The sequence below is a fragment of the Odocoileus virginianus genome, chromosome 16, assembly GCF_023699985.2.
Source record: "Odocoileus virginianus isolate 20LAN1187 ecotype Illinois chromosome 16, Ovbor_1.2, whole genome shotgun sequence".
Taxonomy (NCBI): Eukaryota; Metazoa; Chordata; class Mammalia; order Artiodactyla; family Cervidae; genus Odocoileus; species Odocoileus virginianus.
The window spans coordinates 39,842,549-39,914,637 of NC_069689.1; the positions used below are offsets into that span (position 1 = coordinate 39,842,549).

At 41.9% G+C, this 72,089-nt stretch overlaps 1 long non-coding RNA gene across 1 annotated transcript; it reads right to left on the minus strand.

The window, feature by feature from the left end:
• Window positions 1-22,387: 22,387 nt before the first annotated feature.
• LOC139038617 (uncharacterized) lies at window positions 22,388-37,839 on the minus strand. Its single transcript, XR_011491642.1, has 2 exons — window positions 37,520-37,839; window positions 22,388-24,108 (listed from the first exon to the last, which is right to left on the minus strand). It is a non-coding gene; the product is annotated as an uncharacterized lncRNA (long non-coding RNA).
• Window positions 37,840-72,089: the final 34,250 nt, after the last annotated feature.

Here is a 72,089-nt window from a genome sequence, read left to right on the forward strand (position 1 = left end):
AAAATAATCAAAATAATTATTTTGGGGTGGCATATTCTGCTGCCCTTCATATATCTGGCATGCAGAAGGAACGTGTGAAGTGCGGCATTCTCCCATGTTTCTTGAAATTTAACTTGTTTGCAGTCGCTTCAGCCCCTCACATTTACTGGGTGCCGATCTTGTTCCTAAGCCTGTGCCAGGGGCCATGAGACACAGACACTCACAGTAGAGGGGGCCGTGACGGGACGACCTGGGAGGATAGGAGCTGGGGACAACGCTGCGCGGTATAGGCAGCCCGCCAGTGTTGGGGGATGAGGGCCATGTCTCAGAGACAGCAGGCTTAAGGGACGCTGCCAGGAAGGCAAGCATATGGACCAGCGATGGCGTGGGGTGAACAGGGGATCTAGCTGTGCAGACTTTATGGGTTCTATTTGATGGGGCATTGATTCGAAAGCCAGCACCTAGGGAGAAGCCGCTGAGTGCCAGGCACGGGGTCAGTGAGGAGCATGAGGCTGACTAAGCCAGTTCCTGGTCTCAGGAGACTTGTCCTCCGAATCAAGCCCTCCCCACACCACCGCGGGGATAGGAAGCAGCAAGTTGAAATATACACGTAATTTGTGTCTGACCTACGTCACAAACCACCTGCTAGTCCGCGGAGGCGAGGGCGGAGGTACGGGGCGCCGTGACCATTCGGCTGCTGGACCCGATGATGACCTCAGAGAGTTAGGGCAGGCATGTGACGGCCCAGTCCGACCGCCTCTGTCACCCTCAAGCGACAGCATTTCTGAGGTTCTGCTTCTTGAAAGCCAGTTGCCAGGAAACCTTCATGAGCGGCAGAAATCAGACTCCACCCCTGGCGGGTCAGCAATGTCTCTCCCCAGCTGTCTCCGGCAGAATCCAAAGGCCACCACGTCCCATTGTCATAAATGCCACCTTTCCAAGAATACTTACGCTGCCCTGTGAAACTGGGTCACCTCTGCGGGGCTGTGAGAAGGGCATCACGCTGAGCGGCCTCGTGGTAACTGTTTATGGGGGCTGTCATCTCAGCCGGCACCGGGCACGGGCCGCAGACCTGGTGTCTGGCCCGTAGCTGGTGCTGACTCGGCGCGTGCCGAGGGGCCGCGCCTCGGCCCTGTGTTCCTGCGCTCTGCGGACCGACCTGCCGCGGCATTTGCCCTGCTCTGGTGATGATGGCTTTGCCCGATAGGGTGTGGTGGCTCTAGGCTGGTCTGTCAAACCCCACACGTGCTGCGGAAGACAGAGTCCAGTCCAAGACAAGCTGCTTCCACCTGCCAGGGCTTGAGTGCAAAGGGAGGCCGCGCTTCTCTGAAGAGCAAATAACGGAGCCAATTGGGAAGGTGGGGAAAGACTCTGGGGACCCCCTCGCTGGTTCTGGCAACTACCCCAGTAGCAGCCAGGCCTACTCCTAGATCTCTATACAAGAGGAAGAAAAACATGCATCCCCACCCATAGTTGTGTGTGAATGTCTATATAGCATTATTCATAATAGCAAAAACTGGAAGCAATGCAAGTCTCCACCAATTGGTATATCTGTACAACAGAATGCTAATCAACAATAAAAAAGGATCAAATTACTGCTACATACAACATGGATAAATGTCAAAACATTGCGCTAAAGTGTAAGAAGCCAGATAGAAAACACTGTATACTGTATAATTCCATTTGTATAAAATTTCTAGAAAAAGGAAAACTGAAGAGATGGAAGATTATCAGAGGCTGCCTAGAGCTGGGAGTGGGAGCAGGGATAAGTTGCAAACGGACATGAGAGAACTTCATGGAGTGATGCAATTGTTTTAAAATTATATTGTGATTATGTTTCCATAACTGTGTACATTTACTAAAAATTGTTTTAACTATACATTTACAATGAGTGAGTTTCACAATATATAAATTATACTTCAGTAAAGAGACATGAGAACAACAAGTATTTCAGAATTATTAGATTATTTTTATTGGTAGGCAGAGTCACTGAATGTTAGAAGGTGTTTCTGTCTCCTTTTCTCTCTCTGTGTGTGTTTTGTTCCATTTGCCAGGGTATATACATTCACTTGGGAATCCTCCGGAGTCCTAGCCATCTCATTCTCAGTATATGGTTGCTTTTATGCTTTCTTGCTTGTAGCCTGACCAAACTGGTCCCAGGAGTTTATATATAAAGGACTAAGCTTAGTGCTTTGATATAGCATTTGTTGGAATCTATACTGAGAGTTATCAGGAACTTGTAAATATGTTAATGAAGACACACTACAATTCTTTTTTCAGTTAGGATTTGACAGTCAATTACCACAGTAGGAGAGTAGTACTCAAGTGAGGGAGATTGGTAGGGCAGGACTTGGGCATGCCTGGGCTCCTGAGAGACATACTCCGAGAAAGCACCATAATATTCTTCTTCACCACAATGCTGGGCTGAGAAGATACGTGCACGGGGACAGGCATTTGGAGACAAGTACTGGCTTCCCTGGTGGCTTAGATAGTAAAGAATCATCTGTAATGTGGGAGACCTGGGTTCCATCCCTGGGTCGGGAAGATCCCCTGGAAGAGGCCATGGCAACCCACTCCAGTATTCTTGCCTCGAGAATCCCCAGAGACAGAGGAGCCTGGTGGGCTACAGTCCATGGGGTTGCAAAGAGTCATACACAACTGAGCACATAGCACAGCATCAGAAGAATTTGAGGCTGCAAGCGGCATCAGCAGTACTTAATTAGGGTTAGGTTAGTAAGAAAGAATCTTCATTTTTCGTATACAGTGAGACTGTATTAATACCTCAATGGCTCAGGTCCTCAGCCTAGAACTATCTTTATCTGGATATATATATCCATATCTATACATATTACATACATATATGTATATCATATATATATATATATATATATATGAAACACTCTGTTTCTTTTCCATATATATCAATTCAGTTCAGTCTCTCAGTCGTGTCTGACTCTTTGCGACCCCCATGGACTGCAGCAAGCCAGGCCTCCCTGTCCATCACCAACTCCCAGAGTTCACCCAAACTCAAGTCCATTGAGTCAGTGACGCAATTCAGCCATCTGATCCTCTGTTGTCCCCTTCTCCTCCTGCCCCCAATCCTTCCCAGAAGCAGGGTCTTTTCCAATGAGTCAACTCTTTGCGTGAGGTGGCCAAAGTTTCGTGAGTTTCGGCTTCAGCATCAGTCCTTCCAATGAACACCCAGGACTGATCTCATTTAGGATGGACTGGTTGGATCTCCTGGCAATCCAAGGGACTCTCAAGAGTCTTCTCCAACACCACAGTTCAAAAGCATCAATTCTTCAGTGCTCAACTTTCTTCACCGTCCAACTCTCACAGCCATACATGACTCCTGGAAAAACCATAACCTTGACTAGATGGACTTTTGTTGGCAAAGTAATGTCTCTGCTTTTTAATATTCTGTCTGGGTTGGTCATAGCTTTTCTTCCAAGGAGTAAGCGTCTTTCAATTTCATGGCTGCAATCACCACCTGCAGTGATTTTGGAGCCCCAAAACATAAAGTCTGACCCTGTTTCCACTGTTTCCCCATCTATTTCCCATGAAGTGATGGGACCAGATGACATGATCTTAGTTTTCTGAATGTTGAACTTTAAGCCAACTTTTTCACTTTCCTCTTTCACTTTCATCAAGAGGCTATTTAGTTCTTCACTTTCTGCCATAATGATGGTGTCATCTGCATATCAGGTTCTTGATATTTCTCCCGGCAATCTTGATTCCAACTTGTGCTTCCTCCTGTCCAACATTTCTCATGATGTACTCTGCATATAAGTTAAATAAGCAGGGTGACAATATATAGCCTTGATGTACTCCATTTTCGATTTAGAACCAGTCTGTTGTTCCATGTCCAGTTCTAACTGTTGCTTCCTGACCTGCATACAGATTTCTCAAGAGGCAGGTCAGGTGATCTGGTATTCCCATCTCTTTCAGAATTTTCCAGTTTATTGTGATCCACACAGTCAAAGGCTTTAGCATAGTCAACAAAGCAGAAATAGATGTTTTTCTGGAACTCTCTTGCTTTTTTGATCATTCAGCAGATGTTGGCAATTTGATCTCTGGTTCCTCTGCCTTTTCTAAATCCAGCTTGAACATCTGGAATTTCATGGTTCACGTATTACTGAAGCCTGGTTTGAAGAATTTTGAGCATTGCTTTACCAGTGTGTGAGAGGAGTGTAATTGTGCAGTAATTTGAACATTCTTTGGCATTATCTTTCTTTGGGATTGGAATGAAAACTGACCTTTTCCAGTCCTGTGGCCACTGCTGAGTTTTCCAAATTTGCTGGCATATTGAGTGCAGCACTTTCACAGCATCATCTTTCAGGATTTGAAATAGCTCAACTGGAATTTCATCACCTCTACTAGCTCTGTCTGTAGTGATGCTTCCTAAGACCCACTTAACTTCACATTCCAGGATATCTGGCTCTAGGTGAATGATCACACCATCGTGATTATCTGGGTCATGAAGATCTTTTTTTGTACAATTCTGTGTATTCTTGCCACCTCTTCTTAGTATCTTCTGCTTCTGTTAGGTCCATACTATTTCTGTTCCTTTATTGAGCCCATATTTGCAGGAAATGTTCCCTTGGTATCTCTAATTTTCTTGAAGAGATCTCTAGTCTTTCCCATTCTGTTGTTTTCTGCTATTTCTTTGCACTGATCACTGAGGAAGCATTTCTTATCTCTCTTTGCTATTCTTTGGAAATCTGCATTCAAATGGGTATATCTTTCCTTTTCTTTTCCATGTATGTATATATATATACCTTTTTAAACCAGTCAGTTGTTGATGGATGCTTGGGTTGCTATTTGTTTTACATGTAGCTGTCCAGTGTCCCCCAGGACCACTCAATGAAGACACTGTCTTTTCTCCATTGTATATTCTGGCTTACTTTGTTATAGATTAGTTGGCAATAGGTGCATGAGTCTATTTCTGGGCTCTTTACTCTGTTCCCTTGTGTGTGTGTGTGTGTGTGTGTGTGTGTGTGTATGTGTGTGTGTGAATGCCATACTATATTGATTACGGTAGCTTTTAGTATAGTCTGAAGTCTGGGAGAGTTTTTTTTTTTCCCCTCAAGATTGCTATGGAAGGCAGCACAACCTCACCTGCTTGCTTGTATCCCTTACTGCTGCTGCTGCTAAGTCTCTTCAGTCATGTCTGACTCTGTGAGACCCCATAGACAGCAGCCCACCAGGCTCCCCCAACCTTAGGATTCTCCAAGCAAGAATACTGGAGTGGGTTGCCTTTTCCATCTCCAGTTTCCCTTACTAGTATCCTATATTAATAAATCTACTTCTTGCCTATCACTTTACCTCTCATTGAATTTCTTCTGTACAAAAAAAAGTTGCGTTGGCAATTCAAGGTCTTTTGTGGTTCCAAATAAATTTTAGAATTATTTGTTCTAGTTTTGTGAAAACTGTCATTTTAATAGGGATTGCAGTAAATCTGTAGATCACTTTGGGTAGCATGTTCATTTTAACAATATTAATTTTTCCAGTCTAAGAGCACCATTTATCTCCATTTTTATTAGACCTTTTGAAATTGCCCTGCATCTCTTTGAAACTCTGTCCATTTGTTTTCCAATTTATTCCATTTCTCTTCTTCATATTAGATGATTTCTACTGATTTATCTTCAGGTTCACCGATTCTTTACTCTGGCATCTCCATTCTGCTATTAAACCCATGTAGTTAATTTACTTCAGATACTTTTTAGTTCTAAAGTTTTCTTCTTAATGAAAAATTAATTAAAAAATTTTTTTTCATTCAATGCAAGCGTACTTTCCTTTGCTTCACTGAGCAAAGTTACGATAGCTGTTTTAAATTCTTGACTGATAGTATCTGATAATATGAGTCGTTTCTGCTTGACATCAGTCAGCTTATTTTTCCCCAAGGCCAAGTCATATTTTCCTGGTAATTTATGTACCAAATTGTTTTATATTCTGCCATGGACCTTAGGAAGACATGTGGAGACTCTGGCTTATGCAATATTGTTGTGAATTATGCAGACATTTAACTTGGTTTGACTCAACCTGAAAACTGTCATACCTGATGTGGGGAGCATGTGCACAGTGATTTCAGTTTTCTTCATCCATGTATGTTTCAGTGATCAGCAAGAAAGTTTGGCTGAGTTTAAAAGTGGAGTTTGGGATTCATCTTCTCTGATTTTATTATTCATGAGGATCCCCCTTATTCTCTGATGGCCCTGATTAGCTTGGTCTCCTTTCATTGGTTCCTCTCCCCAGAAGATAGGAAGCTTTCTATCAAATCTTACCTTCCTCACATTGCCATCTCCCTAACTGTGGCCAATCTCAGGGCAAAGTTGTGAAATATGGGAACTCTCCCTTTAGGTCCCGTGTTCCCAATTGCAGCTCTTTCCTCAAATCTACTTGTGTTTGTTCAGTTTCCAGAGCCTTTAGGCATTTCGATGTTGTTGTTGTTATTGTTTAGAGTTCATAGCTATTGTCTGCAGCAAGATTAATTTGTCAGGTTTCTGATTTTATATAAACCGTTTCCATTTTCTGATGGAGTAGAGCTGGGCGTGGGCAACTTTACAATTTGATAGATCAAATAATAGTCCACCATGGAAATTTCAGTTCATGAAGTCACTTGAAGTTCCCTTATCAAGCATTTAGTCTTTTTCAGAGCCAAGAAGTTAAGATAATTGGAAAATTTCAGACTAGGATAAATATTATTTGCTGTTTACTCAAGAGTTACCATGGCTTACAGTTTTTTACTGAGAACATGCATTTTCCCTACGTGATCTACTCAGTTATCTCTATGGGCTTCCCTGCTGGCTCAGAGGGTAAGGCGTCTGCCTGCAATGCAGGAGCCTTCCCTAGGCATCTTTGGTATCTGCCACTCCCAGTTTTCCAGTCTCTCTCAGTAAAATGTCATCAATGTAGCAGACAAGGATGATTTCCTGTGGAATGCTAAGATAAGCAAATACTTTGCACATTGTTCTGGCAGAATTGTAGAGGTTGTGTAGCCCTGAGGTAAGGGAATACAGAGTCTCAATGTTCTTGCCAGGCACAGTGAATTCATTCAGATATTCTCTGGTCATTGAGACAGAAAAATTATCATCTTCCAGATTCATCATTTTGTACCAGTAACCAAGAACTATATTTATTTGCTCTGGTTAAGAAAATACACCTGGGGTAGCAACTGTGATTGTAATCATTATTTGATTGAGTTTATAGTAATATGCTGTCATTCTTTAAGACCTATATGATCTCTGGAGATATGATATGAATCACCAACTAATATATATTTCAAGCTTTTGGATGTGGTATAATCTGAAATTTCACAGGGATGTGGTTTTTTGTTTTGTTAAAGAAGTAGCTCCATAGTTTCCATTGGTCTTTCATCCAATAATATGCTTTGTTCCATTGATTAGGGAGCCAATTGGGGATTCTGACAATTGCTAAGGATGGTTAGTACAATCACATGCTCAAGGTATAAGAAAATAACTTTAGCTTGTGTTTGTGAACCACTCACGTAGGCTCAGGTCAGGAAGCAACAGTTAGAACTAGACAAGGAACAACAGACTGGTTCCAAATAGGGAAAGGAGTATGTCAAGGCTGTATATTGTCACAGCCTTGTTTTACTTGTATGCAGAGTACATCATGAGAAATGCTGGGCTGGAAGAAGCACAAGCTGAGATCATGATTGCCGGGAGAAATATCTAGAACCTCAGATATGCAGATGACACCACCCTTATGGCAGAAAGTGAAGAGGCACCAAAACGCCTCTTGATGAAAGTGAAAGAGGAGAGTGAAAAAGTTGGCTTAAAGCTCAACATTCAGAAAACTTAAGATTGTGGCATTTGGTCCCATCACTACATGGGAAATAGATGGGGAAACAGTGGAAACAGGGTCAGACTTTATTTTTGGGGGCTCCAAAATCACTGCAGGTGGTGATTGCAGCCATGAAATTAAAAGACGCTTACTCCTTGGAAGAAAAGCTATGACCAACCCAGACAGAATATTAAAAAGCAGAGACATTACTTTGCCAACAAAAGTCCGTCTAGTCCAGGTTATGGTTTTTCCAGGAGTCATGTATGGATGTGAGAGTTGGATGGTGAAGAAAGTTGAGCACTGAAGAATTGATGCTTTTGAACTGTGGTGTTGGAGAAGACTCTTGAGAGTCCCTTGGACTGCCAGGAGATCCAACCAGTCCATCCTAAATGAGATCAGTCCTGGGTGTTCATTGGAAGGACTGATGCTGAAGCTGAAACTCCAATACTTTGGCCACCTCACACAAAGAATTGACTCATTGGAAAAGACCCTGCTTCTGGGAGGGTTTGGGGGCAGGAGGAGAAGGGGACGACAGAGGATGAGATGGCTGGATGGCATCACCGACTTGATGGATTTGAGTTTGGGTGAACTCTGGGAGTTGGTGATGGACAGGGAGGCCTGGCGTGCTGCGATTCATGGGGTCTCAAAGAGTCAGACCCGACTGAGAGAGTGAACTGAACTGACTGACGTAGACTCAAAATCTTCTTTTTTTTTTTACCCTTTGTGTTTCCTCCCTGTTTAGTGAACCACAGAGTTAGTTCTAAGTGTCCACAGAAGACCTGGGTTTTTCTCATTCTCCAGCACACAACTGGACTTCTAACTGGCTCTAACTCAGACTGGGAAATGTTAGGAAGAATAAAATCACTGTTAGTACTCATGATATTATCAGAAACTGCTTCCTCAAGGTTCTCCATTTCATTCAAGGGGCTCTGGGTCTGTGAACTCACTGCAACTTGAGACTTGGTAAAGGATTTGAATCTTCCTGGTGTTTGTTCCCCAGCTAAGAATTCCTGTTGTGATACAGATTAAGTGCAGTAGCTTCATGGGACTTCTGTGGTTGTATAGTGGATAAGAATCTGCCTGCCAATACAGAGGACATGGGTTTGATCCCTGGTCTGGGAAGATTCCACATGCCACAGAGCAACTAAAATCTATGTGCCACAACTACTGAGCCCACCTGCTGTAACTACCGAAGTCCCTGTGCCTAGAGCTTATGCCCCGCCGCAAGAGAAGCCACCACAATGAGAAGTCTGTGCATTGCAGCAAAGAGAAGCTCCCACTCACCGCAGCTAGATAAAGTTCATGAGTGGCAACAAAGACTCAGGGCAACCAAAAGTAAATAAACTAATTAAACACATTAAAAAAAAAACTGCTTTTTGGATTGCGCTTGTATTTTTCTTTTATGTATGTTGCGATCTATTGGCCAATACCAAAGTACCCCTGGAGGGCAAGAATTGCTGTCATTCTGGCCTTGTTGCATACTGTAGCTCCACACCCAGCTTATCTCTGGCAGTAAGTTGCTGCTGCTCTGCTTCTGCTTTATCATTTTGCTATATGTATATGAAAGAAAGCAGGGAATTTATGAAGTCAGAAATTCAAGCACTGTAGTACTAACCTAACAAAGGGAGCTTACTAAAATATTTGGGAATGGGTGAGCTTTACATTCATAGATTGGGATTCAGCAGGTCTTAGTGGAGTAGTGGTAAAGAATTTCCCTGCCAGTGCAGGAGATACAAGAGATGTGGTTTCGATCCCTGATCTGAGAAGATCCCCTGGAGGAGGAAGTGGCAACCCCCTCCAGAATTCTTGCCTGGGAAATCCCACAGGCAGAGGAGCCTGGCAGCTACAGTCCATGGGGTTGCATAGAGTCAGACCTGACTTAGCAATGAAGCACGCAAGTCGGTCGTAGATAATCTCAGGAATCTGAATTTTTACCAAATGCTTTAGGTGATTTCAACGGTAATTATCCAGACACACTCTCGCTCTCGTCCCTTATGTTCCCCTGCAACCACAACCCACTTCAAAGAATATCTACTATTAATTATTAATGGCTGCCCCCGGTTCTTTTGAACACCCTGCCATCACTTTTGATAGCTTCTCACATTTTGAATTCTACTTCGCCAAAGTGGAATTGAAGCAGTCTTACATCTCTCAGGCTTCTGTCTTTCTGTGCAAGGGGACTTAGTTTCTATCTGTTCTACAGTGGTAACTTTCTATTTGTAGCAAAAACAGTCTTGTCTGGGACAGCAGGACAGTTCTATGATATGGCTCTGAGAAATGTTTTCAGAAACACAACCTAGATAGAGGCTGGCCTTTCATCCCTTCTGATTTCACTGTGATCTTTGCAATATTTCTTTATAAACCTTTAATTACATATTAAAAGGCAGAGACATTGCCAACAAAGGTCTGTCTAGTCAAAGCTGTGGTTTTCCAGTAGTCGTGTATGGATGTAAGAGTTGGACTATACAGATAGCTGAGGGCCAAAGAACTAATGCTTTTGAACTGTGGTGTTGGAGAAGACTCTTGAGAGTCCCTTGGACTCCAAGGATATCCAAGCAGTCCATCCTAAAGGAGATCGGTCTTGAATACTCATTGGAAGGACTGATGTTGAAGCTGAAACTCCAATACTTTGGCCATCTGATGTGAAGAACTGACTCATTGGAAAAGACCCTGATGCTGGGAAAGATTGAAGGCAGGAGGAGAAAGGGACGACAGAGGATGAGATAGTTGGATGGCATCACCTACTCAAAGGACATGAGTTTGAGTAAACTCTGGGAGTTGGCAATGGACAGGGAGGCCTGGCCTGCTGCAGCCCATGGGGTCGCAGAGTTAGACATGACTGAGCGACTGAACTGAACTGAATTGCTGGCCAGGAATGGTTTCCCTCAACAGACCTGGGTTGTTCAAATCCTGCACATTCTAAAGAAAAGACTGTCTTCAAGACTAGCCCTTGAGTGGAACCCTGGGAAATTATCTCTGAGCCTTTGTAACACTCTGCCTTATAAGGCATTACGTGTCTACATGCTGCTGCTGCTGCTAAGTCACTTCAGTCGTGTCTGACTCTGTGCGACCCCATAGACGGCAGCCCACCAGGCTCCCCCATCCCTGGGATTCTCCAGGCAAGAACACTGGAGTGGGTTGCCATTTCCTTCTCCAATGCATGAAAGTGAAAAGTGAAAGTGAAGTCGCTCAGTTGTGTCCAACTCTTCGAGACCCCATGGACTGCAGCCTACCAGGCTCCTCCGTCCATGGAATTTTCCAGGCGAGGGTACTGGAGCGTGTTGCCATTGCTTTCTCCAACATGTCTACATGAAGACCCCAAGTAAAAACTCTGAACGCCAACATTTGGGTGAGTTCTCTTGTTGGCAATATTTCACATGTGTTGTCACATGTCATTGCTGGGAGACTTTAGCACACCCCCATGTGAATGCACTGGAGAAGACATCTGAAAGTTTATGTCTGGTTTCTCCTGGACTTTGTCCCATCTCCTTTTTTTCTTTGTTAATTATAATCTGTATTCTTTTGCTATAATAAACTATAGCCATGAGTATTACCATAGCTTTCCTGAAGTCCTTTGAATTGGATAGCAAATCATCAAGCCTGAGGAGAGTGGAGGGAAACTCTGACACACCTGCCTAAACTGGTTACAGTGTATTCTGTTGTCTCCAACCGAGAACTATTACCGACACAGAATTGATCCTAAAAGATCCTCAAAGAGACAGAAATCTGGTACTAGTGTCTGAAGTGATTGATTTGAAGGCAGTTAGAATCTAGATACTGTTAGAAAATGGGACAGTAGTCCATGGCAGCTAGTGACCGAGTAGTTACTTAAATGATGTCTTACAGTCAACTGGATGTAAGTGGTTATTGACAGAAAGACTGTGATGAAATGAGAGATTCTTTGTCCATATCATTAAGAAGTCTCCTAGGTGACATTTACAAAGTCTAACTTAAGATAAGTCTTTCATAAAAGACTTAAACAAGGCTTCACTGATGTCCTCTCAATAGAGACAACATACTTTCCAGAAAGATGCCATGATGCCGCAATCAGAAGGGGGACTTGTTAGCACCAGCTGTATCATTTCTCAGTAGGTCCAGTAGGCCCACAAACCATCTTGTGATTAATTTTCCAGATTTTGAGTGTCAGTTATAATGGGCATGCTTTTCATCTGGCAGGATCCTCACATCAGCTCTCTGATCCATGAAGTGGGGTTCTATTAAGCTATGCACCTACCCTGTATTAAAAATACAAACAAACAAATTAATACCATTCTACAATGGGAATGTTGGTGATTAGTGCTACCACCAATACCCTAAAAAGATACAGAAGTGTTGATTTCTATCATATCTCCCATTTAACTTGCCTGTTTGTTCTGTGCAAAAATCAGATGGATATTAGAGAGTGACACTGTGATTATCATAGGTCTAGTCAGATGGTGACTTCAATTCTGTTCCTAGAATGGTTATCTGCCTCGCCCCCTTCTCTCTCTTTCCTACCTCATTTTCCCCTCCATTCCTTCTCTTGTTTTTTAAAATTTGTATCTGTGAAATATGTCATACCGCCAGAGAACTATATAAAATCTATAAGCACTGTTTCATCACTGATAATAAAGTGACCCTCATGGAAGCTCTACACAAGGTAATATATGAACTAGTGCTAGACCCTTAGAAGTTTCACACGTGCCCTTCTCAAACGGTAAACCTTCCCTTGACCATAGAGGGAATCACTATGCTGACCTTCCCCATCTGGCGCTAGTGGTGAAGAACCTGTCTGTCAATGCAGGAGACACAGGAGCCATGGTATGATCCCTGGGTCAGGACGATCCCCTGGAGGAGGGCATGACAACCCACTGAGTATTCTGGCCTGGAGAATCCCTTGGACAGAGGGCCCCGGCGGGCTACAGTCCATGTGGCTGCAGAGTCAGACACGACTGAAGCGACTTAGCACGAGCATGCAAATGACAATCATGCCTTTACTTTTCTTTATAGGTTTGTTATCCGTATAGGGCTTCCAGGGAATATACATGATATTTTGAACACTACATAAATAAAATCATACTATATATTTTGCTTTGTGATTTCTGTCTTCACCTTAATGTATTAGTGTTCTATTGCATTGTAACTAATTACCACAAACTTAATGGCTTAAAAACACACATTTCTTATTGCATAGTTTCCATGGGTCAGACATCTGCATTAGTTGAGTCATCTGCTCAGGGTTTCACTAGGCTGACATGTGGGTGTCAACCAGGGCTGCAGCCTCATCTGAAACTCCTCTTGCACACTCACTGGTCATTAGCAGAATCCAGCTCCTTATAGTCATAGCACTGAGGTTCTCTCTCTCTTTTTTTCTTTAATGAGCTGCTAACTGGAGACTACTCTCAGTTTTTATAGCACTGCTGTATGTGTCACTCCATTCACAATATGGCAGCTCAGTTCTGCAAGGTCAGCAGGAGAATCTCTCAGCAGTCTGCTGCAGTGGAGTCATGTTACACACCATAATCAAGGGAGTGACTCTCCCATCATATTCACAAGTCCCTTCAACACTCAAGTGGTGGGGATTATTGTGTGTATAGCAGGGGGTTTGAATCTTGGGACCATCTTAGAATTATGCCTACTGCACTAAACATGATATCTATGTTTCATTTATTTTAATTGTGTTATTCCATTGTACCTGTATTATTTATTTACCATTCTACTATTGATTTACAATTGTATTATTGTCTACATTTTTATTATAACAAACAAGCTACCATGAACATTCTTATACATATATCTTGTTATAAACTTCTTTTCCAAAAAAATTATTTTGGCTCCACTGGGTCTTTGTTGCAGTGTGATGGTGAATCTTATTGCATGGGCCCTAGAGCATTGCCCAGCATTATGTAGAATTTCAGTTACCTGAGCAGGGATTGAACCTGTGATCCCTACATTGGAAGGGAGATATTTTACCATTGGGCCACCAGGGAAGCCCTTTGTTACAAACTTTTTGTGCAAGAGTTTCTCTATGATATGTAACCAGGAGTAGGATTGCTTATTCATAGGTTGTGTTATGTATCCAATGTCACTAGGTGATGATGAACAGTTTTCAAAGTAATTTACCAATTTATATTCCCCACAGCATAGTTTGAAAATACTCATTTGTCTACAGCTTTATCAATTTTTGTTTTTTAATACTTAAATTTTTTTGCCAAGTTGGCAGAGTAGTAGTTATATATTATCGTAATGCTGCATTCCTATGATTGCTAATGAGACTGAACATCTTTTCATATGTTTATTGACTTACTACTTTTTCTGAAAATAGTCTCCTAACTGGAAGGGCTAAGATGAAAGAGTGGTTGTTGGGCTTCTTTGGGTTTTAGAGGCAACATATGCTGCATTTGGGCATGCTGTTTCAAACTGTTTACTGGGGAGTCTATTAGACTGCCAGCTCCTAGTGATCTTGGGCAAGAGAAAGCTCTTTAGCTGAAGCAAGCTTCAAGAAAGCATCTCTGCCATCTAGTCTATAAGAGTCAATGGGTCCAGTCAAGCTTGAAGTGCCTGTGACTGACTAGATACTACAGGAGACCCTGGTTCAATTCCTGGGTTGTGAATATCCACTGGAGAAGGGAAAGGCTACCCACTCCCATATTCTGGCCTGGAGAATTCCATGGACTGTATGGGGTTGCAAAGAGCTGGACATGACTGAAAGACTTTCACTTCACGTACTACGTGAAGACTGTGACAAGTCACAATTAGAAAATCATGGTAAAGATCCCAGGGTTTTGAAATAAAGCTAGGTCCTCTTTGGCAAATATTTCCCTCCCAGGAAGAGTTCTCTTGTAATTGAGCTTAGGTAGATATGACATCAAATGTCCATGCATTCTGAGTAGCCTTCCTCTACTAGGTGTTTTCTGGACCATTGAGCAATAAAGTTCCACCAAGTGGGTGGTGGCTCAGATAGTAAAAGAATCTGCCTGCAATGGAGGAGATCTGGGTTTGATCCCTGGGTCAGGAAGATCCCCTGGAGAAGGAAATGGCAACCCACTCCAGTATTCTTGCCTGGAAAAGCCCACAGGCAGAGGAGCTTTTGGCTACAGTTCATAGGGTTGGAAACAGTTGGATACAACTGAGCGACTTCACTACTATTGTGTGAGTGGTCTACAGGACAAGCAGTTCAAGCAGGCCATGAAAGTTTGTTAAGCTGCTTGATTAACTGCCTCAATCAAACCAATTGAGGCCAGGAGGCCAATTCTTGACACACCGCCATCTCTCATTCAACTTTCACCTGTGGGCTTATGGAGATTTTACCATTACCAGTTTGTCTGAGCCTCATACACAGTTGGGGCTTCCCAGGTGGCCCAGAGTTAAAGAACTCAACTGCAATACAGGAGACACAGATTTGATTCTTGAGTCAGGAAGATTTCCTGGAGAAGGAAATGGCAACCCACTTCCCTGGTAATGGATAAAATTTCCACTCCAGTATTCTTGCCCAGGAAATCACATGCACAGAAGGAGCCTGGTCCATGGGGTGGCAAAAGAGTTAGGCATAACTTAGCAACCAAACAACAACAATACACAGTTGGTCTGCATGAAATACTCTCACCACCTGGAAATAATTAATCATTGCAGTGCTTTATCTCTACTTCAGTGAGGCCTTGACCACTAGAGGGGAATAAATCTTTCAGGTGAAAAGAAGCTTGAGTGGTTCATTGAGTTGTTCCTCTACTTAGATTGCCAATCACAGTGGCTAAGGGACAGCTAGATGACTGGGGACTTATAAGGAACAACATGGATACATCGGTAACAAGATTGTTTGGTATGAGGGTAGAACTCTCACAACACGCCTACATTGCAAGCATATCAGGGTCCCAGGTCAATGCGGCCAGAAACTTCTGATGCAGTGTGCCAGTCAGGGTCCAATCAAGGGACACAGAAATAATAATTGGGACACAGAAAGTTTAGTGTAAAGAACAATTAACTATATAGAGGACAGATGTAATGAGAGATTGGCTAATCGGAGATAAAGAGAAGACTGTAGAATGCAGGGATAGTGGGTACAGAGAAGATCTCCTTAACCTGGGCTGAGGAAGAGTTTGGGGGCTGAGATGCAGACCTTGCAGAGATGGCATGGCCACGCTTCCCTGGAGAGCAGAGAAGCTGCTATGGTGCTGTGGCGATGGGAACTTCTGCTCTTCAGGAAAGGTGTCTCACCAGAGGCACAGCCTAATGGAGAGTGATGCTGATGTTAGCTGCTTGGCTGCTGACCACAAGGGACTGGAGAGAGGAGAAGCTGCACAGAGAGCAGGAGCTTGTCAAGGCAGCACACGGGGCCCCTGTCCTCCGAAAACATCTCTTCAGTACCCTTTCCTTTACTGACAAAGCTTACCATGCACCAGAATGCAAAAACAACAGCAACAGCAACAACAAAAAAACCCCCAACTTTCTTAATTAAAAAAAATAAAAGGAAGAGAAAGAAAGAAAATCGAAAGGGTCCAGATCCATTTTCATAGAGCATGCAAAAAAGAGTAAATTTGGAGCTGAGTAAATTGAAAGCTAGCACAGGAGAGGCTGTCAGCAACCTGGGGAGCCCAGCAGCCCGCGCTGCAGGAGTCGGTCTTCCCTTCTGCTCAGCCGCCGCAGCGCTTCCGCAGTGGACTCACGGACAATCAGCCAGCACGGCACGGTGGTGCGTATGGACCCAACAACATGAAGTTATCCTTACCAGGGCTCTATGCTGTAATTAGTAACGGGTGCCTAACCTGTCAATAGCAAAGAACAACCGAACAACTTTGAGCCCTACAAAAAGGCAAAAGTTACCCCATGGCAATACAGTATATTTGTCCTTTTCCATCATGGAGAGGAAAATGAATACTGGATTAGACGTCTGCTTTTTTTTTTATTTGTTTTTATTAGTTGGAGGCTAATTACAATATTGTAGTGGTTTTTGCCAGACATTGACATGAATCAGCCATGGATCTACATGTGTTCCCCATCCCGATCCCCCCTCCCGCCTCCCTCCCCACCCCATCCCTCTGGGTCTTCCCAGTGCACCAGCCCTGAGCACTTGTCTCGTGCATCCAACCTGGGCTGGTGATCTGTTTCACCCTTGATAGTATACTTGTTTCAATGCTGTTCTCTCGAAACATCCCACCCTTGCCTTCTCCCACAGAGTCTAAAAGTCTGTTCTATACATCTGTGTCTCTTTTTCTGTTTTGCATATAGGGTTATCATTACCATCTTTTAAAATTCCATATATATGTGTTAGTATACTGTATTGGTGTTTATCTTTCTGGCTTACTTCACTCTGTATAATGGGCTCCAGTTTCATCCATCTCATTAGAACTGATTCAAATGAATTCTTTTTAATGGCTGAATAATATTCATAGTGTATATGTACCATAGCTTCCTTCTCCATTCATCTGCTGATGGGCAGGTTGTTTCCATGTCCTGGCTATTATAAACAGTGCTGCAATGAACATTGGGGTGCACGTGTCTCTTTCAGATCTGGTTTCCTCAGTATGTATGCCCAGGAGTGGGATTGCTGGGTCATATGGCAGTTCTATTTCCAGTTTTTTAAGGAATCTGCACACTGTTCTCCATAGCGGCTGTACTAGTTTGCATTCCCACCAACAGTGTAAGAGGCTTCCCTTTTCTCCACACCCTCTCCAGCATTTATTGCTTGTAGACTTTTGGATACCAGCCTTCTGACTGGCGTAGACACCTACTTTTGAAAGGAAATCAGAAATCCTTTATCCGAGGTTCAGTTTGAAAAATCACAGAAAAATGTCCCTGATTATCCTGATTCAGTTCTCAAATCCATGTCCTAGTTTAATGCTTGGGGACTATAAAATACAATGATTGGCTTACATCATGTCTTGTGTCTGTGACGAACAGAATAGGATCTTTATGAAAATGGAAGCTGTCATTCAAACCACATGGATAGAATCACAGAAGATGTGTCTGTTTGTGACCCCATGAATTGCAGCACCCCAGGCCTCCCTGTCTATCACCAACTCCCGGAGTTTACTCAAACCCATGTCCATCGAGTTGGTGATGCCATCCAACCATCTCATCCTCTGTCATTCCCTTCTCCTCCTGCCCCCTCAATCCCTCCCAGCATCAGGGTCTTTTCCAATGAGTCAACTCTTCACATGAGGTGGCCAAAATATTGGAGTTTCAGCTTCAGTATCAGTCCTTCCAATGAACACCCAGGACTGATCTCCCTCAGGATGGACTTGTTGGATCTCCTTGCAGTCCAAGGGACTCTCAAGAGTCTTCTCCAACACCACAGTTCAAAAGCATCAATTTTTCGGCACTCAGTTTTCTTCACAGTCCAACTTTCACATCCATACATGACTACTGGAAAAACCATAGCCTTGACCAGACAGACCTTTGTTGGCAAAATAATGTCTCTGCTTTTTAATATGCTATCTAGGCTGTTCATAATTTTCCTTCCAAGGAGTAAGCATCTTTTAATTTCATGGTTGCAATCACCACCTGCAGTGATTTTGGAGCCCCTCAAAAATAACCTGACCCTGTTTCCACTGTCTCCCCATCTATTTTCCATGAAGTGATGGGACCAGATGCCATGATCTTAGTTTTCTGAATGTTGAGCTTTAAGCCAACTTTTTCACTCTCCTCTTTCACTTTCACCAAGAGGCTTTTTAGTTCCTCTTCACTTCTGCGATAAGGGTGGTGTCATCTGCATATCTGAGGTTCTTGATATTTCTCCCGGCAATCATGATCTCAGCTTGTGCTTCTTCCAGCCCAGCGTTTCTCATGATGTACTCTGCATATAAGTTAAATAAGCAGGGTGACAATACACAGCCTTGACATACTCCTTTTCCTATTTGGAGCCAGTCTGTTTTTCCTTGTCCAGTTCTAACTGTTGCTTCATCTCTAATCCCTGGTAAATGTTTATCCATTTTCTTCCCTGAAAAATATTGGCCTGAGGGTCATCCAATTCAGTCACACTTTTTTTTTTTGCCACACAGAGTGGCTAGTCAACTAGTTTCCCTTTAAAAATTTTTAGGTATGAATTGGTATATTATCTTCTTAGGGTCACTATGAGAAAGTACCATAAGCTGAGTGACTTAAAATAAAAAAATATTTTCTCACAGTTCTGAAGGTTAGAAGTCTAAAATCAAGATGTTGACTGGGCTATACTCTCTCTGAAGCCTCTAAAGGAAGACAGTTCGTTAAATCTCTGGGCTTCTGGTGGCCCCGGGTGATCCTTGGCTGGTGACAGCATCATTCAGTCTCCGCTTCTGTCTTCACATGACCTCTTCCTTTGTGTCTCTGTTTTCAGTTGGTCCTCTTCTTATAAGGACAACAGTCATACTGGATCAGAGGACCACTCTACTCCAGTATCATATCATCTTAACAGTCACATCTGAAATGATCCTATTTTCAAATAAGGTCACACACCAAGGTATTGGGCTTAGGACTTCAACATTCATTTTGGAGGGAACATAACTCAATGCATTGCAATCAGCTACCAGGTCACTTTGTGAGACTCTGAGGAGACACATTAAGCTTTGTCTCTTGACTTATGGTGAAGTGGGAAGCAAGACTCTGCAGCCCACCAGAAGCTCTCTCCCTAGCTTCCTCTGATAATCTCCAACCCCTTTTCATTGTCTCCCCAAATTCTTTTCCAGTGGAGGAGTATATTCTTGAAGGCATCAGAGAGTTGAGAAGTATCTTGGAATAAACAGAAATCTAGGGAGGTAAAACTAGCATTTGGAACTTCCTATCAGGGAGCCTTTTATACCAGAAGAAGTGACTGAAAATAAGCATCATTTATTTTAAAGACTTGTGAGCCAGGAGACAAAAGTTAGAAGCTGGGGCTTATCATGAATGGAGTCACCATGCTTTGAGATGAGACCCTGAAGGTGGAACTTTACACACACACACATATATATAGGCAAAAATAAATAAATTAAGACATTTCATAAAATGTTAAGCCTGAAATTTAATTGCAATGACTAGAATCCTTAGGAAGGATTTAAATATAATGCAAGTGGAAATTCTAAATGGATGATGAATTAATAAATAAATAATAAAATCTAGTAGTTTAAAAAATATGTATAGAAATAGAATACATGACAACAGTATCTATAGGTTTGAAGAGGGTAAATGGAGTTAACATATTCCACAATTCCTATGGAGCCCAGAAAAATAACAGAAACAAAAAAATAAGTTATAAGGCAAGGAGGATGGATTATTTCCATCATGACTACTTATAGAACAGTAGAAAAATGCTTTAAAATTTAGAGTAAAACATGAAATATAAAGCTAAGCAATAGAATACAAGTAAAAAGAGAAAACAGACGCAGAAAGATAGAAAAATAAAAGATGGGTGAACAAAAATAATTTCATTGGTGAATACATGAATGAAAATAGACCAAATGTTTCAGAGAAGGGAAAAAATGGTCATACTGAGTAAAATAAAACCTAACTATTAGCTATTATCTTAAAGATAAAGTTACAAAAAAAAAGAAAGTAGAAGAAAGTTAAAGGGTGGAAAAATCATACACACTAATGAAAAGAGAGCTAATATCACCATACACCAGAGAAGATAAATGTTAAGGCAAAATCCTAAATAGAGATAAAGAGGGATACATCATGATGATAAAATTTCAAGCTACCCAGAAGGCAGAGATGGTCTAAAAGTTCTGTATCTAATGATAGAGCTTCAAAACATATAAACAAAAACAAAGGTAAAAAATAAGTCGACAAATCCACAATAAGAGTGGAATATGCTAATATACTTCTCTCGGTAAGATGAAATAAGAAGACCAAAAATTGATAAGCATATAGAAGATTTGAATAAGACAATTAGCAAATCCAACCTTGTTGACACATATATCGGTTTTCCTCACAGGACAGTTGCTGATTTATGAGGCAAGGTATGCGGCTGGAAACTTGAGCCTGAAAGACAGAATGGAATCTCCCAATCTCCCATGGTCTCATGGTTTATATTCCATTAGAGAGACCTTCAATAAACAGATGACTGGATTAGATTTTGAGCCTTATGACATTGGCCAGATTTTGTCTCTGCACAGCGTAAAATAATAGATAAGTTCAAAACTTACAAAGGGAAAAATCTCTAGGTATGAGGAGATGGAAAAATTTTACAGTTTCTGAAGAGGCTGGGAGGATAATCTATGATCTATATATATATATATATATTTTTTTTTTTTTAAGTAAGAGATGAAAAGACCAACATTCATGAATATTGAAGATATTCAACAGAGAATTGAAACTACAGGAGGAATAATTTCAACAGAGACCTGAAACTGAAATATGTGTGAATATGTGTATCTGTGTGTGTATATGTGTGCTCATGTAACATCAAGGATGGTAGACCACTAGGCTCTCTGTCCATAGAATTTTCCAGGCAAGAATACTGGAATGGGTTGCCATTTCCTACTCCTGGGGATCTTCCCAACCCAGGGATTAAACCCACATCTCTTGTGCCTCCTGCACTGGCAGGCACATTCTTTACCACTGTGACACCTGTATATATATATATGTATATGTATATGTATATTTGGTAATGTATATTCTAGAAATGAAAAATACCATATCTAAAATTAAGAACTCATTGGATGGATGTAAGAGATCAGACACAGCAGAAGACAGGAACAATACAGTTGAAAATAGGTCAATAAATATATCCAAACTAAAGTTCAGAGAGAAGAATGGAAATAAAGAAGAGAGCATAAAATAAATGTGAAATAAGTAATCAAATAATTTAAATGGTCAACTAATTGCTTTATGTTTAATGTGAATTCCAGCCAAAGAGAAAAAAAAATGAAGCAGAATGAACATTTGAAAATAGAATAGCAATAATTTCTTCAAGTTGTTGAAAGCTGCTGCTGCTAAGTTGCTTCAGTCGTGTTTGACTCTGTGCGACCCCATAGACAGCAGCCCACCAGACTCCACCGTCCCTGGGATTCTCAAGGCAAGAACACTGGAGTGGGCTGCCATTTCCTTCTCCAATGCATGAAAGTAAAAAGTGAAAGTGAAGTCACTCAATTGTGTCTGACTCTTAGCGACCCCATGGACTGCAGCCCACCAGGCTCCTCCATCCATGTCATTTTCCAGGCAAGAGTACCGGAGTGGGGTGCCATTGCCTTCTCTGTGTTGAAAGCTATCAACCCACAAATTGAAAAAGATTGGCCAACCTCATGCAGAATAAATAAAAATATATGACAACAATAGCACAATAAATGAGAATATTAAATGGATTAAAACTGTTATAGAGCTTTTACACTGTTCAGAATGTGGTAAAAATAAGGTAAACTAAAGTAAATGAGGGATTCATATTGAATCTCTACTGCTGCTGCTAAGTCGCTTCAGTCGTGTTCGATTCTGTGCGACCCCATAGACGGCAGCCCACCAGGCTCCCCAGACCCTGGGATTCTCCAGGCAAGAATACTGGAGTGGGTTGCCATTCCCTTCTCCAATATTGAATCTCTAGGAACTACTAAAATATTCAAGAATAGCAATACAGATGAATAATATAATAATAAATAGGTTTAATGCAAAAGAAGCCTGCCGAAAAGAAATATGAAACATAGAACAGATAGTATGATAGAAATAAATAGCAACACTGGAGACTTAGACCCATTTATTTTATTAGCTGCATCATGTATGAATTACTAAACATTCTATTTAAAGACCGAGATTGTCACACTGGATACAAAACCAAGACTTGAGTGTGTGCTATTTATAAGAGAAGAAGTTTAAATATAAGGACACAGTTAAATGGGAAGTAAATGGATAGAAAAAATTATGTCATATAAACTGTAGCCAAGAGAAAGCTGATAATTTGTATGTAATATCAAATTAGTGGACTTTAAGACAAAAATTCACACAAAAAGGAAGCAAACAGAAACATTTTATAATAATAAAAGCATCAACTAAACAGGTAGCCATCCTAAAATTTTCTGCACTTAATGTTTCACCTATGTGTACCTAATAACTAAAGAATATATAATGCAAAATTAACACAACTAGGAGAAGAAACTGATCTAAAATCATATAATAGCAGCTGGAGATTTCAATACTTGTCTCTCAGTAAGTATTACAAAAGTCAAAAAATCACCAAGGATATAAAACATTTGAGAAACATAATTAATCAAATTAATGCAATTTATCTATGTAAAATACTGTACTTGACAACTGCATATCAGTGTTTCTTTTTATGTGCACATTGAACAGTTACCAAGTATACTATGTGAAAGAAAGAAAAATAAAAGCATACTATATGCTGGTTCCTAAATTAAATCTTAAAAAAAATTCAAATAAATGAAAAAACAAGATGTGCACTCTGATAACTTTGAATTTAAGCTGGAAATAAAGAACAGAAAGATAAATAGACACATCCTTAATAGTTTAGCAATTAAGCAACTCATGTCTAAATAAATGACTAAAAGGATACATTATGGTGGTTTAGTCACTAAGTCATGTCCTACTCTTGTGACCCCATAGCCTGGAGCCTGCTAGGCTCTTCTGTCCATGGGGCTCTCCAGGCAAGAAGACTGGAGTGGGTTGCCATTTCCTTCTTCAAAAGGATACGTTATAGTGACTACTTAAAAAATAGTTTGAAATGAGTGGTAACATGTAGGTCAGATCAAAGCCAGTTAAATGCAACTAAAGCAAAGCTAAAAGGATAATTAATGGCTTTAAATACAAAGGAATTGAAAATCAATTATCCAAGCTAGGAACCAACAAAATTTTTCTGTAAAGGCCCGGAGGGTAAATATTTCAGGCTTTTGGGCCACCTGATCTCTGTCCCAATTATTTCTGTCATTGTAGACTTAGAACATTCACAGACATTGAGGAAACAAGTTGTTGGCCCAAGGGCCGTATTTTGCAGACAAATATGTAAAATTACTATGAATAAAGCACACTCTTTAAATCTAGTGAAAATAAGCAGTTTGTCTGACCAACCTTACTTACTAGGGTGAAAAAATGAGCAAATCATCTCATAGTGTATACAGGGAAAGCCTCCCCTGGCTTGTAAAAATCAAAATCGTATTCCTCCCACACGCTTTTATTTCTACCGCTTCTCTCCGGTACATGTTTTCTAGTACCACTCTAAGTTACATCCATAATTTCCATTATATTTTTATAGTACTACTATAAGTTACATCCATAATTTCCATTATTTTAGTCCCATTATATTTCCATTATTTCATTATTTGACTTTTATCTTCCCATCTCAATCGCAGGTTCTATGGAGGCTGAAACTTCGTCTCTTCCATGTGCTGTGTCTTTAGCACCCAGGAGACCGCCTGGCATCAGGTGGATGCTCATAATTATAGATGGAGTCTGTGAACAAATGATAAGGAAGAGGAATTTAAGTTAAAAAGTCCTAAGCCCCATAAGTGACATTAAGTTATATACACAAATGAAGAACAACTCATAGTCACTTTCAATCATTCCCGTCAGAAACATCTGTATGGAAACAGTAACATGGAAACTTGCATTACCATGTGTAAAACAGATAGCCAACGGGAATTTTCTTTATGGCTCAGGAAACTCAAACAGAGGCTCTGTATAAACCTAGAGGGGTGGGATGGGGAGGGAGATGTGAGGGAGGTTCAAAAATGAGGGGATATATGTTTACCTATGGCTGATTCATGTTGAGGTTTGACAGAAAACAACAAAATTCTGTAAAGCAATTATCCTTCAATAAGAAAAATAAATTTAAAAAATCTACTCAGTGGGACAAAAGACAAAATTGGCAACGTGAAACAAGAATAAAAGTGTCTGAAAATTAGCAGAAATATTAGTTATAAAAAATAATACTTACACTAAAGAATACATTAAATGGGATACGTCTGAGGAATGAGTTAATGAATGAGGAGACAGACTGAGGAAATCTCTTCAAGAGAAAAACCAAAACAAGTTTTTTAAAAAATATATTGAGAAAGTAACATTGACATATATACACTACTCTGTAAAACAGATAGCTAGTGGGAAGTTGCTATATAACACAGGGAGCGCAGCTTGATACTCTGTGATGACCCAGAGGGGTGGGATGGGGGGTGGAGGTGGGAGGGATACTCAAGAGAGAGGGGATATATGTATATACACATATATGTGTGTGTATATAACGTATATATATATATATATATACTTATGACTGACTCAGGTGGTTGTATGGCAGAAACCAACGCAACATTGTAAAGCAATTATCCTCCAATTAAAAAAAAAATATATATATATATATATACACACATATACATGTATGGAGGAGAGAAATAGAAGTGCCAATGTCCAGATAATAGGAGTCTCAGAAAGAGAAAATATAAATGGAGATGAGGAAATATTTGAAGGAATGATGGAAAATAAATTTTCCTAAATCAAATAAAGATGAAAGATCTTTGTTTCAAAGGCCTCATAGTGTGCCCTCAAGGAGAGGTAAAGAAAGCATTCATGTACATACATTATAGTAAAAAATAAGATATCAAAGGCAAAGAAATTAGAGGCTTCACAGACAAAAAAAAAACGAAAACCTCAGACGGGCCCAAGAATCAGATTGATATCATTTGTTTTTCACTATCAACTAGTTTCAAGAAGACAGTGAAGTAGGATATTCCCCGTAGTGAAGGGAAACAACTTAGCACCTAAAAGTTTATATTCAAGTAAATTGTCATTCAGACTCAGAGATATGTTAAGATACTCCCTGACATAGAAGGTCTTGGAAGGTTTGGCAAAGATCTGCACTGGAAACAAGCAGGAAATATTTGTATAAGTGGAAAGAAATGTCTAGGAGATTCTACAGGAGATTTATGAGGGAACAAATGATTTCATTCTTGGTAAAATTTATCATCCTTAAAAATAAGATCAAAGAAAAAGAAAAAATATATCTTAATGACTATGAATTTTAAATCTAGGTGCTACCAACATAAGGAGTGAAGGGTCTGAAATATTTGAATATGTGCGAAAATTCTTCCCGGCTTCCCTGATAGCTCAGTGGTAAAGAATCTGCTTGCATGCAGGAAACCCCAGTTTGATTCCTGGGTCAGGAAGATCCCCTGAAGAAGGATTAGGCTACCAACTCCAGGATTCTTGGGTTTCCCTTGCGGCTCAGCTGGGAAAGAATCCACCTGCAATGCAGGATACCTGTGTTCAATCCCTGGGTTGGGAAGATCCCCTGGAGAAGGGAAAGACTACTCACTCCAGTATTCTGGCCTAGAAAATGCCATGGACTGTATAGTCTATAGGGTCACAGAGCGTCAGACACAATTGAGTGACATTCTAAAATTGAGTGACTTTCTAAAAGAAAGAACAAATTTTTTTTTCCTTTGGATAGTGGAGGAGATGTAAACATCAATACCCCCTCAAAATGAGACATAAATTAAAATAATGAAAAATGTGTAAGAGAAATAAAATAATACACAGACTGTAAAAACAGGTTTTGTTAGATCAGATTTCCCCAAAGAACATTCTAATATGATAGTGGATCTCTGCAGAATAAGACATTTGTCTACTATATAGGTTCAAATTGATCAATAAAATAAATGTAAGTGAAATAAATTACAGTGAAAAAATACATGGATGTATAAATAAAAGTTTTCAATGTAAGTTGAAAATATAAGAATGAAAAAGACACATTGTCTAGCGACCCTCTCCAATCCCACTAATACTTATGGTCTTAAACCCTATTGTTATATTATTAGATAGGAAAGGTCACTGCTGTGCTGTGCTGAGTTGCTCAGTCGTGTCTGACTCTTTGTGACCCCGTGGACTGTAGCCCACCAGACTCCTCTGTCCATGGGGATTCTGCAGGCAAGAATACTGGAGTGGGTTGCCATATCCTCCTCTAGGGGATCTTCCCAACCCAGGGATTGAACCCAGGTTTCCCATATTGCTGGCGGATTCTTTACCATCTGGGCCACCTGGGAAGCCCAAGAACACTGGAGTGGGTAGCCTATCCTTCTCCAGCGGATCTTCCTGACCCACGAATTGAACCAGGGTCTCTTGCATTGCAGGTGGATTCTTTACTAGCTGAACTACCAGGGAAGCCCGAAAGGTCACTGCATAATGGTAAAAATTTCAACATACCAGGTTGCTATCTCAGCTTTAAACATGTATGCACCTGATAAAACAGCTTCAAAATATCTCAAGCTCGATGATTCAATAACGAACAATAGCATGTTAAATAGTTAAGTTGAAAGACAAGCATAATACGCATACAATTTATACAGCATATTTATAGCAGAGCTTCTCCAGGTCCTTAAGTTACTTAAATCAGTAAAGGTATTGCAGAGAGGACAGGATGATCTTTGCAACAACAACAAAAAAACCAACTGTATTTGGTCCAAAATGATTGAATATTAATTTTTTTCTTTATGATATGAAATTATTATGTAGATGCAAACATTGGTAATTAAGAAGCCCAGACTGTTGAGTGGAGAAGAGGTGTGAGGAAAGTGGTGATAATCATGACAGGTTAAAAGAAGAGTTTGGAGTCAGGACTATTCAGGGAATGATATGGAGCAAAGTGATGGGATTCCAAACTAGAGAGGCGCAGGAAGAGCTACAAGCATTTCTGATGGAAGAGCTGCCGGAACGGGTGGCTGATGGCACCCAGGGACCCAGAGGCAGGAGACTCCCGTCCCCCTCACAGCTCTGCGCTGACTGGCAGGAGCATGAGCGGGGCAGTGGCAGCGGCCGTCGTCGGGGGTAGGCCCTGTGAGCACAGAGATCCCATATGACCATGCTGCAGAAACCAGTAATCGAGAAACCAAGCGCTACACTCAGAGAGTTGGAGAATCAGGTTTATTATGCCAGCCGGCCCAGAAGAGTTACCACTCCAAGCTCTGAGCCCTCAACAAAGGGATTACAAAGCTTTATAGACCGTGTATGACATCAGACTACAGTGGACAACGCTAACTGTTAATGGCTTGGTTTAAACTAGGGGTTTCGTGCTCCAGTGCTGGAACAGCACTTAGGCTGGGGTATGGTGGGGAGGTGGGGTGCCTGACCTTTACAAGGACAGGCTGGTTAAGCAGGATTACAGGGGTTAGGCAATTGCAAAAGCAGGCGAGTGTGAGTGAGATAAGCTTCAGTTCCTAGCATTGTTGAAAGTTTCCATTTTCTGAGACTATGTGACCTACGTGATCCAGACTTTGCGAGGAGCAAGCTGAGCCACAGAAGCAGAACGAGCAGGAAGTTATTGTAAATTTTAACTTTTCCTCTTCAATCCCCGCTCTTGATGCTTATGTCACTCATTGTAGAAAGCATCCCCTCACGTTTTAGGAGGACATACTGAGCTCATCGTTGTTTAGGGGTCTATAATGAGCTACTACTATTTGTAGTATGGATTCAATCCAAAAGGTTATGAACCAGGTAACTGCATTGAGAATGCAAGGGCCAAATAAGAGTGCCACAAGGAGCATGAAGAGAGGACTTTTTGAAGGGAGAAGCCACCATGCTCAACTCCTGATAGCATTCCAATCATTCCAGGAATCAGCTAGTTTTTGTCTCCTTTTTGTAATGTGTTCCTTTAGCTGCTGGGCCATATCTCTAACTATTCCTGATTGGTTTACATAGAAGCAGCATTTTTCATTCAAGAAGAGGCAGAGTCTGCCCTTCTGAGCTGTCAGTAAGTCCAGCCCCCTCCTATTTTGTAATACCACTGAAGCCAGGAAGTCTAGTTGATCTTGCAAGGCCACTAATGATTTAGGGACTCTCTTAATATCATCTGTCAAGTCCCTGGATAATTTATCATAAAAGGTGGCCGACGAGGCCATTCCTCCTACCCCCATACCTATTCCAGCCATTATCCCCAGACTGACCAGTAGGAGTATGAACTGGATGACTCTTTTCGATCGTGTCTGTGCTGCCAGAGGAACAGTGAGAGTCTGATTGTTGGGGAGTAAGGAAAGCTAAAGTACAGATCCCCCTCCAGTTGACTAGTAGGCATAAATAGGCATCTGCGCCACATATAAAGAAAAGCCCTTGGTGGAGACGGCTCCATATTGTGCTTGTGGGAGGATGAGTGGGCCATTCTTCTTTTAAGACTTGACTGTATTTGTCCTTAGTTAAATCGCCTACTGGTACTGTCCCTCCATTATCTGTAAAGCACTCAGGGGACTTTAGAGTTAGTACAACTTCCTCAGGCATGGTTTCAACATTTCTTCTGGTACAGATGAATTTGTTGGAGGTCCCATCAGTATCACATTAGTTAATGGTACTGGTGTAGCTAAATAATGTGGGGCCTCCAAGGATAGGCAAAGACAACAATCCTTGGCCAGCTGGGGGTTAGTGTTTTTTAAGGAGGCGGTGAGTTGTACTGATGGAGAAGGCAATGGCAACCCACTCCAGTACTCTTGCCTGGAAAATCCCATGGATGGAGGAGCCTGGTAGCCTGCAGTCCATGGGGTCGCGAAGAATCACACACGACTGAGCAATTTCACTTTCACTTTTCACTTTCATGCATTGGAGAAGGAAATGACAACCCACTCCAGTGTCCTTGCCTGGAGAATCCCAGGGACGGCGGAGCCTGGTAGGCTGCTGTCTATGGGGTCGCACAGAGTCGGACATGACTGAAGAGACTTAGCAGCAGCCGCAGAGGCATACTGAGAATCTGATACAGGTCGGGGTCCAAACTGTAAGCATCATTCGATTTTATTCTTGGTAGTGGCCTGTAGTCTTGGTCAGTTTTCCAACAGACAGGGCCTGGACCTCTGGGGCAAGTTTGGTCCAACTAGCCCCATCGACACTATTTTCCCTGTCCAGTAGGTCTTCCCATCTTTTTGTCAGGCAAAAACTTGTTCCAGGTCATAACATTTGCATGACATTTGGGGGTAGATAGAGGCACAGAGACATGAAGGCAATGCCACGGTGTTGGGAGGAGAAAGCATCTGGGCCAGAGCTGGGTTTTTAGGGGGAAAGGTACCAGGAGCAGGGGCAGGCTTACCTGGGGGAAGAGCATGATAGCAGATACAGCATTCTGGCTGTGTCCTTGGACAAATGTTTGGTGGTTATGGAGACAGTAGGTAGTCTGTCCATAGAAGTGGCTTTCCCTAATGCAGTGATCTAATTGTTGGCTAAATGAGGATAGAAGGTATTGCCAGCAGGTACATGGTGGGTAAGGAGTGGCACCATCTGTTACAGCAAGGAACACCAAAAGACTGCAAAGCAGCCCACACATAACAGATAACTGAGCAACTAGCAAAAGTTTTCCTCCTGATCTTTGGGTTGCTGTGGCCATAGCAACTGAACCTATTGTGAGGGGGCATATCAGCTATACTGTGAGCACTTTGGTTAGTAGGAAAGATCGATTATAAGAGATACCTGATAAGAACGAGGCTTCCCACTATAGCGCAATAACAGAAGCTAACAGCAGCCTCTGACCTAAATTCCAGTCCTGGAGTGAGCTGAAGCTGACGCTGTAGCAAAGAATACAGCAATGATACCGATTAGGGAGAGGGCCGAGGTTGACAGTGAAAGTCCACTGGTATTTTGATAGCTGGATCCTCAAGCTTCACCATGTGTTACCCAGCCAGATGCTGGTGTGTGGCTGGAGCAGGGCTGAAGGGTCCTCAAGCTTCTACCGTGCATTGGCTAGTCAGCTTGTGGAGTGACTAGAGCAGGGCTCAGCATACTTCATGGGTGAGGGCTGCTGTCTTCGGAACCAGACCTTGAGGAGGTTTTCAGGGTCCTGAACTGCTTTCCAGGTGTTTTTGTCACAGGAAGCTGCTGCCGTCTTGACTCTGGTGTGGTGGATCCAGGGGGTGACACCTGTAACTTTAACAGCACTATGGGTTGCCAGGACGACCATGTGAGGGCCTGTCCAAACTGGCTGAAGTGGTTCCTTTTTCCAGTCTTTAACTCATAGCTCATCTCCTGGCTGATAGGGATGAGTCCAGTTGCCCAAAGGAATGGGTGTCCTTTCTCAGGTTTCTCAGGTGAGATGGCAGAAGACTTTTCCAGGGCCTGGAGGTGTCAGCTAGTTATTGGGGGTCTCCCTTGAGCTTTCCTATCACTGGGGATATTCTTCCATATGAGATCTCAAAGGGATAATAGCCTGAGGACCTCGGGGTACAACAGGCTTGGAGCAAGGCTAGGGGTATTGATTGCAGCCATGAAATTAAAAGACGCTTACTTTTCAGAAGGAAAGTTATGACCAACCCAGACAGCATATTAAAAGGCAGAGACATTACTTTGCCAACAAAGGTCTGTCTAGTCAAGGCTATGGTTTTTCCAGTAGTCATGTGTGGATGTGAGAGTTGGACTATAAAGAAAGCTGAGTGCAGAAGAATTGATGCTTTTGAACTGTGATGTTGGAGAAGACTCTTGAGAGTCCCTTGGACTGCAAAGAGATCCAACCAGTCCATCCTAAAGGAGATCAGTCCTGAGTGTTCATTGGAAGGACTGATGTTGAAGCTGAAACTCCAGTATTTTAGCCACCTGATGTGAAGAGCTGACTCATTGGAAAAGACCCTGATGCTGGGAAAGATTGAGGGCAGAAAGAGAAGGCGATAACAGAGGATGAGATGGTTGGATGGCATCACTGACTCAATGCACATGGGTTTGAGTAAACTCCGGGAGTTGGTGACGGACAGGGAGGCCGGGTGTGCTGCGGTTCATGGGGTCGCAAAGAGTCCAACACGACTGAGCGACTGAACTGAACTGAACTGAAGGGGTAAGCATGTTGACCCAAGGTAACTGGGTGTCCTGACAGAGCTTAGCTAAGGCAGTCTTGAGGGTCCGATTCATGCACTCTACTTTCCCTGAGCTCTGTGTCCTGTAAGGGGTGTGAAGCTTCCATTTGAATCCCAGTGTCTTGGACAAAGTCCGGATTATCTCAGGCAAAAAGCCCGGGCCATTGTCAGACACCATGGAGACAGGCAGCCTATATCTCGGGATCGTATCTCTTAGCAGGGCCTTGGCCACCTCTCATGCCCATTCAGTGCACGTGGGGTAGGCCTCCGCCCCTCCCGAGGGGTGCAGACTACCACAAGTAAATACTTATAGCCCCTATAGGGCTTGACTTCAGTAAAGTCCACTTCTAGATCTTCAAAGGGCTGTGTCTCAGCTGTCTACACTCCTGAGCTGGGTCTTGGTCCTTGACTGGTGTTGTTTTGCATGCAAGTCACACATTTAGCAGTGATCTGGGCACACAGAGTTGGGAGCTTAGGAATGAAATATTAGTGGCTCAGCAAACTTTCTAGTGCAGTTTTTCCTAAATGAGTTGTTCGATGATGTTGTTTCACCAGCTGGACTGCTATGTTGTCGGGCATAAAGAGTCTTTGGTCTGGGAACTTCCACCAGCCCTCTTTTCCTTTTTTTCCTCCCTCGTTCTAAAGCCCCTTGATCTTCTTCCTTGGTCTATCTCAGGGACGGAGGCAATTCTGGTCCTGAGAGGACCTTAAAGATTGACTCGGGGCACACTGCGGGGCTTGGATGGGTTGCCACCTCCTTGGCTGCCTGGTCAGCTGACCGATTGCCTTTGCTGACTAGGTCAGTTCCTCTTTGATGGCCTTTGTAGTGGATGATTGCCACTTGGGAAGGCTTCCAGACTGCCTCTAACAGCTGAAGGATTTCTTCTTTGTTTTTTATCTCCTCCCTGCCCCCCCACCCACCTCTGTCAGTAGTCCCCTTTCTTTATAAATGGCCCCATGAACATGCAAAGTAGCAAAGGCATACCTTGAGTCAGTATAGATGTTGACTCACTTTCCTTCGGCATGCCTTAGCGCCGGCGTGAGTGCCCACAGCTCAACCTGTTGTGCTGACCACCCTTGTGGCAAGGCCTCAGCCTTCACTATCTCATCAGTTATTGTTACAGCATTGCCTGCCGTGCACTGCCCATCCTGGATGAAACTGCTTCTGTCAGTAAACAGTTTCAGTTCTGGCTTTTGGAGGGGAATGTCTGTCAGGTCTGGCCTGCTTGAGTAAATTTTACCTATGACCTCCTCGCAGTGTGATCGGGGGTTCCCGCTACCACAGGAAAGAAGGTGGCGGGGTTCAGCGTCTGCACAGTCTCAAGTTGGACCCATGGGTTTTCAAAAAGCAGCTTTTGATAGTGAGCCATCCTGGTGTTGGTCAGCCACTTATGCCCATGGCTGTTTATCAGCGCAGCAACAGAATGGGGAACTTTTACATTTATATTTTGTCCCAGAGTAAGCTTATCTACTTCTCTGACCAGAAACACAGTGGCAGTTAATGCCCAGAGGCATGGCAGCCATCCTGCAGCCACAGGATCCAGCTGCTGGACAGGCAGCCACTGGGCGCTCCCATGGCCCGGTTCTCTGTGTGACGACCCCAGTACAGTGTGACTTTTCTCCTGCGTGAAGAGGTTAAAGTCCCATGTCACATCCAGCAGCCCTAATGCCGGAGCGCCAGTCAAGGGTCTCTTCATCTCCCTGAAGGCCTTTTCCTGTTCAGGCCCCCACTCTGGGAGGTCCTTACCAGACCCTGCTGTGGCTTCAAACAATGGCTTGGCAATCTCAGAGAAACCCAGGATCCATATCTGGCAGAATCCAGCTGCCCTGAAGAGCTCACAGACTTCCTTCTCAGTGCTTGGCCAAGGTATTGAGCAGATGGCTTGCTTCCTCTCATGTCTGAGCACCCAACACCCTTATGAGATGACAAATCCAAGGTACTTGACCTCCTGTCTGCGGATCTGAGCCTTTTTCCATGACACCTTGTATCCTGAGGTAGAGAGTGGAGCCAATAGGGCGTTGGTGCTTTTCCAGCAGTCCCCTTGGGTGAGACTGGCTAGCAACAGATCGTCTACATACTGGAGTAAGATACAGTTCTAAGTCTCTCTGGGAAAGGCACCAGGGCTTCACCAAACAGGGCAGGTGAGTTCTTGAATCCTTGCGGCAGTCGGGTCAAGTCAGCTGTGCCTTTCTCCCGGTTCGTAGGTCTTCCCACTCAAAGGCAAATAAGGGCTGGCTAGCCAGTGACAGCCAGAGGCGGAAGAATGCATACTTGAGACCTAGGCCGGTGAACCAGCTTGCTTGAGAGGGTAAGAGCTCAGGAGAGTGTAAAGGCTTGGGATCCTGGATGGACGGTGATAACTGCATTGTTGATGGCGCGGAGGTCCTGGACGGGCAGTAGTTGTTCCCTCCAGGCTTCTTGACTGGTAGGAGCAGAGTGTTCCAGGAAGGCTGACACTCGATTAGGATTTTGGCATCTCGGAGGTGCTGGATGTTGCCCTGAATTCCCAGGTGTGCCTCCTGTGGTACTGGGTATTGTCTCTGTCTGATGGAATGGCTCCTGGCCTCAGGTCCACCACGATGGGCTCTTGGTGTCTGGCAAAAGCTGGGGGCCCTTCTCTGCCCAGACAGCAGGGAATTCTTTTAGCAGGCTGCTGGGATTTATTAGTTCCCTCCTTGAGGAATAGAGGCGCCATTCATCTTCCCTGGACACAGTTACAGCCATCATCAGACCTGATTGGCTCCCCAGGGTGAGGCTCGCTGGCTTTCCAGGGACAAAGGTGATCTGTGCCCCCAGCTTTGTCAGTAGTCTGCCCAGCAGGGGAATGGGGCATTCCGGTAAGTACAAATTCATGAGTCACTAGGTGGCCCCCTAGCTGGCATGAATGGGCTTTGCAAAATGAGTGGGTAGCCATGTTCCCTGTGGCCCCAATAACAGTTGCTGTTCAGTCTGTGAGGGGAGCCACAGATGTGGCTACCATGGAGTGTTCAGCTCTGGTGTCCACCAAAAAAGTCATTGATTGGCCCCCTACTTTCATCATGACCAGAGGCTCCTGGGGGCCCAAGGATCAGGGAGCCCAGTCCTTCCTAGTCCAGTTCTGTTCTAGCCAGGTCGATAAGGTCTTGGACAACTGGCTCAGGCTAGTACCTTCCTTGCTGTGTTGACTGAACTTCTTCAACCCTTCAGACATCCCTCTGCAATGGGGGATTCATTCTTCTAGTGGCCAGCCTCTTTGCAATAGGCACACTGGCATAGTGGTGGTCTCTTCTTGGCATCCCCTTTCAGTGAGGGAACAGTCTATTTCACTGGACCTGGGTTCCCCAGTGCTGCTGCTAGCAGGGCTGTTCTCTGCTTCATTCTTCATTCTTCTTCTCTTTGAGCTTCATGGTTCCAGTTTACAAAGATCTTGTTTGCCTCCTTCAGGAGCTGTGTGGCATTCATCCCAGCGAAGCCTTACAGCTTTTGGAACTTTCATCAGATGTCTGCACAGGATTGAGCCACAGAGGCAGCGTTAATCATCCATTGATTCTCAGGTGTCTCAAGGTCAAACTGGGTGTGTGTTCAGAATGCTTTGCACAGACTTTTATAGAAATTGGTGGGGCTTTCATCTGGTTTTGGATTGTCATTCTAGTTTTGAGTATATTAGTGGGCTTTTTGGCTCCGGCTTGAAGTCCATGTAGAAGGGCACCATGATAGTTGGTCAGGGCTCCTGTCCTTCTCTGGTAATTGAAATTCCATTCAGGTTTTGTCTCTGGGGTTGCTTCTTGCACCTATCCTTCTACATCTAAGACCTCTGTGGGGGCCTGTCCTTGGAGCCACTTTCGGGCTTCTGTCGAGATATGCTGCCTTTCCTCAGTGGTGAAGAGTCATAAGGAGCTGGTGATGGTTGCCCCATGTAGGCTGATGGGTGTGGAAAATGGACTCTAGGAGGTCAATCAGAGCCTGTGGTTTCCCAGAGTACACTGGATTATGGTGCCTCCAGCTCAAGAGATCAAGTAGCGCTGAAGGTCTGGTAATAGATGATGGAGGGGCTAAGCTAGACTGGACTGTCCTCATTCACTTGTTGGGACCGTGAGTATCCTGCGGTGGCTTGAGTCTGTGGCCGACAGGTTAGATTGGTTGGCCAAATGGAGCCGTCTGCCTAATGGTTCTGGGCTGGAGTCTTGCTCATGAGCTGGTGTGGGGGCCGCGGAGGGAGGTGGACTGTCCAGCAGTGGATCTGGTGCTGGCTGTGCTTTGGCACACGTGGCAGAAGCAGTGGCGGATCTTCCCCTGGGTCTCCTTGGAATATAGGTTTTTCTTCTTCCTTTTGAGCGATTGGGCCACAAATACCCTACTCTGTCCCTTTCCGTTCCTGCAAAATCTTGACCATAGGGGCAGGGTCTGCATATTAGGAGCCAGGAATATATGTACAGAAAGTGATTCGGATGTCCTGAGTCCCAGTGACTACCCGTACACTGCTTGGATGGTGGGCAGATCGAGAGTGCCCTCTGGCGGCCATTCAACATCAAAGGGTGGCCATTCTAGCTAGCATTAAGTTACCGAGCATCCTGGGAGTCATCTTGACTCCATAATCCCCTGCGAAGACCCTTTTAAAGTTCTTTATCATGCAGTCTAAAACTGTTGGCTTAGAGGAACTTCCCCCCATGTTGACAAATGTAATCTACCTCCTCGACCAGAAAGAAGAAGGGGCCACATGGGAAGGGCCTTGTCTTAGGGTCTTACCACCTAGTTAGCACTGATGCTGCCACTACTGGAAGGCCCAGTATTCCAGACAGCACAAGTACATGCTTCCTTGAAGATAGCCCTGATAGCTAAATGTCCGAGGGAGATGGGGCTGAAAGGAGGTGATCCCTCACAATGGGGTTCATCGGGGAATAACTTCAGGTAGGGCTCTGGAGGGGGTCTAGGGTGATTGACCCTCTCGAAGGCGCTGAGCAGGTGAAGAGATCAATATGCATACTCCTTGCCTAGGTGAAGGGCCTAAAGTCCTCAGAGAATCAGGGATTTATGAAGGAAAAGGTGACAGAGGAAGGCAGCCTCCTAATAAGACTCCAAAAGTACGCAGGGGCACGTCAGAGTGTGCTGCTTCACCTGGGTTGGCTCAAGGGACCGAGAGAGAAGGAGGTACAGAGCCACCTGGCGAAAGGGCCAGGTTTTGAGGAAAACCTAATTTCTCAGGAAGTCGGCTCGAGCAGTCAGCTGATGGAAGGGGAGAGTGAGGCTTAAAATTTTTAAGGAAATAATTTTGGCGGAGGGCCCTAGGGCCAACAGTCCGCTTGGGCATACACAACTTCTAAATCAAATCAATAACCAATTTCCCCCCTCCCTGTGTACCCCACCCTGTGTCGGTGGCACAAAGACGGACAAGGGTGGGTGCCCCCTCAAAAGAGGAGGCCATTCCAGGCCTGCTTGGCTGAGGCCCTGGGGGGAGTTTAGGTGCCTCTTAGCTTTGGGGGGCCAGTGTAAACCTCAGACCCAGTTGTGACTCACAGGGAGGGGCGGGGTCCCCCAGAGACAGACACCGCCTTGAGCTCTGTGAGGTTGCCACGGAACGGCAAGTTAGGGCCCACTTGGACTCTGGAGCCTGAAGGCCATGGAGCCACACAATCGAACCTGAAGCGCAAGCAAATCAGGCTGAACACTTGTTTGCTTTCACTCTTTGTCCACCTGGCTGCTCCTCTGAGGGAGATTTGAGATGCCTCTTAGTGTTGGCAGGTCGGTATGAACCCCTGACCCAGGCCAGCCTCACAGGGAGGGATTAGGTACCCCAGAGTCTGGCACCGTCGTTTAGCCTTATGAGGTCATCACAGAACCACAGGTTAGGACCCTCTTAGGCTCTGCAGTCCAAGGACGATGGAGCGCTCACTCCGTTCAATCAGCAGTCATGCCCTCACAAATCATCCAGAGGTTATCACGATGGTTTCCTTCTCCCATGTCCCCAGGTCTCCCTAACTGGTGCTCCCTTCCTGGGAGCCCAAAGGAGGTTTCTTTGGTAGAAGAGTCTCCTCTTCTACCCACTGGGGTAGGACCTGACTAGGGACTGGCCTCGGGGCCTTACCTTATCCCATGGCTGTTCCTGGTGAGTCAGTCCATCCCTCCAATGAGTATAGTCGGGGCTTGGCTATCTGGAGAGTCGGAATGCTGGTCTGAAAGAGAACCCATAAAAACATCAGGTGGTGTGCCTCCTTGTTCATCTTGGAGTTCCTCAACTCTGGCCTGGCTGAGCCACTGGTCTGGCAGCTCAAGGGGCTGGCATGGTTGGAATCTCGATGGGCCTCCAGAAATGTTGCAGAAGCCAGTAACTGAGAAACGAAGCACCACACTCGGAGAGCTGGAGAACTCAGGTATATTACACTGGCGGGCCCAGAGCAGTTACCACTGCAAGCTCTGAGCCCCGAACAAAGGGGTTACAGAGTTTTTATAGACAGGGTATGACATCAGACTATAGTTGGCCTTGCTAACTGTTGACATGTTGTTTTAAACTAGGGGTTTTGCTCGCATGGGAACAGTGGTTAGGAGGGGGTTGGTGCTTGACCTTTACATGGACAGGCTGGTTAAGCAGGATTGTAGGGGCTAGGCAAAATAGGGGAAGTGTGAGTGATATAAACTTCAGTTCCTAGCATTGTTGTAAGTCTCCATTTTCCCAGACTATGTGACCTATGTGATCCAGGCTTTGCAAGAAGCAAGCTGAGTTACAGAAGCAGAACGAACAGGAAGTTATTGTAAATTTTTTTTCCTCTTCAATAGCTTCATGGAGATGGTACCAGGGAGCCATGCGTTGATTATGAACCATGAATTATTATTCTCTGAACCACTGGAGCAATGGAGGAAGGAGGGGGTATCTCCACAGCGCATGGTACATGGTGGGACAGGTGCCAGCATCTTTGACAGGATCATGAGTGGCAAAGAATAGTTGTGCCTACTGTCAGCAGGGACAGTTGCTTGCATGTAGAGGTGGAGAACTGGGAAAATGAGAATAACTGGGGTGTGGGTTCCAGGAGACTGGCTTAATAAAGCCTAAACATTTCCTTCAATCTTAAATATCCCAATATGGGTAAAATGCAAGCATAAAGTTTACATAATGTAAAATGTGAGCATTGTGCCAGTGGAAAAGGTCTTGAGAAAGTCAGTTCAGTTCAGTAGCTCAGTTGTGTCTGACTCTTTGCGACCTCATGGACTGCAGCACACCAGGCCTCCCTGTCCATCACCAACTCCTGGAGTTTACTCAAACCCATGTCCATCGAGTCGGTGATGCCATCCAGCCATCTCATCCTCTGTCATCCCCTTCTCCTCCTGCCCCCAATCCCTCCCAGCATCAGGGTCTTTTCCAATGAGTCAACTCTTTGCATGAGTTGGCCAAAGTACTGGAGTTTCAGCTTCAGCATCAGTCCTTCCAATGAACACCCAGGACTAATCTCAGTGAAGCTTATTGTCCAGATTAGTTTGGGGGTCTAAATTTTGGAGTACTGAATGTTAATTCATATTACTTTAGATTGCCAGCTAAGCCCTGGGATGTTTTGTATTACGTGGAATGTCATTTTAACCATGGTCTAGAATCGGATCTGAGTCCCCTATTTTAGGAAGTAGCAGGTGAAGCCATCAAGTTGGCACGTTGCTGAAAGCAGTGCCTGGGGAATAAACCCTGACATCACCCAGCCATATTAGCTCACTAAGAATGCGCCACGCTTTCTTTATCCTCTGCCAAAGGACACAGCCAACCTCTGGCACAGAAACCAGGGGAAATGGCTGAGTGTCTGATGTTCTCTCCACCCTCAGAAATAATCCTAAAATAATCCCACTGGACCCGGTGTGGGGCAGCTCGCAAGGCAGACAGGACCAGCCTGTGGGAAGGGTGTGTCTGCTGGCACTTTCTCTGAGCTGTTATTTCAGGCCTGGCTGTGTTGGCTTGTATTGATGATTATACTTTTTCCTGTATGAGGAACAGGTGACAGCAGCCTGGCCACTGGAGGATTTTTAAATAGAGGTCAAGAGATTAGTGATATGTTATGACTCACACTAAAATCTGGAGTGGAACTGCCAGAAACAGAAACCACTCTCCAGGGCCCCATCTCCCAGCGGAATACAGTGCCCGTGACTTGCAAAGGCCAGCACAGAGGACACGGTGTGTCTAAATCAGGGAGAACATTTGGAATCAAGAAGAGAACTGAATCAAGGCAATAAAACTGAGCTCGCAGGCATCACTACCCTGAAGGATACCATAGTGAGTGCTCAGCAGTGTCACTCTTGCCTGAGGACCTCATGGTAGAGGCTGTGCCTGCCAGCCGCAGCTTTTGTAGCACAGAGCAAGTGGAGTTCTTTTTCATCAGCCTCCTGAAAGTTGTCCTGGTGTCTGCTCCAGAGTCAGTGGATGAATCTATCAGGGCATGTTAGATATTGTTGATGTAATTAAAAAAATATTTTAGCAATTCTAAGAAGGCCTTTAGCTAAGTTTAACAGATAGCTCAGTTGGTAAAGAATCCGCCTGCAATGCAGGAGACTCCGGTTTGATTCCTGAGTTGGGAAGATCCACTGGAGAAGGGAGAGTCTACCCACTCCAGTACTCTTGGACTTCCCTTGTGGATCAGCTGGTAAAGGATCTGCCTGCAATGTGGAGGACCTGGATTTGATCCCTGGGTTGGGAAGATCTCCAGGAGAAGGGAAAGGCTACCCACTCCAGTATTCTGGCCTGGAGAATTCCATGGGCTGTATAGTCCATGGGGTCACAAAGAGTCAGACACGACTGAGCGACTTTCACTTCACTGAGTACACAAAATTCCCCAGCAACATGCACCTTCTCAGAGCCCTCACTGAGAAAAACTGTCCAGGACATGACTTGAACATGTAATAATAAATGGAACACTAAAGAGAAAAGATGTGTTCAAAGGAAAAAAAAATAACCCTTGGAACAAAGTTCTTAATCCTCAGTGAGGACTATCAGAAAAATTTAGGTTGGAGAAAGTATGCATTTAGACTGTGCTGTGTAGTAATATTTGGTTATCATGACATTTTTTTACATTCTATTTTTAGAATTTTACATTTTACATTCTTATTTTTAGAAAAATATATGTTGAATCAGATGTATAGAACAGACTTGTGGACTCTGGGAGAAGGCGAGGGTGGGATGTTTCAAGAGAACAGCATCGAAACATGTATATTATCTAGGGTGAAACAGATCACCAGCCCAGGTTGGGTACATGAGACAAGTGCTCGGGCCTGGTGCACTGGGAAGACCCAGAGGGATCGGGTGGAGAGGGAGGTGGGAGGGGGGACTGGGATGGGGAATACATGTAAATCCATGGCTAATTCATTTCAATGTATGATGAAAACTACTGTAATGATGTAAAGTAATTAGCCTCCAACTAATAAAAATAAATGGAAAAAAAAAAGAAATCAGTGAAATTAAAAAAAAAAATGCCACAAACCAGGAAATAATCATCAAATTTTAGAAGAAACTTTGTAAATATTATAAATGCTTATAGTGATTGGTTTATTTTTTAAAATTTATTTTTAACTGATAATTGCTTTACAGTATTGTGGTGGTTTCTACCAAACTTCAGCATGAATCAGTCATAGGTTTACCCATGTCTCCTCCCACTTGAACCTCCCTCCCCACCCACCCATCTAGGTTGTTACTGAGCCCCAGTTTGAGTTCCCTGAGTGTGACTGGTTTTTAAATTTTTATTATAAAAATAATTTATCTGATTAGAAAAGCAATAGAGGCTTGTGTTATTATGTTTTTCTGATTATATAAGTAAGATAATAACTCATTCCGAAGAAGGAAGAAAATGTCTTCAAAGAGATCTACATTGCTAATATAGAGAAAACAATGCATTTGAGCATTCACACATAAGACAGTTATTAACTGCTCCTTTACACTAGATGTCTCTTAGATCCTGGGATTAAACTTTAAAAGATACCGTTCTCATCTTTCACAAGTGTGCAGCCTACAGAGGAAACAGACTGGAACTGGCCATGCTATAAGAGCAGACAGGAAGATCAAAAGCTGGACTCAGTGCCAGCCTATTCCTAGGCAGGGTAGGCTTCTGGTGGCAGAGAGAATTTGAGACAAATTATCAGTACAAAGAAGAGGTGTGGTGGGGAGGAGACTCCAGGGAGAGGGAACAGCATGTAGAAAGTTGTGGAGGTATAAGAAAATCTGGCAAGTACAAGCTGTCATTTTCTCTGGCTGTAGGAGGGACATTAGCATTTGATAAGGCTGGAGAAGTGAATTGGGAGAGTCAGCTTGAAGGGTACTGTATGCTCAAGATTATGAACCTGGTTTCAGATGTGAAAGAAACTTTCTGATGGATAACTCAGACAACATAGCCACCCTCCAACATAGGTAGGTTTTGTTCCTAATCCCATTGACTAACCTGGGTTTTGTAATGTGTGGGCTATGGTAGCCTCTGTGTCCAACTTAATTTAAGGCAGTACCATTGCCCCCTACAGTTAGTATCTTTCTACCAAAAGAAAACTTAGCACAGAAAACAAGCCAGATAAGCAAAGTGTCTCAGTGTTTGGCCTCAGACTGAACACCCAAGAAACTGTACCTGTTCCACATGGAGAGATGATGATGGGAGGGGGGTGACTCAGAGAGTTTAAGAAAATAAGATGGTAACTAGTACTAGGACAGAAATTCCTGGATTCTCTCCAAATTTTAATCACTCTTTCAACTTTCTCTCAAATCATGGGTCAATTTTGTGGCTAATGATAACAGCTGATGTTTACTGGGCATTTTTCTGTGTACCAGGTGCTAGCCAAGTTTACATGATACTCATCCTGCTTGAGCAACTACTTGCCCCATCGCAACTCTACAAAAGATGATAAAAGGGACTCAGTGCAAGAGTAAGAACATTTCACTCTATTAATATAAGGAAGTTTAGGAAAATTAGTCAGTCACGCATGAAAATGCTCAGTGAAATGACACCTGCAGGGGATGGTGTGAGTCTAATTTTGTCTATATGTGAAAGGCACATTGAAGCAAAAATTTGATCTCTGGGAGGTGGGAGTCAAGTAACATTTTTTCCTCCTTTAGACCTTTCTTCTAGGAAGAACACAAACAATTTTTATTATAAAATTGTCATTTTCATAAAAAAGACAATGTTATCTGGCTGAATTGGATCCAGAAGCTATGAATGAAAAAAGAATCTTCATATTTTTCTAACCGCCCCTTAAACTATTGAACCATGAGTATTTATTTGTATCTATTTCTATGCATAGAGTTTTTGTTCTTTTATTAGAGGGGAGTTCTTGGTTGAGTCTGTGGGGCTGAGGCTGGATTTGAATTTTCGCAGCTGAAGAAGGGACACAAGGAGTAGACAGAGTGACTTTCCATGGAGGATATGAGAGGGCAGGAGTGGACAGAACCTGTGCTGTCTGAAGGAAAACTTTGGTCGGTTCTGCCATAAAAAGAACTATTTACAAGCCCAAGAAGCTGAAGGTGGCACGACAGTGGGAGGAACCTGTTCTCCCTCTACAAGAGCCAAGAGAGGCCTGGCATCAGAGCCTCCAGGGAGTGCAAGCTTGGTGCTGTTGGATGGCAGGCAGGGCTGAGGAGGTCAGAGTGAGACCCCTTTTGGGCAGGCATCTGGGTGGATGGGGGCTGTAGCTGAAGGCCAGGGCAGGTGAGCTGCTGGGGGTGAGTGTGAGGCCCCTCTCAGGACTCAGAATAAGGGGGCAAACCTTGAGGCCAACTCATTTCAGCTTCTCAAAGATGGCCTTGTTTTGTGATCAGAGGCTGTTGGAGGCTCAGTCAGAGGTTATGTTACTAGGACCTGAAAGATGATGCATGTACAACCGAGCAAGGAATTTCACAACCACTGGTATTCATCCCAAAGCTTGGCACGGTTTTTGGTTTGCTTCATGTTCCTGATGAGCACCACAGTCAGCAAACAGCTGGTGGCTGCTGGGGCCCTTGTGAGAGAAGGTGGCCAGCAGGCTGATTGCCTTCTCAGTCCGAGGAGATTTAAGGAGAGACAGGCTTGGAACACACTTCCCTGTTAAAGACAGGGACATGACCATTTGCTACAGCCCATGCAAACCAAGGCACATTAAAGTGAAACAAAAATTAATTGACTGAAACATTTGGTTATGTGAATAAGAACTTCCTGATGTGACTGGAGAAGTCTGACTGTGCTTAAAGGCAGACCAGGCCAGAGGTCAACGTGATGCCCACGGGCTTGATGGACCTCTGAAGGGTTAATGATCATCCTGGTGCAGCCATAGACAGCTTCCTCATAACTGATGCTAAAGTCATGACAAAACCAACAGGAGGGCCTCTTAGGCCCTCCTGAGAAACAGTTTATTTACACAAGTGTACTATTTGCAGATACCACCCCCACCACTGCCTTGCCCAGGACAGATTTAATAAAATTTCAGAAAGAATGAGTTCAACCAATGTTTTGACAACTAAATAAATTCAGTGGCCATTACACTATTTCTGGGTTCAGGAGAATAGGACTACATTTAAAACAATCTTTTAATCCTGACATTTCAGGGTTTATTGGTATGATGTAGGTGAAACTTAGTTGCTGATTTGAAAAAAGAAAGAATTGTTTTCTCAATGCAGGTAGATATTTTATTGGCCTGAGACCGCTAAGCTCCTCCCATAGATGAGTTGACCAGGAACACAGGAGTGAGGAAACCCTGTGGAGGCCCTGGACTTGTCCTCCAGTGTCTTCCAAATTGTGCTTTCCTCACCAATAGCCCTTGGATTGCATTAGGGGTAGAGTCTGTCAAATAAAGCGACTGCAGCATTCAAAGCTCGCTGGGACATTCACAGTGGGTCCTGAGAAGTCCTCAGGTATCTTTGCATTTCTCCAGAGAAGACATATAGATGGCCAGTGGGAACTTAAAAAGTTTCTCAGCATCACTAATTATTAGAGAAACGCAAATTAAAAGGATAATGAGGTACCACCTCACACTGGTCAGAATGGCCATAATCAAAAAGTCTACAAATAACAAATGCTAGAGAGGATGTGGAGAAAAGGGAACCCTCCTACACTGTTGGTGGGAATGTAAATTGATACAGCCACTACGGAGAACAGTATGGAAGTGCCTCACAAAACTAAAAATAAAATTACCATATGATCCAACAATCCCACTCCTGGGGTTATACCCAGGCAAAACTATAATTTAAAAAGATATTTGCACTCTTATGTTCATAGTAGCACTATTTAAAATAGCCAAGACATGGAAGCAACTTAAGTGTCCACTGACAGATGAATGGATAAAGATTATGTGATACATATATACAGTGAAATCTACTCAGCCATGAAGGAGAACAAAATAATGCCATTTGCAGCAACATGGATGCAATTAAAGATTATCGTACTAAATGAAATAAGTCAGAAAGAGGAAGACAAATATCATATGATATCACTTAAATATATATATGATATCACTTATGGCAGAAAGTGAAGATTAACTAAAGAGTGTCTTGATAAAAGTGAAGGAGGAGAGTGAAAAAGTTGGCTTAAATCTAAGAAAACTAAGATCACGGCATCTGGTCCTATCACTAGGAAATAGATGAGGGAACAGTGGAAACAGTGTTAGACTTTATTTTCTTGACTCCAAAATCACTGCAGATGGTGATTGCAGCCATGAAATTAAAAGACGCTTGCTCCTTGGAAGGAAAGTTATGACCAACCTAGATAGCATATTAAAAAGCAGAGACGTTGCTTTGCCAACAAAGGTCAGTCTAGTCAAGGCTGCAGTTTTTCCAGTAGTCATGTATGGATGTGAGAGTTGGACGGTGAAGAAAGTTGAGCACTGAAGAATTGATGCTTTTGAACTGTGGTGTTGGAGAAGACTCTTGAGAGTCCCTTGGACTGCAAGGGGATCCAACCAGTCCATCCTAAAGGAGATCAGTCCTGGCTGTTCATTGGAAGGACTGATGCTGAAGCTGAAACTCCAATACTTTGGCTACCTCATGTGAAGAGTTGACTCATTGGAAAAGACCCTGATGCTGGGAGGGATTGGGGGCAGGAGGAGAAGGGGACGACAGAGGATGAGATGGCTGGATGGCATCACCGACTCGACGGACATGAGTTTGGGTGAACTCCGGGAGTTGGTGATGGACAGGGAGGCCTGGCATGCTGAGATTCATGGGGTCATAAACAGTCGGACATGACTGAGCGACTGAACTGGAGCTATCACTTATATGTGGAATCTGAAATATGGCACAAATGAACCTAACTACAAAACAGGAGCAGATTCACAGACATAGAGATCAGACTTGTGTTTTCCAAGGGCGGGGGGAGGGAGAGGGATGGACTGGGAGTTTGGGGTTGGTAGATGCAAACTATTACCTTTAGAATGGATTAACAACAAGGTCCTAATGTGAAGAACAGTAAACTATATTGAATATCCTGTGATAAATCATACTGGAAAAGAATATTAAAAAGAATGTATGTGTGTATGTAACTGGGTCACTTTGCTGTATAGCAGAGATTGTCACAACATTGCAATTCAATGATACTTTGATAAAAAAAAAAAAAGAAGTGCCTTTTAATCAGGTCTGTTGGAAATGCACTAAGTTATTTGACTAGAGGTGTTTTGCTTTTTTTACTTCAAAACACCTCATAGCAGGGAACACTCTGTTTTCTGATGGGGACTTTAAAAAACCCTTTAGTATTGTTTTTTGGGACACATTTCTCTCTGAAACTAAAGACAAGCTGTAATTATTTCTCCCTGATGTGGTTGTTCATCCTCCAGGACACAGACAACGGCTGACTGATCATCATATTATCGCACCACCTTGTCCAAGGCTTGGCCAATAATTGCCACAGCAGGAAGCCACTTCTGCAAGATTGAATGTGTACCTGCAAGACCATTTTGCTGGGAGAATGGGCTTGGCCAAGGAGATGGGACTTGCCCTCAGACTTCTAAGGATGGGGACAGGCATTGTTCCTTCCAGCTGCTAAACTGTAAGATCTATGGCCAGCAATAGCTACTACACAATTTTCTGGTAGTTACGCTTTTTGAGGCATTTCTATGGGAGGATGGGATACCTCTGTCCTGGGAACTCACTTCGACTGAGACAGTTATACATGGAGAATTGGGGTTCCTCTGGGTCCTGTGTTTCAGGATTCAGTCTCCTGTTTTTGGTGGACAGGAATTGTGCTGGAAGGCAGTTCCCAGGAATGAAGGCAGCCTACGTATCACTCTGTCTTTAATCAGCTAGATAAATTGAAAAAAAAAATGAATAAAATTAATTTGCGTTTCTCTAAAGTTTTTTAATCTTCAACTGCTCTTATTTTATTTTAAAATATTTTGGAATTTCATAAAACTTTTATTTTTAACTTAATTTTTAAAAGCATTTTGAAACAACTGCAGATCACAGGAAACCGCAAAAAATAGTACAGAGAGATCCTCTCACACAGTTTCCCCCATGGGTAACTTCTTGTATGAATAGACACAATATCATGATCAGGATAAGGTAATGATGTTCCCTACTTCATTTTGGAGGTGTGTAATTTGTATCTTACTTCTCTTTATATCTGTCAGTCTTAGCAGAAGCCTGTCAATTCTGTTGAAGTGTTCAAAGAACCAGCTTTTTGTTTTACTGATTTTCTCTATTGTTTCTCTGTTTTAATTTTTGTTGAATTCTCCTTTCATATTTCTCTTTTTCCCTGCTTGCTTTATGCTTATTTGTTCATTTTCTGATTTCTTGAGGTAGGAGCTTATTATTGATTTGAGAACTGTTTACCTCAATTCACTTAGTGTTATAAATTTCCCTCAGCAATAGCTTGGCTGCATTCAACAAATTTTGACATGTTGTACTTTTATTTTTGTTCTATGTATTTTTAAAATTTCCTCTGAGTCTTCCACTTCCATCTATGAATTATTTAAGAGAATGTTGTTTAATTTCCAAGTTTTGGGAGATTTTCCTCATATCTTCCTGTTACTGACTTCTAATTTGATTTCTTTATGGTTGGAAGATATACACTGCATGATTTTGATTCTTTTAAATTTGTTGAGATTTGTTTTATGACCCAGGATATACATTCAGCCTTCCATTTCCTTAGGTTCTACATCTGGAAATTCAACCAACCACAGATCAAAAATATTTGAGAAAAAGAAAAAAATTCCAGAAAGTTCCAAAAAGCAAAACTTGAGTTTGCCACATGGGCTGACAACTATTTACAGAACATTTACATTGTGTTGGGTATTATAAGTAATCTATAGATGAGTTACATTACATGGGAGGCTGTTTTAGGTTATATGCAAATACTTCACAATTTTATATAAGGGACCTGAGCATCCTTTGATACTGGTATCTGTTGTGTGGGGGTGGGGGAATCCCAGAACCAATTCCCCCAATGTAGACTATAGGCTACCTTGGTGGCTGTGCCACCATGTTATATCCTGATAAACTGATTGTAAGTTGAAAATATCATAAATGGAAAATGAATTTAATACATCTAATCTGTTGAACAACATACCTTGGCTTAGCCTAACTTAAATGTGCTCAGAATGATTACATTATCATACAGTTGGGCAAAATGATCTAACATAAATCCTGTTGTATGGTAAAGGGTCAAATATCTCATGTAAGTTATTGAATACTATACCGAAAGTTAAAAACAGAATTATTGTTATGTATAGGCTGTTACCCTTAGGAGTGTGTGGCTCACTGGGAGGTGTGGCTCACTGCCACCACCTAGCATCATGAGAGAGTGTCCTAATGCATGTCACTAGCCCAGGAAAAGATCAAAATTTAAAGTCTGAAGAACAGTTTCTACCAAATATGTATAGTTTCAGCATCATGGTAAAGTAAAAAAAAAAAGTAAGTCAGAGGAACTTTCCTGGTGGTCTAGCAGTTAAGAATCTGTCTTGCACTGCAGGGGATGCAAGGGAAATAAGATGCCGTATGCCATGCGCAACTAAGCCCTTGAGCTGCAACCACTGAGCCCGTAAGCCGTGACTAGAGAGTCCGTGTGCCACAAGGAAAGATCCCTCACACTGCAACTAAAACTTGAAGCAGCCAAATAAATAGATAAATAAATATATTTTTAAAATTGTAAGTCAAACTATTGTTAAGTCAGGGGCCATCTGTATTCTGTCCACACTGATCATTATGTTATTATTTATCAATATATTTTATAGATATCTATCACGTGTGTGCATGCTAATAAGTCACCTCAGTAGTGTCTGTCTCTTTGAGACGCTATGGACTATAGCCCACTAGGCTCCTCTGTCCATGGGGATTCTCTGGGCAAGAATACTGGAGTGGGTTGCCATGCCCTCCTCCAGGGGATCTTCCCGACCCAGGGACGGAACCAGTGTCTCTTACTTCTCCTGCATTGGCAGGCAGGTTCTTTACCACTAGCACCATCTGGGAAGCCCAGATAGTTATTAGGTCCCATTGACTGATAATGCTTTTTTCCTAAGTATTTATTTATCTGTTTGGCTGTGTCAGGTTCAGTTACCAAATGTGGGGTCTATTTCCCTGACCAGGGATTGAAGCTGGGCTCCCTACATTGGGAGAATGGAGCTGTAACCACTGGACCACCAGGGAAGTTGTTCGGTTTTTCATTATTCTTGAACATTTTCTGTCTGGCAGTTCTATTGTTAACACTATAACCTCTGATGGTCTTTCTTCATTACAAATGTTCTTGATATTCCACTTAACTTGATTTTACCACATATACATTTTGTGTAGGGCTAGAGCCGCCTATTAGAATTATCTGGGAGCTTTAAAAGATGCTGACGCCTGGGCCACATTTCCAATCAGTTAATCAGAATCTGTAGGGGTGAGTGCTGGGCATTAATCCTTTTAAAAAAACTCCCCAGGTGACTCTATTGTACAACTATGGTTGAGGACCACCAGGTAGTCTCCACAACATGATGCGACCCAAGCCTCCCAGGTAACTAACCTAAGTAGAGACACACGGTTAAAAGTAATGTCTGGAGTGGCCCTGTCCAGTGAGCTGAGACGGTGGATAATGGTCTGCCTCTGCAGTGTCTAAGGAGTAGCATGAGCCACCTATGGCTTCTGAGAACTTGAAATGTGGCAAGCAAGACTGAATAACTGAAGCTTTAATTGTATTTTAAGTAGCTTAAATTTAATCAGCCACGTGTGGCTAGTGGTGACCACAATGGATAGGCAATTCTGGATTCATAAGACATTTTCTGTCTTGTTTTACCAGAAAAAGAAATGTGTTTTTACCCAAAATTTCTAATGATAAATGATTCTAAGTGAAAATCTCAGTTAAAATGTATTTTTTTTCATAATGAATAGTACATTTATCAGCAAAACACATGAATTAATGTTTTTTTGTCTGTGAAGTGAGACCTTAAGAAATAGTTCAAAGCACCTCTTTGATGACAAAGTTGCACTGATGAAAACTATTTCTAAATGATGCTGCTAACGAATAACACTTGTATCAGAAAATAAGCTTACATTTTCTTTCAAGTACTTATGTGTTATCTGTGGCTTTTAAAGCAGACTCCCAATATCCCAGTGGTTCTGCTAATCTCTCCACTTAGTAAGGCTTTTAGTTACCATAAGTGCAGTTCTAACAAGTAAAAAGATTCAAATTCAAATGTGTTGGATCCAAAGAATGCTTACAATTACGTATAAGCTGTAGGCAAGGTGGAGTAAAATGCACGCATCTTGGCTTCTCGGTGTTTGCAGCAAGATGGATGTATTTATAAAATGAGCCAGCCCATGAATTCTTCACCAGGGGGTAATTCCTCAGACAATGACTTATCATGGCTAGGCTGGGCAAAAGTGTCTTGACGATAAGTCTGAAATAGAGAATTTTACATACTAAAAGTCAGGCAATGGGAAAACAGCGTTCTCTTTATTTTGAAGCATTTATTCATCCTCTGGTTATTTTTAAATGCAATTTTTGGTAATGGAATAAAACTAGAAAGAGGAGGAGAGCTATCATAAGTTCATCTAGAAAAGGGGCTACAAAGGTTCAGTTATGCAAAATAAGTAAGTTCTGGAAAACCATAATGTAGCATTTGCCTACGGCTAACAATACTATGTTTTACACTTAAACTCTGCTAAAAGAGTAGTCCTTCAGTGTAGTTAACACAGAAACTTGTAATGGGATTAAAAGAACGAAAGAAGTGATGGGTATGTTTATGGCCTTGACGGTGGCTATGGTTTCACAGGTGTATCCTATCTCCAGACTCATCTAGTTGTATACAGTAAATATGTATAGCTTTTAATATGTCAGTTATGCGTCAATAAAATGGTCTAAAAACAAAATAAAATTATGGGAAAAAGGCTATAATGAACATTATTGCTTTGATTCTTCTTTCTAAAAACATTTCTGAGAAATTGAAATAATAAATATAGTATGAAAACTGGATATAATGTTTCCATATTTTGTCACTTAATAGAAAATACACTGCTACATTAACAGTGCATTTAAATTTGGCAGAAAATGTTGGGGAAAAAAAGTCCTTGATGGAAAGATTATGAGTTCTTCCTTTTTAAAAAATAATTAATTAATTAATTTATTTATTTTTTCCTATTTATTTTTAATAGTTGGAGGCTAATTACTTTACAATATTGTAGTGCTTCCTTTCCACAGACACTTCAGTTCTGGGAACTGAGACCTTTAATTTTCAGTCAGGCCCATTTAAGCCCTGAGAAGATCCTAACCAATCCTAAGTCTGTATAAACAGGCTCTTCATTAGTTGGTTAAATATGAAACCAATATGCAGTCAAAAAAGTCTGATGCATGCATTGAGAGAAATGCCCAGCAGGTGGGGAGAAGAGCTCTCCTGCACTAGCTAAGTCCTCGTTTTCCTCCGATCAGGTGGAACTCACCTTGTCCTCACCAGATCCCACCTCTCTTCCCACAACTGTGCCTTCACTTTTCCCTGTTCCTAAAGGTGCATGAATCCAGCTCCAAATTCTAACCTGACCATAGAGTACTGGTGCCATCCCACTGTGGAGCTGGACAAAATCATGAAGAGCACTTGATTTTATGATAGCGAGCTAGATAACAAGGTGAAAAGTATCTCTAAGTGGATGTTGTTGTTGTTAAATCACTAGGTCTTATCCGATGCTTTGCAGCCCCTTGGACTGTAGCATGCCGAGCTTTTCCATCCTCTACTGTCTCCCGGAGTTTGTTCAAATTCATGTTCATTGAGTTGGTAATGCTATTTAGCCATCTCATTCTCTGCCACCCCTTTCTCCTTTTGCCTCCAATCTTTCTCATCAGCAAGGTCTTTTCCAGTGAGTGGGCTCTTCACATCACATGGCCAAAATATTGGGAAAGATTAAGAGTCTTCTCCAGCGCCACTTGGCTTTCCTGATAGCTCAGTTGGTAAAGAATCTGCCTGCAATGCAGGAGACCCCGGTTCAATTCCTTGGTCAGGAAGATCCCCTGGAGAAGGGATAGGCTACCCACTCCAATATTCTTGGACTTCCCTTGTGGCTCAGTTGGTAAAGAGTCTGCCTGCAATGTGGGAGATCTGGGTTCAATCCCTGGGTTTGGAAGATCCCCTGGAAAAAGGAAAGGTTACCCATTCCAGTATTCTGGCCTGGAGAATTCCATGGGCTGTATAGTCCATGGGGTTGCAAAGACTCCCACGCTACTGAGTGACTTTCACTTTCACCACAATTCGAAAGTCTCAGTTCTTCAGCATTCAACCTTCTTTATGGTCCTACTCTCACATCTGTACATGACCACTGGAAAAACCATAGCTTTGACTAGATAGACCTTTGTAGGCAAAGTGAATATTCTAGGTAAATAGTCATATGATGTTTTCATCTCATTATTTTAAAGCTTTTAAGACATACTCTCTTCTGTCTTCGTACACTAAATCTGTAGCCACAGCCCATCTCTCTCTCTTAAGCTCCTGATACATATTCACAACTTGCATTCATGGCTCAAAGCTTGCTCAGTACATCCAACCCAGATTCATGACACTTCCTGTTCAAATTATTCGTGTCCCTTATACCCAGTGCTGATTAATGATTTAATCATTGATCCTGCCACTTAAACTGGGAATCTTAGAATTGTTTGTGACTTTTGTTTCCTAATCACTCTTATCAAATTTATTAGATGTTTGGCATTGCATGGGTATTTTTACTTTTAACTAGCACCTCGGGGATCCTCACACAGAGTTTGGGGCTTTCTTTGAGCAATCCTTTCTGCTTCCTAGAGAGGGAACCTCCATTCTGCATTCATTTTATTTTTACTGACTCATCCCTTGGTCTGTAAGTATGCTCAAATTTTCCCCACTAAAAAGAGAATCCTTGCTCAGCCTCTTTCCTCTGTATTCTTTTATAGTCAAGATCTCTTGAAAAAATAAGCCCATGTTGAGTCAATTTCTTCACCCTCACTCACTCTTTGGTTCTCTGAAATCCAGTATGTGTCCCCACCACTTCACACATACTTTTGTTTCCCTTAAAACAAACAACCCAAACCCAAACCTAAACCCTCTAATGAAGGCCACAGAGTCCTGCATGACTTGGTCTGCTATCCCCTTTGTACAGCTCTGTCCTATTTCTCATCACTTACTGCCTGACAGTCCTGGACTTTCTTACAGTTTCTTGCTGTGCAGAGCTCTGCCCTGCCTCAGGGCCTTTGTACTGCTGCTGTCTGGACCATGATGCCCTCTGCCTGCTTCCTCCTCCTAGCTTCTCATTTGGATATCAGAGCAACACCTTCCTCGCCTCCCCACTTGGTTCCCGGGGTCCTGGTAGAAGTGAAGAGTTCCTGGGTTTGAGGGCTTTGACTTACAGCATCCCTGCATGTGCTGCCCTGGCTCCCAAGTGCAGTACTTATGAGATTCTCATTTTTGCTGCATTTACCTTTGCTTCTTTGGGGATGCAAATCTATTAGCAATAAAAATATCCAACAGGGTAATAATGTATACCACATACATTATCAGTGTTCCTAACAATGTTAAATGTTGATGGGACTTAACTTCTATTTTGAAGGGACCCTTTAAAAAGTCTTTTGTTTTTTTTAAGCTCAGCCTATCTAGATACCTAAAGTGCATAGACACACACAGCCCACAACAAAAACTTTAACAAATCATTAGATCTACCCCTCAAGATGCTTTCTTAGCAGATGAGACACTCTGGGTGAGACTACGCACTCTATTGTTTCATTATTCAGGACTGTTTTGAAATGTAATACAAATGAAACAGAAATAAGACATATTCAAGAGAGTAAAGTGAACGACCGCTATTGTTAAACAAGGCTAGAAAACCCATAAGAATCACTCTCCTGAGACTATTTTAATAGATTGGTTAGATATGAAATAAAATAAGTATTAAAAAACAGATATCATGGCTTACTTACTATATGCTTACAGTTATCATCCTATAATGCTGAAAAGATAGAGGAACTCAAGGCATACACTAGTCAATTCTTAGTAAGTCTTTGACACTTTTTGCAGTTTCCAGTACCACTGCTAACTCAGTCCAGGCCCTTCATATATTTAATCTGATTTACTGATAATGAACTGTTCCCATTGCTAAGGTCTAATAGCTGATCAGATGAGGACAAAGGATCATCCACAGATTTACTAAACATCATTACTCTGTAATAAGCCTTGTGCTAGATGTCTGGACTGGAGTGACAAAGACCTAGTGCCACCCCAAGGACACACAGAGAAAGAGGTGGGAAGACCCCAGGTTTGGTGATGGCAATAGAAATAGGACTCATAGAGTAAGAAAGAGTTTGGGGGAAAGGTGGTGAGTTCAGACTTGGACACCAAGGACTTGCATTTCCAAAGAGCAATCCAGAGGGTGATGCCCAATAAAGAACTGGAAACAAGGGACTGGATCAGAGATACAGACCAGAATCTGAGATGGACTCAAAGCCAGGCCCGAAGTTGCTACTGAAGTTCTGAGAGTTGGTCCTAGTTCCCCAAGGAAACACACACGAAAGAGGGAAATTCTCGAGAACTTGAATATGAGGTGGAATCTGTAGGAAGAAATAAAACAGTGGAGAAGAAGCCAAGGTCTTCAGAAAACTTGTGAGAGCCAAGATGTGCCCAGGAGACAGGGCCAGGGAGCATCAGTGGCAGGTGAGGCAGCAAGGCCAGAGAAGGCTTTGATGTTGTGATGAGAGATGCTGAGAACAGCTGTTCGTTGGAGGGAGGAGGGGAAAACTTTCTGCTGAGGGCTCAGGAGTCAAAGTTGGAGGAGTGGAGGCTGCAAGGGCCCTGATCTGGGGGATGTTGGTGGTAGATGGAAGGGCCCGAGGATGTGAGGGTGAGACTGATGATGTTGGAAGATGGTGGGGGATTCTCCACATGGAGGCTGGCCTGCAAGGGTAAGAAAGGAGAAAGAAAGACTGGGGGAGGTAAGAATACATGAGGTGATACGGAGAGAAGAGAAGAGGGGGAAGGCTTTTCTTGGGTGTCTTCAATCATTTTACAAAACTAGGAGGACAGGCAATTTGATAAAAGTGGAAGGGGCAGAGGTGTCAGGGCTTGAAGGACATGATTGGAGCAGTCACTTTAGACAAGAAAAGATGAACAAAGCTGTGAAGGTCCTCCGAGGGTCAAATTATAGTTAGCACACATTCTGAAAATCAAAACAGCAGAGACTTATGACTTCCTCCAGAAATTCTTAGACAAGAAAAGGATGGTATGCTGAAAAAGCAGCAGCTGTAGGATTCAAAAATGACCTAGGATTAAATGTAGGATTTAAAATGACCTAGACTGGGGAGATAAGTGACAGCAAAAAAGACAAGATGAACCAGGGGAACAAGAAAGGTTTTAAGGACAGAAGACTAGGAGACAAAAATCTCTGTATCTTTGGAAGGAGACACGCCATTTCAAGAGCCAATGATGCTTCCATTGGCTTCCCTTCTCTCTTATCTGCTTGTCCATTCCTCCTCTTGGGTGCTGGTGGCAAGCAGGTTGTAGCTACAATCAGCGTAGAGAAGCCCATATTCCTGGGGGCTGTCTCCCCGGGATGCCTGGGTCTCCCTTGCTTTATGTCAGTGTCTGTACTGCAAGAGAGCATACCGCCCTAATTAAGGCATGGGGACTGAATAAACCATATCCACAATGACTGTCAGTGCTATAATAATAAAATAACAAATGGATAAAGCCAATTAATAACAATCAAATCCTGCTGGGGATAGTCTTGTACCATAGTTACATATACACCAAGGCACTGATCTAACTTATTCGACTCCTGGAGAATTTAAGTGGCCTGAGGGGAAACTTATATCTTCTGCCTGTCCTGAAAGTTATATTTATTTCCCCACTGCCTACAGTTTAATACAGAAGGTTATAATTAGCCACAAAGTTGTGGCTGAACAAACAGTGTCGGTCCTTCTGTTGCTTCCTGTTGCCAGGAATGGAACCAGCAGCCCTGAGAGACCTGTCAAAGCAGCTCTGGGGCCTGCCTGGTGCAGCTTTGGCTTTAAATCCTTATTCTCAGCCCTGCCTCCCTGCCGTCTTGGCTTTGTCTCTCTGTTCTTTCCTTCTCTCTTGCCTTGCCAAATTTGGGCTTAGTCAGGGCTGTGGTGGTAACACTGCAGCTCTTAAAGAGCCAGCTCATGCTGACTCAGAACCAAAGGGCCAGATCAGCACCGAACCTAGAACGGAGGGAAAAAAGGGGCCAAACCCTTGGCTCAGACCCGCCTCCTGGAGCATAGATGCCTGACAGCAGAGGGCAGGGACAAGGAGAGAGGTGTGAATTCCCAAGAGGAAAACACCTTTTAAATACAAAGGGCTTTATTGTGGGGAGGGGAGTGGGAGTAGGGAGCAAGGAGCGGGTGGAAGTGGTGGGGATTCACAATTATGGATTCACATGCAATTTATTATAAGAAATAATACAGAGAGATGCCCATACACATTTTCCTGGTTTTTCTCAGTGGTAAAATTTTTGCAGTTATAGTATATCACAGCCAGGATATTGACATTGATAAAATCCACCATCTAGTTCAGATTCCCTGGATTTAGTTGTACTCATTTGTCTGCATGTTTGCTGGTGGTGGTGGTGGTTTAGTCTCTAGGTTGTGTCTGACTCTTTGTGACTCCATGGATTGTAGCCGGCCAGGCTTCTCTGCCCATGGAATTCTCCAGACAAGAATACTAGAGTGGGTGGCCATTTCCTTGTCCAGGCAATCTTCTAGACCCAGGGGTTGACCTTGGGCCTCCTGCATTGCAGGTAGTTTCTTTACCACTGAGCCACCAGGGAAGCCTGTGTGTGTGTATTTGGTTCTATGCAATTTAACCACTGTACTTGTGTAGGTTTGTGCATCCACCACGACAGTCAAGATACCGAATGCCTCATCATCACTAGAATCCCCTATGTTGCATGTTTATAATCACATTCTCCACCATCACCCCCATTTCCACACCTCTAATGCCAGCCCCTAAGCCCTGGTAACCACTGCTGCTCTCCATTTCTAAAATTTTGTCATTTCAAAACAATTATGTAAATGGAAACATATGGCATGTGAAATAAGATATCGTTTCTTTTTCATCATGCATAATTCTCTTGAGAGCCATTCAAGTCATTGTGAATGTACATAAATTGCTCCTTTTAATTGCTGAAGAATTATCCAGGGTATGGATAAACTAGTTTCTTTAATCATTCACCCTGGGTTATATATAATCATTCACGCTACCTGTGTTATATTTAAATGAGTCTCTTTGAGGCAACATATAAAGGGGTTATGCTATTTTTATGTATTCTGCTAACTTCTGTCTTTTTATTGCTATATTTAAACCATTTATATTGAAGGTAAATATTTACATGTTGATGCCTGAGTCAGCCATTTTATTACTAGTTTTATGTTTGTTTCTCTGGTTCTTGTTCCTTTATTTCTTTTCTTGTCTTCCTAGTGTTACTTGAACAATTTTTAAAAATTCTATCTTGATTTAATTACAGTGTTTTTGAGTATATTTCTTTGTATAGTTTTTTTTTTTTTTTTAGTGGTTGCTCTGGGTATTACAACAGAAATATGTGACTTATCACAGTCCACTAGTATCAACATGGTACTTTGTGTTACCCATGGAATTTCATGTCCATCCAGATCTCTTAACTTTCTCTTTTTTAAAATTTCATTGGCTTGAATATCAGGTGATGTTAACATTTTTATTTCAACTATCAAACTTGCTTTACAAACCCATTATACAACCCACTTACAGTGAACCCAGAATAGTTCACTGTACATACACATTTCTGCTATTTCTGTAGTCCCTTCTTTCCTGATGCTCCAAGAGTCCCTCATTCATCAGTTCCTTTCTGTTTGATGAATTACTTCAGCCAGCCTTAGAGGGTAGGTCTGCTTATCAACAAATTATTTTTTCTTTCTTTCATCAGAGAATGTCTTTATTTTCTTTTCATTCCTGAAGGATAGTGTTCCCAGATATAATTTTTGGTTAAATTGTTTTCCTTTCAATGCTTGAAAAAGATGTCATTTTCTTTTGGTTCATAGTTTCTCAATGAAACTAAGCCATGCCATGTAGGGCCACCCAATACAGATAGGTCATGGTGGAGAATTCTGACAAAACGTGCTCCACTGGAGAAGAGAATGGCAAACCACTTCAGTATTCTTGCCTTGAGAACCCCATGAACAGTATGAAAAGGCAAAAAGATATGACACTGAAAGATGAACTCCCCAGGTCAGTAGGTGCCCATATGCTACTGGAGAAAAGTGGAGAAATAGCTCCAAAAATAATGAAGACGCTGGGCCAAAGCAAAAACAATGCCCAGTTGTGAATGTGACTGGTGATTGAAGAAAAGTCTGAATCTGTAAAAGTACTATTTTATAGGAACCTGGAATGGTAGGTCCATGAATCAAGGTAAATTGAAAGTGGTCAAACAGGAGATGGCAAGAGTGACCAAGATGTTTTAGGAATAAGTGAACTAAAATGGACCCAGAACGGGCAAATGTAACTCAGATGACCATTATATCTACTACTGTGGGCAAGAATCCCTTAGAAGAAATGGAGTAGTCCTCATAATCAACAAAAGAGACTGCAATGCAGTGCTTGGGTGAAATCTCAAAAATGACAGAATGATCTCCGTTCGTTTGCAAGGCAAACCATTCAATATTACAGTAATCGAAGTCTATGCCCCAACCACTAATGCCTAAGAAGCTGAAGTTGAATGGTTCTTTGAAGACCTACAAGACCTTCTAGAAAAAAAAAAATTAAAAAAAAAGACATCCTTTTCATCACAGGGGATGTGAATGCAAAATAGGAAGTCAAGGGACACCTGGAGTGACAGGCAAGCTTGGCCTCAGAGTACAGATGAAGTGGGGCAAAGGCTAACAGAGTTCTGCCAAGAGAATGCACTGGTCATAGCAAACACCATCTTCCAGCAGCACAAGAGACAATTCTACACATGGACATCACCAGATGGTTGATACTGAAATCAGATTGATTATATTCTTTGCAGCCAAAGACGGATAAGCTCCATACAGTCAGCAAAAACAAGCCCAGGAGGTGACTGTGGCTAGATTATGAACTCCTTATTGCAAAATTCAGGCTTAAATTAAACCTAGTAGGGAAAACCACTAGACCATTCAGATATGACCTAAATTAAATCCCTTACAATTATACAGTGAAATTGACTAATAGGTTCAAGGCATTACATCTGATAAACAGATTGCCTGAAGAACAATGGATGGAGGTTCATGACATTGTGAAGAAGGTGGTGATCAAAACCATCCCAAAGAAGAAGAAATGCAAAAAGGCAGCATGGTTGTCTGAGGAGGCCTTACAAATAGCTGAGAAAAAAAGAGAAGTGAAAGGCAAAGGAGCAAAGGAAAGATACACCCATTTGAATGCAGAATCCCAAAGAATAGCAAGGAGAGATAAGAAAGCCTTCCTAAGTGATTAGTGCAAAGAAATAGAGGAAAACAATAGAATGGGAAAGACTAGAAATCTCTTCAAGAAAATTAGAGATACTGTGGGAACATATCATGCAAAGATGAGGACAGAAATGATATGGACCTAACAGAAGAGGAAAATATTAAGAAGAGGTGGCAAGAATACACAGAAGAACCATACAGAAAAAGATCTTAATGACCCAGAAAACCATGATGGTGTGATTACTCACCTAGAGCCAGACATCCTGGAATGCGAAGTCAGGTGGGCCTTAGAAAGCATCACTATGAACAAAGCTAGTGGAGGTGATGGAATTCCAGCTAAGCTACTGAAAATCCTAAAAGATGATTCTGTGAAAGTGCTGCAGTCAATATGCCAGCACATTTGGAAAACTCAGCAGTGGCCACAAAACTGGAAAAGGTCAGTTTTCATTCCAATCCCAAAGAATGTTCAAACTACAGCACAACTGCACTCATCTCACACGGTAGCAAAGTAGTGCTCAAAATTCTCCAAATGAGGCTCCAACAGTCTGTGAACAAACCAAGAACTTCCAGATGTTCAAGCTGTATTTAGAAAAGGCAGAGGAACCAGAGATCAAATTGTGAACATACGCTGGATCATAGCAAAAGCAAGAGAATTCCAGTAAAACATATACCTCTGCTTCATTTACTATGCCTAAGCTTTTGACTGTGTGTATCACAACAAACTGTGGAAAATTCTGAAAGAGAAGTGAGTACCAGACCACCTGACCTGCTTCTTGAGAAACTTGTATGCAGGTCAGGAAGCAACAGTTAGAACAGGACATGGAACAACAGACTAGTTCCAAATCAGGAAAGGAGTATGTCAAGGCTGTATATTGTCACCCTGCTTATTTAACTTACATGCAGAGTACATCATGTGAAATGGCAGACTGGATGAAGCACAGGCTGGAATCAAGATTGCCAGGAGAAATATCAATAACCTCAGATACACAGATGACACCACCCTTATGGCAGAAAGTGAAGAAGAACTAAAGAGCCTCTTGATGAAAGTGAAAAAGGAGAGCAAAAAAGCTGGCTTAAAACTCAGCATTCTAAAAACAAAGATCATGGCATCTGGTCCCATGGCAAATAGGAGAAACAATGGAAGCAGAGACAGACTTTATTTTCTTGGGCTCCAAAATCACTGCAGACAGTGCCTGCAGGTCATGAAATTAAAAAACACTGGCTCTTTGGAAGAAAAGCTATGGCCAACCTAGATAGCATATTAAAAAGCAGAGACATTACTTTACCAACAAAGGTCCATATAGTCAAAGCTATGGTTTTTCCAGCAGTCACTATGGATGTGAGAGTTGGACCATAAAGAAAGTTGAGCTCTGAAGAATTATAGTGTTGGAGAAGACTCTTGAGAGTCCCCTGGACTCCAGGAGATCCAACCAGTCAATCCTAAAGGAAATCAACCCTGAATATCCATTGGAAGGATTGATGCTGAAGCTGAAACTCTGATGCTTTGGCCACCTGATTCGATGAGCTGACTCCTTGGGAAAGACCCTGATGCTGGGAAAGTTTGCAGGAGGAGAAAGGGAGGACAGAGAATGAGAGGGTTGGATGGCATCACAGACTCAATGGACATGAGTTTGAGCAAGCTCTGGGAGTTGCTGATGGACAGGGAAGCCTGGTGTGCTGCAGTCCATGGGGTTGCAAAGTGTCAGACACGACTGAGCAAATGAACTGAACTGAATTGAACTGATTTTAGGCGACTCGACTGTCATTTGTATCATTTTCCCTCCAGGTAACAACACAACATTTCTCTTGAGCTTCTTTCAAGATACTTTTTTCCTTTTTCTTCTACATGAGTTTCTTACAAATGATACTGTTTGTGATCCACAGCTTCTTGAGTCTGTAGGTTTGTATGTGTCAGTAAACTTGGGAAATTTTTAGTTATTACTTCTTCACTTGCTCTTCCAACTCAACTCTCTTTCTCCTCTTTTTCTGGTACCCTAATGACAGTAAGGGCTTTCAAGGAGGCATAGTGGTAAATAATCTGCCTGCCAATGCTGGAGATGCAAGATATGTGGGTTCAGTCCCTGGGTCAGGAAGATCCCCTGGAATAGGAAATGGCTACCCACTCCAGTATTCTTGCCTGGAAAATCTCATGGACAGAGGAGCCTGGTGGGCTACAACCCATTGGTCACCAAGAGTCAGACACTACTGAACACACACGCACACACACACACACACACACACATACACATGAGTTTTAAAAAATTTTCTGCTATTGTATTTTTCAGTTTTCCAATTTTTATTTGGTTCTGTTTTGTAATTCCTGTTTATCTGCTTATTTTTGTAATTGTTTTTGTTATTGATTTTTGAAGCACTTTTATAACAACTATTTTAAAATCCTTACTGGATGATTCCAACATCTTACTCATTTCAGTGTTAACATCAGTTCATTGTCATTTGTCACTCAAGTTGTGATTTTCCTAGTTCTTGGCTTGACAGGTGACTTTTTCTTATTGTACCTTGGACACTTTATCTATAGTGTTAGGAGACTCAGGGTCCTATTAAAAGCTAATTTTAGTAGGCAGTCGCTCTGTCTAGGTTTAGCATTCAAGTTCTGGCTTACTTTTCCAACCTGTGGTTCCAAATCAGTTATATTTTAATCTTTGGTCTCTTGATGTATCTGCTGGCGCTGGGACTCCCACTCCATCTTAGTGCTTTCTGAGGGAGTGGAATAGGACTCCCCAGCTTGGGCCACCACGTGTCTTGGAGGAGAGGATGGGGCGCAGGCATTCGAGGACAAAGGCGCTTCCTGGGCGGGGCCGCTTGCCGTGATGGCAGCCCTCTTCTGGTTCTGCCCGCTCACCAGGTTTGCAGGCAAGTCTCTGCAGAATGGGGTCTCTTGTTTGTATTTTCCTGGCTGTAAACCTCTGGGAAAAGCCACGTCTGGCTGTAGTTGTACAGCTGAAGCCCCAGCGCATGTGGCGGAGGACAAACTGTGACGGTGCGTGTGGTAGGCTGGCTGTATGTTGTTCCGCAACATCCAGGGCTGCTTTGAGATTCAGCTCATCCCCGTGACTCACCTACTTAATGAGAAGCGAGCAGGAATGATGAATGTCACTTACAGGCGGAAGCTTTGAGCCAGGAGGAGCTCGATTCGTACTCTTCCCTGTCGTGATCACTGATGATGTTTCAGATGGCAGTTGTTCCACCAGCCCACGTCCCAGAGTGGGGATGATGACAGCTCAGAGCAGAGCCCCCGCAGGGCTGGGAGGACATGTGATAGTGATGTAAATGAGCAGGAACCTTTGTGTGTGAACTGTGCAGATCTGGGCCATTGTTTATCACCACTGCATCACCTGGGTTATTCTGCCGTGAGTTTTGCTTAAAGAAAAAATTGAGAGAAGAGGAAAATCTTGATAGCCCTGGAGGGTACTGGAAATGCATAAAACCATACCTCTTAAATACTACATAAATTAAACATTTTATTAATTTTTCTTCTGTTCTTTAGTTTAAAATAAGAAATGAAGTTTTGCTCGAGATGAATAACAATCCGTAACTACACGTCAACATCTGTATTGCAGTCCTTGAGAGGTCTCTGAAGACTTTTGCAATATGGTGTGCTTTCCAGTCTGAAAACGGAAGAGTGATGCTATTTTCAAGAAAAGTTTTATTTCTGTCTCTACCTGCTATAATCTAAATGTATTTCCCCCCTGCCCCAATTTACATGTTAATTCCAAAAGCCCAATGCGATGGTACTAAGATGTGGGGACTTTGGAGAGGATATTAGGTCATGAAGGCTTTGCGTTAATTGTGACATTAATGTCTTTATAAAAAAGGCCCAAGGGAACTCCGTTCCTTTCTACCGTGTGAGGACGTAGCAAGAAACTGCTATCTCCAAGACCAGAACCAGACTGTGCAGGCACCCTGATCTTAGGTTTCTAGCCTCTGGAACTCCAGAAATTTCCATTGTTTATAAGCCATCCGATGTCTGATATCTTGTTATAGTGATCTAAATGGACTAAGGTACTACCCCCAAGGTGGCCTCCAGCCTTGACTCTGGCTCTGTGTTTCTCCCCCAATTTTTTCCTCCCATAGTATTTGCATTTCTTTGTCATGCTTCTGCGAAATTCTGTCTCCATCTTATAGTTTGTTTTGGGATCAACACAGGTCAGTAATGGGATCAGCTCATCTTGTACCAGACCACAAGTACAGCCTTCAGGTATAAACAAGGCCATAGGTAGGGAAACTTGATACCATCCTAGAGGAGAGAAATCAAGTTTCCTCTACAAACCCTTAGGTAAACCCAGAGCATTTGTGTTATTGTTAGGTGGTGTTTATTAGATTAAACTGGCCTCAAGACATTCTGTAATTGCTCCTAATGTAATTTGTACTGAGGAAAGGATAGCTTGGTCTTTTTATGATGATGCAGATGTACTTTCTGTCAAATTGTGACAAAGGAAACACATCTTTTTACAATGTTGAATTGGTGAAAGTGAAATCACTTCAAAATGAAATCAGATGACACATGGACCTCTAAATCAGAGAACCACAGGAACCCTGGCCTGTTAAACCCTGGAGCAAACCCTCCAACATGGCTGAAACCAAAGCGCTGTTTTCTACATTATGTAGCTTCAAACCCATTATCTTTTCTCTCTTTCTATCTTTATTCTACAGCTGTTGCCACCCACTCTTTATTATTGAGGTTTCTGTCTCCTCTAAGTCTAGCAATAAAATAAAAAAATTTTTTTTCCCTGCACCTACTGATTCTTTTCTGCTGTTCTGATAAGGCATATTGTAGACTTTTTAATTTCAAGAATTTTGTTATCCTCTAGATGGAAATAAAGAGAAATAAAGTGAAAAATTTAAAAAAAATGTGTGCAAAGTTCAATAGGCAAACTGACTCACAGTGTCTCAAGAGAATAGTTCTTATTCTCTAGCTTGCACAAAATGGAGATGGAAGTGGACTTGTTAGTCCCTTTACTACACTCCCTAGCCAGACTACTGCTCCTTTAGTCCTGAAGGAGAGGCCCTTCAGAACCTCCTCAGCTCATTTATCTCCATCCATTTTTTTCTGTAAATGGTGAACATCTAACAGCAAGTGTTATTTCTTTCCCACATATAAGTCTCTAGGACCTAACCCAGTTCCCAGAAAGTACTAGCCACTCAATAAATTTTATTAAGTAAAACACATGCTCTTTGTGGGTCTATTCTCTTAAAATTTAACAAATTAAAATTTTACCTCTGGAGTGGTAGAGTGAGGGGTTTTGCAAACGTATCTCTCCAAAGAAGCAATGAGCACACTGACAAAAATTGTCAAAATCAACCTTTAAAAGAACTCTTGAAATTAACCAGTTTTGCATTAAACTGAGGAGAGTTTATGTAGGAAAAACTGCTGAAAATGTGTAAGAGCAGCAGGACTTTACATTTTGTGATGTAAGCTAAACCTATCTCCCACCATGTAGCTGGGAAGTAAATGTGAAAATCAGCTGCCTTACAACCACAGTAGCTGTCAAACCCAGCAACCTTGCAGCTACTGGAGGAGGGGGTACTAGGTTTGGAGCTCCTTTAAAAAATTCCATCCTCAGAGTAGTATTACTGTATGGTTTGTCTCACAGTTCCCTGGAAAAGTTTCATTTTTCAGGGTATTATTGTTATTTGACCTGACTTGGAGATCTATTCCATGGGAAAGCCCTATTCTTAGGGCTTTGGTAAAAACAAACAGCAGCAAGTATTTAATATTGCAACTATCCAACAGAGCAATACAAGCTGGGACAAAAAGAACCTGACCAAAACTTAAAAGGAAGATCAAGGTTGGGAAGATAACGATGTCACAGGGGTCTTAAAAAAAACTCTCTTTTAGGGGATCCAAAATGTGCACACATGTGAAAGCATGTGTGCATGCTCAAGAAAGACCTTGAGATCTTTAAGTGAAGGCTGAGGAAGAGTTGTAAACTGCCAGACATTGAAGAAGACATTCCCCAACACACACACACACACACACACACACACACACACACGCCTGCATACACAACATTTTACATACAATATTCCTTGCATACTACAAGGAATACAGAATTTACAGAATAATTTCATGAAATCACTAAATTAGTGAAGAGCCACAACAAACAGCAAAAATAATAAATTTGGCACATGAGAGGAGAGAATATAATTTTTGGAGTTACCACATTGTATTATTTTAAATGATCAATAAAAAAAAAAGTTTCAAAGTCATGCTGGGAAATAAGAAAGTATGACCCATACATGACTAAAACAGTCAATAGAAACTGCTCTGAGGAAGCCCCAATGCTGAACTTACTAAGGAAAATCTTTAAAGCAGCTATTACAGATATGCTCAAAAAAATGGAAGAAGCATGTTTGAAGAATGAAAGGAAAGTATAAGAACAATGTCTAACCAAATTTTTATCTTAATAAAGTAATAGAAATTATAAAACAAAGGATTAAATTGAAGTTCTGTAGCTAAAAAATACAGTTTTTAATTCATAAAAGATTAAAATGAAAAAACTCATTAGAGAAATTCAACTTCAGGTTTTAAGGTGATGGGAGGAAGAATCAATAAACTTGAAAAATAGGGCAACTAAAGTCATCCGGTCTGAGTAAAAGAAAGATAAGACAATAGAAAAGAAAATGAACAGAGCTGTGGAAATCTGTAGGAACCATGAAGGACTACCAACATGTGCACAATGAGTCCCAGATGGAAGGAACCAAGAGAAAAAGGTAGAAGAACTATCTGAAAAAAAAACTGATGGTCAAAGACTTACAAATTTTAACGAAAAGCACTTGTGGATACACCCAAAATATCAAATTAGATAAATGGAAATAAATTGATACCTATACATATTGTAGTCAAGTTGTTAAAAGAGAATTTTGGAGACATAGAAAAATGATGCATCACATATAGTTCAGTTCAGTTCAGTCGCTCAGTTGTGTCCAACTCTTTGCAATCCCATGGACTGCAGCATGTCAGGCCTTCCTATCTATCACCAACTCCCGGAGTTTACCCAAACTCATGTCCACTGAGTCTGTGATGCCATCCAACTATCTCATCCTCTGTTGTCCCCTTCTCCTCCTGCCCTCAATCTTTCCCAGCATTAGGGTCTTTTCAAATGAGTCAGCTCTTCACATCAGGTGGCCAAAGTATTGGAGTTTTAGCTTCAACATCAGTCCTTCCAATGAACACTTAAGGAATGATCTTTCCACATCCAACGTAAGAGAAACCCCACTAAGATGGTAGACACTGAGAGAGGGCATCAGAGGGCAGAGAGACTGAAACCACAATCACAGAAAACTAACCAATCTAATCACATGGACCACAGCCTTGTCTAACTCGATGAAACTAAGCTATGCCATGTAGGGCCACCCAAGATGGATGGGTCATGGTGGAGAGTTCTGACAAAATGTGGTCCACTGGAGAAGGGAATGGCAAACCACTTCAGTATTCTTGCCTTGAGAACCCCATGAATAGTATGAAAAGGCAAAAAATAGGACACTGAAAGATGAACTCCCCAGGTCGGTATGTGCCCAATATACTACTGGAGATCAATGGAGAAATAACTCCAGAAAGAATGAAGAGATGGAGCCAAAGCAAAAACAATAACCAGCTGTGGATGTGACTGGTGATAGAAGCAAGATCCAATGCTGGAAAGAGCAATATTGCACAGGAACCTGGAATGTTAGGTCCATGAATCAAGGTAAATTGGAAGTGGTCAAACAGGGGATGACAAGAGAGAATGTCAACATTTTAGGAATCAGCAAACTAAAATAGACTGGAATGGGTGAATTTAACTCAGATGACCATGACTGTGGGGCAAGAATCCCTTTAGAAGAAATGGAGTAGCCATCATAGTCATCAAAAGAGTCCAAAATGCAGTACTTGAATGCAATCTCAAAAATGACAAAATGATCTCTGTTCATTTCCAAGGCAAACCATTCAATATCACGGTAATCCAAGTCTATGCCCTGATCAGTAACACTGAAGAAGCTGAAGTTGAATGGTGAAGGCCTACAAGATCTTTTAGAGCTAACACCCTCCAAAGATGTCCTTTTCATTATAGGGGACTGAAATGAAAAAGTAGGAAGTCAAGAAACACCTGGAGTAGCATGCGAATTTGGCCTTGGAGTACAGAATGAAGCAGGGCAAAGGCTAGTAGAGTTTTGCCAAGAGAATGCACTGGTCATCACATACAAGTGATCCTCAATAAGTTTATTGACAGACTCAGTAAGAAACCAAGGCAGTGAAGTGACATATTCAAAGTGTTGAAAGAAAAAGACTGTCAATCAAGAATTCCACATACAGCAAAAGCATCTTTCTTCTTTTTTTTGTTAGCAAAAGCATTTTTCAAAAACAAAGGAGAATTTAAGGAAACCATGTGTAAACAAATACTAAGAGAGTTCATCACTAGCAGATTTGCCCTACAAGAAATAAGGAGTCTTTCAGCTAAAATTAAGAAACACTTGATAGGAACTTGAATCCATGTGAATTTGTAACACTCCTTTCCCCATCTAATTTAGAAGAAAATATCATGAAGCAACTATTATAAAACTGTATTGATGAGATTATAAGGTAAAAATGTAAAATATATGATAATAATGCAAAAAGAGAGAGAGAATGGGACTATAATGGGGCAAACCTTTGCACGGTATTGAAATTAGGTTGATATTAATCTGAATGAGACTATTTTAAAGTATTAGGTTATTAATCACTTAAAAATAACTAACATGTATGCAGTAAAAAGAACAAGGCAATTTAGATGGCACACTAGAAAATATATACATATTAATATAAAAGGAGGAAGTAATGAAAGAGTTCAGGAACAAAATCCACATAAAACATATAGAAAACAAAGAGCAAAATGGCAGACATAAATCTTACCCTTTCAGTCAGTTCAGTTCAGTCGCTCTGTCATGTCCAACCCCATGGACTGCAGCATGCCAGGCTTCCCTGCCCATCACCAACTCCTGGAGTTTATTCAAACTCATGTCCATTGAGTCAGTGGTGTCATTCAACCATCTCATGCTCTGTCAAACCCTTCTCCTCCCACCTTCAATCTATCCCAGCATCAGGGTCTTTTCAAATAAGTCAGTTCCTCAAATCAGGTGGCCAAGGTATTGGAATTTCAGCTTTAGCATCAGTCCTTCCAATGAATTTTCAGGACTGATTTCCTTTAGGATGGACTGGTTGGATTTCCTGGCAGTCCAAGGGACTCTCAAGAATCTTCTCCAACACCACAGTTCAAAAGCATCAATTCTTGAGTGCTCAGCTTTCTTTATAGTCCAACTCTCACATCCATACATGACTACTGGAAAAATCATACCTTTGACTAGATGGACCTTTGCTGGCAAAGTAATGTCTCTGCTTTTTAATATGCTGTCTGGGTTGGTCATAGCTTTTCTTCCAAGGAGTAAGCGTCTTTTAACTTATGGCTGCAGCCATAAATTAATCACCATCTGCAGTGATTTTGGAGCCCCCCTTAAAAGAGTCTGTCACTGCTTCCAATGTTTCCCCATCTATTTGCCATGAAGTGATGGGACCAGATGCCATGTTCTTAGTTTTCTGAATGTTGAGTTTTAAGCCAACTCTTTCACTTTCCTCTTTCACTTTCATCAAGAGGCTCTTTAGTTCTTTACTTTCTGCCATAAGGGTGATGTCATCTGCACATTGGAGGTTATTGATATTTCTCCCAGCAATCTTGATTCCAGTCTGTGCTTCAACCAGCCCAGCATTTCTCATGATGTACTCTGCATACAAGTTAAATAATCAGGGTGACAATATACAGCCTTGATGTACTCCTTTCCCAATTTGAAACCAGTCTGTTGTTCCATGCCCAGTTCTAATTGTTGCTTCTTGACCTGCATACAGATTTCTCAGGAGACAGGTCAGGTGGTCTGGTATTCCCATCTCTTTCAGAATTTTCCACAGTTTGTTGTGATCCTTTCAGTAATTACATTAAATAAAAATGAATTAAACATTCGAAGCAGAAAAGGAAAACCTGGAAAAAAATTTAAAAACCCGCAGTCTAACACTATTCTGTCTACAAGAGAAACTTCAGACTCAAAGGTCTAACAGATATAAAATGAAAAGGTGGAAATATGTATACAGTCAAAATAGTAGTCAAGCAGTAATCGAAATAGTGCTGGAGTGTCTATACCAACAACAGACAAAATAGACTTTAAGACAAACTTGTTACTAAAGATAAAGAAGAATATTTCAGGCTAAAAAAGTGTTAATTCCTGAATAAGACACAAAAATATTAACTATACATGGAAATATATAACAGACCACCCAAAAAAGAAAAACAAACAAAAAACCTTAAAGTACAAGCAAAACTGACAGAATGGTATGAAGAAACAGATAATCCAACAATAGTTGGAGGCTTTTTTTTTTGCAGTATCACATTCAATAATTGTTAGAACAAGTAGGGAGATGATCAACAAGGGAATAGAGCACTTAAACAACATCGTAAAACAGATAGACCCAGTTTAAAAACCATCAGCAAGACTGAGCAAGAGAAAGTAGAGAAGGCTCGAGTTTTAAAATAGGGAAACAAACTTACAGAAATAAGAAGCATTATAAAGGAACACTGTGAAAACTACATGCTAATAAATAAGACAAACAAGATGAGATAGACAAATTCCTAGAAAGACGCAAAGTACCAAAACTGACTCAGGAAGAAATTGAAAATGTAAATAGGTCTATTAAAATGTAAGATCATTGAACTAGTAATTTAAAAACTTTCTACAAGGAAAATTCCAGGCCTAGATGGCTTCACTGGTGAATTATACCAAATATGCAAAAAATACTGCCTTTCCTTCACAAACTATTCAAAAATAAATAAAGACAAAGAACACAGCCTTTCCCACTCATCCTACAAGGACAATTATTAACCAGATACTAAAACCAAGTAAAGACATCACAAGAATATTGACACAAAAGTTCTCCAAAACTTCTATCAATATGGATCCACCAATAGATAAAAAGGATTATGCACTGTGACTCAGTGGGACTTTCCCCCAAAATATAATGTTGGTTTAAAATTTAAAAATCAGTTGACACATTACATTAATAGAATAAAGGACAAAAACCCACACAATCATTTGAATATACACTGAAAAAAACATTTGATAAAAGTCAACATCCTTTCTTGAAAAAACATTCAACAAACAAAGAATAGAATGCAAACTCCTCTAACTAATTAAGGAACCTGTGAAAACCCCACAGCTACCAGGAAGACTGAATGCCTTCCACTTAAGATCATGCCCAAGAAAAAGATGTTTAATCTCACCACTGCTATTCAGCATTGTACTGGAGGTGTTGCCGTCAGCAGTTACTGAAGAAAGAGACCCATATGACCCAGCAATTCCGCTCTTGGGTATGTATCTGAAAAAGCAAAAACACGAATTCAAAAAGACACATGCACCCAAGTGTTCATAGGAACTGAAAACCTTGTTTTTTTTTTTTTTTTTTGGAGTATAGTTGATTTACAATGCTGTGTTAGTTTCAAGTGTACAGCAATGTGAATCAGTTATACGTATACATATATCCACTCTTTTTAAGACTATTTTCTTCTATAGGCCATTACAGAGTATTGAGTAGAGTTCCCTGTGCTATACAGCAGGTTCTTGTTAGTGATTTATTTTATATATGGTGATTTATTTGCTAAGTCCTGTCCAACTCTTGTGACACCATGGACTATAACCTGCCAGTCTCCTCTGTCCATGGGATTCTCCAGGCAATACTGAAGTGGGTTATTAATTCCTACTCCAGGGGACCTTGCAGGTGGATTCTTTTTTGACTGAGCTATGAGGGAAGTCCCTATTTTATATATAGTAGTACGCATATGTCAGTTTCCATAGCAGCTTTATTTACAATTGTCAAGATATGGAAGCAACCTAGGTGTCCACCAACATATGAATGGATAAAGAAAATGTGGTATATATACACAATGGAATACTACTGAGCCATAAAAAGGTAAAATTTGGCCATTTGCAACAACATAGAAAGAATTGGAGAGTATTATACTAAGTGAAATAAGGCAGACAGAGAAAGACAAATACTCTCCCAGTATTTGTGATATATGCAATTTAAAATATACAACACACTAGTAAATATAATAATAATAATAATAATAATAATAAAGAAGTAGATTCACAGATATAGAGAACAAATTAGTGATTACCAGTGGGGTGAGGTAGTGGGAAGGGGCAATATAGGGCTAGGGGATTAAGAAATGCAAACTATTATGTTTAAAATAAGCTACAAGTATGAGTTGTACAATACAGGGAATACAGCCAATATTTTATAACGACCACAGGTGGTGTGCAACCTTTAAAAATTGTGAATCACTATATTGTACACCTTTAATTTACATAATATTGTATATCAGCTACATTTTAAGAAACAGCTTGCAAGTTATCTTGTTATTTAAACAAGATATCTTGTTATTTAAACAAGATATCTTGTTATTTAAACAAGATATCTTGTTATTTTAAACTTTAAAAAGTTATCTTGTAATTTAAAAAAGAGAAAGAAATAAGTGTGTCCAGAGTATACAGGACAATGTAAAACAATTTCCATTCACAGATGACATGGATAATTCCTAGTTTAATTTGAACTTCATGAAAATAAAAATTTATGCTTCATGTTTCAAAGGGTACCATCAAGAAATGAAAAAATTACCCACAGAATGAGAGAATATATTTGTAAATTGTATGTCTGTTAAGGATTTTGTGTCCAGAATATATAGAGAAATCTTACAATTTGTAGTAAGAAGCCAATCCATTTTTTTTAATGGATAAAGGATTTGAATAGACATTTCTCCAAAGAAGATGTTGTTGCTGTTCAGT